The sequence below is a fragment of the Brachionichthys hirsutus genome, chromosome 14 (genome assembly GCF_040956055.1).
Source record: "Brachionichthys hirsutus isolate HB-005 chromosome 14, CSIRO-AGI_Bhir_v1, whole genome shotgun sequence".
In the NCBI taxonomy this organism is placed as follows: domain Eukaryota; kingdom Metazoa; phylum Chordata; class Actinopteri; order Lophiiformes; family Brachionichthyidae; genus Brachionichthys; species Brachionichthys hirsutus.
Window position 1 is genome coordinate 8,880,692 of NC_090910.1, and position 71,556 is coordinate 8,952,247.

General features: G+C 42.2%; 4 protein-coding genes across 4 annotated transcripts; 3 read left to right on the forward strand and 1 right to left on the reverse strand.

Moving 5' to 3' along the window:
• The first annotated feature begins 1,902 nt into the window (after nucleotides 1-1,902).
• LOC137903921 (solute carrier family 22 member 13-like) lies at nucleotides 1,903-5,660 on the forward strand. The gene is made up of 10 exons (XM_068748093.1): nucleotides 1,903-2,277; nucleotides 2,408-2,511; nucleotides 2,713-2,867; nucleotides 3,293-3,464; nucleotides 3,545-3,665; nucleotides 4,297-4,391; nucleotides 4,573-4,787; nucleotides 4,920-5,028; nucleotides 5,272-5,466; nucleotides 5,590-5,660. The coding sequence occupies exons 1-10, from the start codon at nucleotides 1,903-1,905 to the stop codon at nucleotides 5,642-5,644; spliced, it is 1,596 nt and encodes a 531-aa protein (XP_068604194.1). The 3' UTR covers nucleotides 5,645-5,660.
• Nucleotides 5,661-8,769: 3,109 nt separating this feature from the next.
• LOC137903846 (solute carrier family 22 member 13-like) lies at nucleotides 8,770-12,376 on the forward strand. The gene is made up of 9 exons (XM_068748005.1): nucleotides 8,770-9,144; nucleotides 9,275-9,378; nucleotides 10,136-10,290; nucleotides 10,721-10,892; nucleotides 11,001-11,121; nucleotides 11,203-11,297; nucleotides 11,479-11,693; nucleotides 11,826-11,934; nucleotides 12,178-12,376. The coding sequence occupies exons 1-9, from the start codon at nucleotides 8,770-8,772 to the stop codon at nucleotides 12,374-12,376; spliced, it is 1,545 nt and encodes a 514-aa protein (XP_068604106.1).
• Nucleotides 12,377-14,712: 2,336 nt separating this feature from the next.
• LOC137903847 (solute carrier family 22 member 13-like) lies at nucleotides 14,713-18,223 on the forward strand. The gene is made up of 9 exons (XM_068748006.1): nucleotides 14,713-15,087; nucleotides 15,183-15,286; nucleotides 15,438-15,592; nucleotides 16,132-16,303; nucleotides 16,407-16,527; nucleotides 16,612-16,706; nucleotides 17,285-17,499; nucleotides 17,604-17,712; nucleotides 18,025-18,223. The coding sequence occupies exons 1-9, from the start codon at nucleotides 14,713-14,715 to the stop codon at nucleotides 18,221-18,223; spliced, it is 1,545 nt and encodes a 514-aa protein (XP_068604107.1).
• Nucleotides 18,224-23,227: 5,004 nt separating this feature from the next.
• On the reverse strand, nucleotides 23,228-29,865 carry LOC137904086 (LIM domain-containing protein). The gene is given in 9 exon segments (XM_068748250.1): nucleotides 23,228-25,122; nucleotides 25,183-25,581; nucleotides 25,584-26,796; nucleotides 27,184-27,231; nucleotides 27,595-27,734; nucleotides 28,898-28,976; nucleotides 29,137-29,499; nucleotides 29,586-29,661; nucleotides 29,741-29,865. Coding segments are annotated over 9 exon segments (3,717 nt in total). The 3' UTR covers nucleotides 23,228-23,848.
• Between the last annotated feature and the right edge of the window lie 41,691 nt (nucleotides 29,866-71,556).

The following is a 71,556-nucleotide window of genomic DNA, read 5'->3' on the forward strand; positions in this document are numbered from 1 at the left end:
GCATCGGATCCAGAGACTTCGTGCGGGTAAAGAACACCCGACGAAAGTCCTCGGAATACCAACGGTGGCGGGATCCCTTCCAAGTTCAGCTGACAATCCACACGGCTGAAAACGTCGCAGAAGAAGCAACTTGGATGCACGCCACCCACTGCAGGTGCTACCACAACTAACAACAGTGTCCGGTGCAACGTGTGAGTAACCCTCGTACTCAACAGATCACACCTCCAGTCCCGAGCAACACTGCGCAGATGCAGGACTTCGCTGGCTGACAAGTAACACTGTTAGAAAACATTTTTAGCTGCTCCAGCAGTGCGTGCTAGTAACCACCTGCTGTAGGTCATAGATGAATGCCACCATAATCTGATAGAAGAACCTGTCAGTCGGCTATCAACACACACTCCTGACAGAAGAAGCTGTGCCAGAAGAAAAGAGTGATTGGTGAATAAAAACGCATCACTCCACCGTGCATCAACCTCAGACTGTCGCTACCCCTCGGGGTCCCTTTGATTTGAGTTCCCTTGTGAAGCTGGTGATGTTGATTTCAGCTTTTGTAGTGGGACAGAACAAGCTAAAGCAGTCTCACCTACCGTACTGGGCAATATAAACTGTGACCTAAATAAACTTGAGGTTCTATGCTTTCACACAACTGATGAAGTCTGGCTGCAGGCCATGACTGTTTTGATTTCCAATCTGACAACTTAACATAATAATATTTGATTTCGATAAGTTACTTTTCATTGGTAAAGGTCAACCATTCAAAGTATCAAGTGTGGTCATGTTTTCCCTTGCATTAAAAAACCCACTGCCTATTGTTTGCAAGTTGCTATCCCAGTTACGGATCTCACGGAACCTGATCCGTCCCGTATGGACGCAAGAGAATGAGAATGCTACAGACAATCCTAGTGAAGCGGTTATCGGGTGATAATGCCAGGTCGATAAACAGGAGGGAAATGTTGGAATGATTCTGTATTTTATCGCACTCGCATCGTTATTATCGTTGTATTGATTCACTCATATCATCATCATTAATCACAAGCATATTCTTTAATCATGCATAATATATTGTACAATTATAATCATGTATGGACGTGCTGACCTCCGCTCCCTTCCTCTGAAGAATGTGTTGACGGATAATCAGGAAGGTCGATGTTAGTGTTGGAGTCAGACTCATTTTATTGCACTGCCATTATCTATTGTTGATAAGTATATTCATATGGTAGTCACAAGTATTCCATCTTTCTTTCCCAGTACTTTGTGAAAATTGCAGAAGCAACCGGAGTGCCTGATCGGACATTCTGACCTTGCTACATTCCTCTCTGACGTCAACATCAAGGCTGACTATCGCTGAGGAAGGACTGTGTTATAGCAAGCTATAGTTTTAGCTGTCCTGCCTCTATTGCTGTCTTATCTCTTCCCCCTCCCTGCAGAGAGGCAGGACCAATGTAACTAGGATTCTCTGATTCTAATAAAAGGCAAGGAGACTGGCTTAGGAACTGGGAGATGAGCAGAGAACTTTCCTAGGTAGATTGTAACCGGAATCTCCTCTGTCCAGCTCACCTCGAGAGTATCAAAGTAATTTATTCTCTGTCTGTTCTTTCCTATATGTATATAGGTTCTATGTGTTAATCTTGAACCTATCAATGATATGGTTCAGGTTATGTTTAAAGTCCTAAAGGAAATAAACTGGGCAAAGATTGTATTTGTCCCTTTATGGTTCATTTTATTGTTTTATTTTAATGTTGTGCCTAATATTCCTATATTGGAACACAGATCAGGTATTTTTAGTACTGAACTGTATTTCACTCATGCATTGTCTGTGGTTATTCCAGATCCATTGACGACACAGGGACTTGGAGCTGGATTGATCTAAACGTCACTCTGCAAATTCAGCTGAACATCATTATGAGCAACTTCAGACAGATCCTTAAGGAGATTGGGGAGTTTGATTTGTTTCAGAAATTGTTAGTGATTGCACTATGCATCCCTGGAATGTTTTCCGGATTTGATACAATTAGTCAAGTGTTTATTGGCATGAGCTTCCCTCATCACTGCAACACCGACTGGATTTTGAAGCGTGGGCCGAACATGACAGAGGAGGAACAGCAAAATCTCACCCTCCCAGTGAACGAGGATGGAAGTTTTGAAAGCTGCAAAATGTTCACACCGGTGGAATGGAATCTGGAAACTATTGAAGCTTCTGGAATTAACAGCACGACTGGATGCAGCGATGGATGGCACTATGAGACTCCCAAAGGTGCTTCCAGTATTCTGACGGAGGTAAAGGTCAGGGTCACAAAGTCCTGTCTTTTGGGCCCTCATTTTGGGGTCTTGGCTTTATTTACACCCTCTTTCTTCCTCACTTTCCTTTCTTTCACTAATCCTCTCTATCTTTTCACTTTCTTGTCAGTTTCATCTGGTTTGTGACAAGAGTCGTTTCATTGAGATATCGCAGTCCGTCAACATGGCAGGTATTTTCTTTGGAGTGCTGGTGTTTGGAACAATTTCTGACAGGTATGAGCAGTCACACATCCACTCCCCTGTCAAAGGCTAAGCAGTTTTCACCTTCACAATAGAGCTATTAATGTTATATTTGTAATGCTATTAATATATATTTATAATAATAATTTTGCCATGAGTAAATTGTGAATTACATTCTCTAAGATGTGAGAAATCCAGGGACCTAAATGGAGACATATTGTTCTTTCGTTTCAGGTTTGGTCGACGACGTGCGATCCTGCTGTCTCTCCTCCTCCAAGTGTTGTTTGGTTTAGCTGTTGCTTTGTCACCCAACATCTATGCTTACATCGTTTTCAAATTCTTCTGTGGGGTCTCAGGTTCTGCCATTATGATATCCTTGTCGGTATTGGGTAGGTACACTTTTCATTCTATTGACAGCATTCTGCTTCAGATTATGCTTCATTGACCATTTGATAGTCTTGTATTATATTGTATTCTTACTGTGGTATGCATATGTTTTATTGATTGAAATTTCTCTGAAAAGGACAGGGTGAAGTTGAGAATGTTGACTCTCTGTGGCGACCCCCTAACAGGACAAGCCGGATGTACAGTAGTAGTGGAGATTAAAATAGAAAGTGCTCTGCAAATTAATTTGCAACCATCGATCAATACCACTTTCTCTTCATATTGTGTCTGACTTTATCAGTGTCTTTGCTGTCAATGATGATTGATCTATTCTAAATGTTTGCCCCTGGAGGATAAACTCCCTTCTTTGACCTTTCCATGAAAGGTCATGGAAGTGCAGGAATATGTGTGACTCATGTGTCCTTTTCAGCAATAGAATGGACGATTCCTTTGAGGGCTGCAACTTGCACAACCCTCCTCATGACCTCCTACTGTATGGGGCTGATGGCGTTGTCTGGCATCGCATATTCAATTCAGAACTGGAGGATCCTGCAGCTTGTGCTGGTCGGCCCTCTTGTCCTTGTACTGGGAGTGTTTTACTGGTCAGCAGCCTAATCCATCATGATATTTTCACCAAAAACAATGTTTGGAGGCCCATCATTAGTTGTTTATTTTCTCACAGTTTCATCCCAGAATCAGCTTGCTGGCTCATTTCCCAGGGAAGGAAGGAGGAGGCTTTAAAGGTGCTTCAGAGGGCAGCCCAGGCGAATGGGAGGACAGTGACAGAAGATCTACTTGACAGTGTGAGCTCTTTGAAACACACTTTGACTACTACTACTGTACTTTCGGCTTGTCCCGTGAGGGGTCACCACAGCAAATCAACGTTCTCCACTTCACCCTGTCATTTGCATCGTCCTCCCCAACACCAGCCACTCTCATGTCCTCCCTCACTGCTTCCATGTATCTTCCCCTGGGTCGACCTCTAGCCCTGTTCCCTAGCAGTTCCATCCTCAGCATCCTTCTACTGATGTAGTCCCTGTCTCTCCTCTGGACATGTCCAAGCTATCGAAGCCTGTCCTCTCTGACCTTATCTCCAAAACGTCTAACCATCACTGTCCCTCTTATTGCCTCATTTCTAATCCTATCCAACCTGGTCACTCCCAAGGAGAACCTCAGCGTCTTCATCTCCACCACTTAAAGCTCCGCCTCCTGTCTTTTTCTCAGAGACACTGTCTCTGAAGAAAATCATCATGGCTGTCCTCACCACTGTCTTGTAGACCTTTACCTTCATCCTCGCTGACACCCTCCTATCACATAAGACACATTGTACTTTCCTCCACCCGTTGCAGCCTTCCTGCACACGAGTCACACACTATGACTGATAAATGAAATTCACTTTTGTTTAAAATAAGTACATTTTCCTTTCCTGTTCAGCTGGAGATAGAGGATTCGCCTCATACAGGAAACATATTGAACATCTTCAGAATACCATATCTGAGAAAAAGAGTCCTTATAATGAGCGTTACCTGGTGCGTATTCTTTAAATGACACAATGTTCGTGACTTTTTCCTTCTCAATGTGAATCACTATATATGGAATACATCAATAATATTATTCATTGATGTGCCATCGTGCTCCCAAGGCATAGTAATCTAAATAATATTGCTTCTGAGGCAAACTTATCATTTTATCAATCATTTGTGATTCCAGGTTTGCATCCAGTTTTCTGTATTATGGACTGAGCTTCAATGTTGGCAGTTTTGGCGTGAATATCTACCTCACACAATTCATCTTTGGCGTTGCTGAATTTCCTGCAAACTTCATCAGTTTGATTCTAATTCAGTATTTGGGAAGGAGAATATCTCAAGCAGGCTTTCTCATGTTTGGGGGTGTTGCTTGCCTAATAATCCTTGCTATCCCAAAAGGTATTATTTTTTCAATATATTTTGGATATTTTTTATAATCTGAAATCTGAACTGAAAGTTGTAATTTTGTGAGAGATTTTCTGACATATACCGTATTGTTTGACAAATATATATGTTTTATTTACCCATCAGTTCTTCCAGTGGCGATAACAATAATAGCAGTACTGGGGAACTTTGGTGCCGCTGCCTCTTTCAGCATTGCCTATGTTTACAGTGCAGAATTATACCCAACTGTTGTGAGGTAAAGTCAGCTTTTCACACTGATGACGATTGAAATGAGATGTTGGAAAAAGATTTGTTACTTAGAAGATTATACTTTTTATTTATGTAATGTGTTTGTTTCATTGTTTAATTTTTTTGGTTTGTATGATTTTCCAAAAAAAGGAGAGAATTTTGCTAAAATAAAAATTGTCTTTCGCTAGTATATATATTTGATATATGCATTTTATAATTGCTGTAAATGTTCCATTGTTTGCCCATACAGGAGCAATGGTGTTGGCCTAAATTCCATGTGTGCTCGTGTGGCGGGTGTCCTCTCGCCACTAGTCAGGCTTCTGGAGGTTTTCCATGACACCATCCCGATGCTGGTTTACGGCATCATCCCCATCGTTGCTGGAGGGCTTTGTCTACTACTACCTGAAACCCTCAATGTTGAACTTGAAGATCACCCCGAGTTGAAGTGAGTTGAATATTAATGCTATATCTGGGGAAGGAAAATGTATATATATCATGTGTGTAGGTATGCATTTGTACATTTACCACGGGAAGTGTGTTGATTCTAATACTTTACATTTGATTTTAGGAAACCAACAACTGGATACAAGTTGAAAAGACACACTTCCGATCAACGTATTTAAGAGAACAAATCTGAACCTATAATTATCATCAATTGTTAGAAAGTCTAATTTCCCTAAATTATTACTAGGTATCAAAACTCATTAGTAGTGTTGACCCTTCTGTCTCCGGAAATCAAAATGGGCAATAGTTAATGATTGACAAACATTGGATTACATTTTATTCTTGTTTAAAATAACGGCCATATTTCAGAAATATGTCAAATCTAAAGGTCCGTAGAATACGCACAACAAAGAAGGGTTTTTGTATTACTGTCTGTGGAGTGAGACTGTGGAATAGACTGAGTAATGAAATGAAAAATATGTTGAGTTTGACTTTATTTAAAAGAAGGCACAAAGAAATGATTTTGCAAACATACAGGGACAATACCTGACAATATCACTCGTGAGTCCAAACATGGTGTGAATTGCTATCTTTATTAGCAAATAATGTAGATTATACAAAGGAAAAGAATGTTATGTACATTAGCTAGTAAATTGATAAGTAAAGATAATGTTTAAGTTTAGAAGGGGTATGGTTAAATAAGTATTTACTTCTTCCTACTCCCTTTCGTTCACGTAAATTGCATAGTTAGTGCATTATGGTTATTATTTATTGTTTGAGTTATTGTTAATTAATATTACATGTGCTGCGTGTGTGTGTGAATATGTCTTTACATATGTGTGTACATTATATATATGTATTTATGTTTATGTATATGTGTGCGCATGTATTTGGCATTGTTTGATCATTTTATTCTTTGTTGTTTACGTGGTCGAAATAAATAAATACACATACACACACGGTGTGTATTCAGTTCATTAATTGTCTGGATTAAGCAGGAAGTAATTTTTTCATGGAAGTTGTTCTATTATCAAATTGCAACCTGTTTACATACATGTAGCCTTTTGGGGATTGTCATGCATAAACCCTGGTGTACGTATGTTGTATGTTAAGAACTAAGTTTGTTTAAAATATATGTTTTATTTTAATTGTAATAAAAATGCTAAAATAGAACAAATCTATTATTACACACACACACACACACACACACACACACACACACATTGCTCATTTAATTTTTAGTGAGTTTAATTACAGATATAAAAAATATTGCTATTTTTTCCAATTAAAATGCAGCTCAAATGGTATTTTAAGTACATTTTCATACTGTTTGATTGTCCATGTCAGGTTGAGTCGCAAGATCAGATAAATGCGGAGCAGGATCTATGATCTCTCTCATCTCAAGCTGCATGTTGACTTTGATTTGCGCCACAAATCATTATTACCGCTTCCGAGGCAGTGGTTGTGCAATCGCCAGCGTTGGTTTGTTTGTTTATCTTTCTGTCTTTTAGCAACATAACTCAAACAGTTACAGACAGATTGCAATGAAATATTAAATGTTTATTCATTTCTAGTTGCATTTTTAACAAGCTGCGTAAGATTAAATATGTTGTCTTTTAATTGTTTTTATGCGATTCTGACTGAATTCTGATTAATAGGCTGTATTTACTTTTCATCTTTTAATGTTATCTCTATTGTTATGCATCCCAAGTTTTACCATCATGAATTTAATTTTGATTGTTTGTTCCTGTTTTTTATTTAAGCATTTATTTTTGTTCCCACCCGGGTAAAATCAATCAGCAGACCGATCGCGGAGCAACAAGAGCTGGGGCAGCTGCTGCCAAGCGCGTGTCCGCTCCTCGTGTTCACGGTACGAGATGAGGTGGGTGAGTTGCATCTTCAAATGTCCTGGAACTTATGCTGGAGACCGTGTCATCTCTAGAACATTTATTGTGGGACAATGACCTCTAAGTATCTGGACTCGACCAGTGAGTTAGAACTGAAGAAACCTCTTGGATGAGAGGTGAAACGTTTTCATGCAAAGTTGAACAGGTTTATTGATCATTCGTGTTTGCTCTTCGTAATAATTATCTAAATTCATGCATGAGTAAGTAAAGACAATTTCATAACCGGCTCAGAACGAAGACAAACGAAAGGGAGAGATTTCGGATTTTCAGTGCAAAAAGTGTTTAATGTGAAAACTATTTACAACCTGTATACAGAAGAGTCTGGAATGATTGCCGCAACAAAAAGACGTGGAACACAGCAGAACGGCATCTCAGGCGGAGGAGAGACTCATCTGGACTGAAGGAGGAAGGAGGATATATTGCCTGGCTGGAGCACCGGGCCCAGGTGAGCCGAGTCAGCTGTAGTTCAAGCACCGCCTATCAATTTACCTTATGATGATGAATATAAATGTTAGAGCGTGAAACCGGTCCTTGGAAGGAAAAAGATTTGGAGAGGCCTGCTCCAGCCCACCACTGCTGAAAAACAATCTGAAGGCAGATCTTGGTCTAACTTTGATCCCATCAAATTTTGAGAGCGATTCGGATACCTGTCTGGATACAAAACAAAGTCCGCCCTTGTCTCTGCATTTGTGTTTTCGTACCTATTTTGTATTGTTTTTTCCAATTAATGAGCTTTGTGTTAATAAATTACTTTATTTTACCAACTTCATCTGGTTTTATGTTCTGTTCCCTTTTTGGTTTGATGATTTGAGTGACAGAGGCTGACAATCATGATCATGGGATTCCTGTTTACCCTCACATCCCGTGCAGTGAACATGTGACTTGTTAAGATCAATAAAAATTTCTGCATGTCTGGAAGCAAGTGTGTGGACATTTTGAGCGTGAACAAATACAGGTATCTGCTATGTTTTACTGTTACGTTTAGAATATATTTGAATCCTTTATTTTTTACCAAATCGCTTTTTCCATTTGACAAGAATAAAGCAGGGGTCGTGTTTCTCCAAAGTATTGAACATGCCTTTAGTATTGCTCCAATAAAAAGTCTAACCTTTGGTGTGATGAAGCAGATTATATGGTTCAGGTTATGTTTAAAGTCCTAAAGGAAATAAACTGGGCAAAGATTGTATTTGTCCCTTTACGGTTCATTTTATTGTTTTATTTTAATGTTGTGTCTAAAATTCCTATATTGGTCCACAGATCAGGTATTTTTAGTGCTGAACTGTATTTCACTCATGCATTGTCTGTGGTTATTCCAGATCCATTGACGGCATAGATGTTCTGGGACTTGGAGCTGGATTGATCTAAACATCACTTTGCAAATTCAGCTGAACATCATTATGAGCAACTTCGGACAGATCCTTAAGGAGATTGGGGAGTTTGATTTGTTTCAGAAATTGTTAGTGATTGCAATATGCATCCCTGGAATGTTTTCCGGATTTGATACAATTAGTCAAGTGTTTATTGGCATGAGCTTCCCTCATCACTGCAACACCGACTGGATTTTGGAGCGTGGGCCAAACATGACAGAGGAGGAACAGCAAAATCTCACCCTCCCAGTGAACGAGGATGGAAGTTTTGAAAGCTGCAAAATGTTCACACCAGTGGATTGGGATCTGGAAACTATTGAAGCTTCTGGAATTAACAGCACGACTGGATGCAGCGATGGATGGCACTATGAGACTCCCAAAGGTGCTTCCAGTATTCTGACAGAGGTAAAGGTCAGGGTCACAAAGTCCTGTCTTTTGGGCCCTCATTTTGGGGTCTTGGCTTTATTTACACCCTCTTTCTTCCTCACTTTCCTTTCTTTCACTAATCCTCTCTATCTTTTCACTTTCTTGTCAGTTTGATCTGGTTTGTGACAAGAGTAGTTTCATTGAGATTTCGCAGTCCATCAACATGGCAGGTATTTTCTTTGGAGTGCTGGTGTTTGGAATAATTTCTGACAGGTATGAGCCGTCACACATCCAGTCCCCTGTCAAAGGCTTCGCAGTTTTCACCTTCACAATAGAGCTATTAATGTTATATTTGGATACACACCACAAGCAATGTCAAGGTATTCATCAATTTAAGCTAGTATATAGACAGCTGGTTTACTCGCAATATTCAAACAGAGGGTCTTGAAGGTATTTATTGTTTCCATGACCATTGTTGGTATATGTTTGTTACCATTGCTGGTATTGTTTATTATTAATGTTGGCATGACTGTCTAAACTGTCATGTTACCTGTGGTAACACCATAATGAAAAAAATAAAAATAAAATAATATATATATATATAATTTTGTAATTTCGCTTGTTTCATCCGATATTTTGTTGTATTTTTCGAAATCATACAGTGTATATAGTTGTTGTTGATATGATTTGGAGCTTGAAATAGAGGAGCTTACTATGTTTATATGTTATGAGAAATGGGGGTGGGATTAAATAAGTTTTCTTCTTCCCACTCCCTTTCAGGCTGAATTGGCTTATTACTTATTGTTTAAATGTGGCTCGTGCGATGTGGCACGGGTTGTTTTGTTTTGTGTGTTTTTTGTCATTGCCTGAAATAAATAAATACCTAACCTAACCTAACCTATATTTGTTAATGTTATTAATAATCTATATTTATAATTATAATCTTGCCATGAGTAAATTGTGAATTACATTCTCTAAGATGTGAGAAATCCAGGGACCTAAATGGAGACATATTGTTCTTTCGTTTCAGGTTTGGTCGACGACGTGCGATCCTGCTGTCTCTCCTCCTCCAAGTGTTGTTTGGTTTAGCTGTTGCTTTCTCACCCAACATCTATGCTTACATCGTTTTCAAATTCTTCTGTGGGGTCTCAGGTTCTGCCTTTATGATATCCTTGTCGGTATTGGGTAGGTACACTTTTCATTCTATTGACAGCATTCTGCTTCAGATTATGCTTCATTAACCATTTGATAGTCTTGTATTATATTGTATTCTTACTGTGGTATGCATATGTTTTATTGATTGAAATTTCTCTGAAAAGGACAGGGTGAAGTTGAGAATGTTGACTCTCTGTGGCGACCCCCTAACCTAACGGAACAAGCCGGATGTACAGTAGTAGTGGAGATTAAAATAGAAAGTGCTCTGCAAATTAATTTGCAACCATCGATCAATACCACTTTCTCTTCATATTGTGTCTGACTTTATCAGTGTCTTTGCTGTCAATGATGATTGATCTATTCTAAATGTTTGCCCCTGGAGGATGAACTCCCTTCTTTGACCTTTCCATGAAAGGTCATGGAAGTGCAGGAATATGTGTGACTCATGTGTCCTTTTCAGCAATAGAATGGACGATTCCTTTGAGGGCTGCAACTTGTACAACCCTCCTCATGACCTCCTACTGTGTGGGGCTGATGGCGTTGTCTGGCATCGCATATTCAATTCAGAACTGGAGGATCCTGCAGCTTGTGCTGTTCGGCCCTCTTGTCCTTGTACTGGGAGTGTTTTACTGGTCAGCAGCTTAATCCATCATGATACTTCCAAAGCCCATCAAGTCATTTCCACCAAAAACAATGTTTGGAGGCCCATCGATAGTTATTATGAATGTATTTTCTAACAGTTTCATCCCAGAATCAGCTCGCTGGCTCATTACCCAGGGAAGGAAGGAGGAGGCTTTAAAGGTGCTTCAGAGGGCAGCCCGGGTGAATGGGAGGACAGTGACAGAAGATCTACTTGACAGTGTGAGCTCTTTGAAACACATTTTGGCTGATAAATGAAATTCACTTTTGTTTGAAATAAGTACATTTTCCTTTCCTGTTCAGCTGGAGATAGAGGATTCCCCTGATACAGGAAACATATTGGACATCTTCAGAATACCATATCTGAGAAAAAGAGTCCTTATAATGAACGTTACCTGGTGCGTATTCTTTAAATGACACAATGTTCATGACTTTTTCCTTCTCAATGTGAATCACTATATATGGAATACATCAATAATATTCATCATTGATGTGCCATCGTGCTCCCAAGGCATAGTAATCTAAATAATATTGTTTCTGAGGCAAACTTATCATTTTATCAATCATTTGTGATTCCAGGTTTGCATCCAGTTTTCTGTATTATGGACTGAGCCTCAATGTTGGCAGTTTTGGCGTGAATATCTACCTCACACAATTCATCTTTGGCGTTGCTGAATTTCCTGCAAACTTCATCAGTTTGATTCTAATTCAGTATTTGGGAAGGAGAATATCTCAAGCAGGCTTTCTCATGTTTGGGGGTGTTGCTTGCCTAATAATCCTTGCTATCCCAAAAGGTATTTTTTTTAAAATATATTTTGGATATTTTTTATAATCTGAAATCTGAACTGAAAGTTGTAATTTTGTCAGAGATTTTCTGACATATACCGTATTGTTTGACAAATATATATGTTTTATTTACCCATCAGTTCTTCCAGTGGTGATAACAATAATAGCAGTACTGGGGAACTTTGGTGCCACTGCCGCTTTCAGCATTGCCTATGTTTACAGTGCAGAATTATACCCAACTGTTGTGAGGTAAAGTCAGCTTTTCACACTGATGACGATTGAAATGAGATGTTGGAAAAAGATTTCTTACTTAGGAGATTATACTTTTTATTTATGTAATGTGTTTGTTTCATTGTTTAATTGTTTTGGTTTGTATAATTTTGCAAAAAAAGGAGAGAATTTTGCTAAAATAAAAATTGTCTTTTGCTAGTATATATATTTGATATATGCATTTTATAATTGCTGTAAATGTTCCATTGTTTGCCCATGCAGGAGCAATGGTGTTGGCCTAAATTCCATGTGTGCTCGTGTGGCGGGTGTCCTCTCGCCACTCGTCAGGCTTCTGGAGGTTTTCCATGACACCATCCCGATGCTGGTTTACGGCATCATCCCCATCGTTGCTGGAGGGCTTTGTCTACTACTACCTGAAACCCTCAATGTTGAACTTGAAGATCACCCCGAGTTGAAGTGAGTTGAATATTAATGCTATATCTGGGGAAGGAAAATGTATATATATCATGTGTGTAGGTATGCATTTGTACATTTACCACAGAAAGTGTGTTGATTCTAATACTTTACTTTTGATTTTAGGAAACCAATAAATGGATACGAGTTGAAAAGACACAATTCTGATCCAAGTATTTAAGAGAACAAATCTGAACCTATAATTATCATCAATTGTTAGAAAGTTTAATTTCCCTAAATTATTACTAGGTATCAAAACTCATTAGTAGTGTTGACCCTTCTGTCTCCGGAAATCAAAATGGGCAATAGTTAATGATTGACAAACATTATTGGATTACATTTTATTCTTGTTTAAAATGACGGTGTGTATTCAGTTCATTAATTGTCTGGATTAAGCAGGAAGTAATTTTTTCATGGAAGTTGTTCTATTATTAAATTGCAACCTGTTTACATACATGTAGCCTTTTGGGGATTGTCATGCATAAACCCTGGTGTACGTATATTGTATGTTAAGAACTAACTTTGTTTAAAATATATGTTTTATTTTAATTGTAATAAAAATGCTAAAAATAGAACATTTCTATTTATGTTTTATTTAATACACACACACACACACACACATTGCTCATTTAATTTTTAGTGAGTTTAATTACAGATATAAAAAATATTGCTATTTTTTCCAATTAAAATGCAGCTCAAATGGTATTTTAAGTACATTACATTACAGTACATTTTTAAGTACATAGTTCAACCACCGCCCATCAATTTACCTGATGATGATGAATATATTCATTAGATAGAATGTTAGAGCAGTACAAGTACAGTCAAACAATAGAATGTACAGTCCAAGTAAAGTCCTTCATACGTACTTCATCGACAGTAAAAATAAATTACTCAATTGATGCAAAATAACAATAAATTAAAAAGACACATAATATGTACAACGTAGGTGCAGAAAAAAGGGGGAATCATCTGGAGCGAGTCGTGATCACTATCTCCGCTTCTGGCCTCCTGAAAGGTGAATTTTCAGGGTTTTGAAGGAGCCCATTGAGGTGCATGTTTTGAGGGCAGGAGTCAAGCAGTTTGTCTTATATAGCAGTTTGTCTGATTGGAGGGTGTAATCAGGTTGTTGTTTGAGCTCCCTCTGTTAGAAATGTCAAAGAGGACAAACAATAGGCTAACAAATAACAATAATTATCCTAATCCTACAAAATACAGGTTTATCAACAGGTGATGCAACAGGTGACATTTGCACCAAGTCCACTCTGCAAACGATCTGCTGTCAAGCTAACAAAGGAGGCAAGGAAGCCTTTGTAACTGTTTAGGCACAGAGATCAAGCACCCTGGATTAAAAGACAAGCCCACAGAATCTTTTTGAAAGAAAAAAAAACTTGAATGCGAAGGACAGAAGCAATTATTGAGGAACACAACTTCAACAAATGTGCTTCTTATGGTGAGTAGATATTGGTGTAATAATCCTTTAATAGTTATTGCGACTGGCGGCTTGTCCAGGGTGTCCCCCGCCTCTCGCCCATTGATTCCTGGGATTGGCTCCAGCTTGGCCCGCGACCCGATAATGGATTAAGCGGTTAGAAAATAGAAAATGAAATAGTTATTACGAGCGCATAACATAAGGTTTAGTCGTCACATTTACCTTCCTCCTTTTTTTACTTGATTATCCCGTAGTCCGTGGAAAAATCGCCCGGCATGAAACCGGGCCATGGCAGGAAAGAGATTGGGGAGGCCTGCTCTAGCCCACCACCGCTGGAAAAAAAAATCTGAAGACTGATCTTGGTCTAACTTAGATCCCATCAAATTTTGAGAGCGATCCGGATACCTGTCTGGATACAAAACAAAATCCGCCCTTGTCTCTCACCTTGCGTTTTTGCACCTATTTTGTATTGGGGTTTTTTTCAATTAATGAGCTTTGTGTTAATAAATTGCTTTACTAACTAACTACATATGGTTTTATGTTCCGTTCCCTTCTTCAGCATGAGCTAAGGGTCGTAACATGCAGAGGTTTTGTTTGATGATTTGATTATATTATATAAATTATATAATCGCATAGGAAATTAAGTGAGATTATTTTTAATATTTGTCCTTATTTAAGCCATCATTTTATTGGTAAGGGTTATGTTTAAGGTGGCAAACAGACTCTCTTATTGCACATTTTATTGTGTTGCTCTGGAGTTTTATTACAGCTATATTACTTCCAAAGGTACTCTAAGGACTCTTGGATTGTGTGTGGTCAAAGGTTTAATAGCAGGATTACATTTATCCGTTGACAGTGTGAGACCTCGCTTTGCACTTTGAGGAGCAATGACAGAAACTACAGCTGCGAATATGAGCAGTTTTGGACAAGTCCTAAAGGAGATTGGAGAGTTTGGTTTGTTTCAGAAGCTGTTATTAATCGCATTATGCGTCCCTGCCATGTTTTGTGTTTTTATAACATTTGGTCAGGTGTTTACAGGCATGAGTTTCCCTCATCACTGTAACACCGACTGGATTTTGGAGCGAGGACCCAACTTGACAGAGGAGGAACAGAAAAATCTCACCTTACCGGTGAACAAGGATGGAAGTTTTGAAAGCTGCAAAATGTTCACACCGGTGGATTGGGATCTGGAAGCCATTGAAGCTTATGGAATTAACAGCACGACTGGATGCAGCGATGGATGGGACTATGAGAAGCCCAAACATGCTTCCAGTACTCTGACAGAGGTAAATAAATGTAACCCTAAATTGTCAGATTATCCGATGGGTTTTATCTGCTTAATATTCTCTCTTCCTATACTTTTCTTTTCTCTTCTCTTTAGTTTGATCTGGTTTGTGACCAGAGTAGTTTAATTGCGCTATCCCAGTCCATCTACATGGCAGGTATATTATTGGGAGTGCTGGCACTTGGGACAATTGCTGACAGGTGTGAGCCGTCATACATACATACATGCTTTAATTATAAATATACGTACATTATCATAGTAGATTATACCACCAGTACAATACTAATACTAATACTAATAATATGTTCGAAGTAGCATTGTGTGAATTAGAATTGTTCTCTTTTTTTTTAGGTTTGGTCGACGCGTTGCGATCCTCATTTCACTACTCTTCCAAGTTTTGTTTGGTGTGGCCATTGCTTTGTCACCCAACATCTATGTTTATATGGTACTCATATTTTTCACTGGGGTTTCAGGAATTCCCATTTTGATGACTTTAACTGTGATGTGTAAGTGATTCTTTTTAATATTGCATTAATTATTTATACTGCAGCAGCTTTTTGATTGGTACTGAAATTCATTTTAGTAGACATTTAATATAAATGCATGGCAATTATTCATTATTAATTATACTTGCATGTTTGTCACACAAAAATAAATTGACCAAAATTTGTTATTTAGAAAAGTAAAAAAAAGTGTAGGTTATAGCTGAGGTAGACACTCAAGCTAAAATGCTAACAGAGGTGCTCCTTTCAGAGCGACAAAAAATGTCTTGTGGTGCTAACAGGAAGCGCTACCAATGGTGCCCCTACTTAAATTTATTTTGCAATAACCGAAGCAGTAAAAAAAAAAAGATATGTTAAATCCTACATGACATGAATGTGGCATTATTTCTCCTCATGTTCCCAATTTCAAATGTGAATTCAGTAGTCAAAGGCAGGATTTCTGTAATAGTATAACTCTGTTTGCAGCTGATTTGTGTTTGTGGAAAATTAATTTAGTTCAATGAAATGAAATCTAATATGTGCAACACACATGTGTCTTGCAGCAATGGAATGGACAAGTCCCTTCAGGTCTGCTCTTTGTGTATTTATCATAATGTTAGTCACTAGTTCTGGACTGTTGGTGTTGGCTGGTATTGCATATTTAATTCAAAACTGGAGGATCCTGCAGCTTGTGCTCTCTGGTCCCGTTGTGCTTGTCCTGGCAGTCTTTTTCTGGTCAGTAACTTATCCCATCATAAATTCATCAAGTGCAATCCACCAAACATTTTGGCAATATTTAAAATGATGTTTGTTTTATTATATACCTGCCTTCCAACAGTTTCATCCCAGAATCAGCTCGCTGGCTCATTACCCAGGGCAGAAAGGAGGATGCACTAAAGGTGCTTCAGAGGGCAGCCCGGGTGAATGGGAGGACAGTGCCAGACAATCTGCTAGACAATGTGAGCTGTATCAAACACTTTGACTGAAATGCAGTAAACCTGTGTATTTTACATTTTCTAAAAACATACTCCTGACCTGTTCAGCTAGAGACGAATGATTCACCTGAAAGAGGAAGCATGTTGGACATCTTCAGAATACCATATCTGAGAAAACGAACTCTCATCATGGGATTTAACTGGTGTGTCTTCTTTAAATACAATATTCATTTTTCCTTTCTAAGTCAAAGTTCGGATTTAATTCAAAGTTGAGCTCAGAATACCAGGTAAACAGTCGAAACAGATTCGCACGACAGTAGAGTGGGACTTCAAAAACTGAGCTTTATTTTTTGTTACCGGGTAGTCAGTCTAAACCGAAGGGGCACGCAAAGGGAAGGTCCAAAAAACAGGCAGAGGTCACAAACCAGGAAATCCAGACAGACAGGCAGACAGATCCCAAGGGGCAGGCGAAGAGACAGAGGCCAGGAATCAGGCAGGGTTGAAACACGGGAGGTCAGTCTGCGTTGCTTGATAGTAGGGATCATCTCTAACAATCTGGCAGGGGTGTGGTGTCTGAGCTGAGTATATATAGTGTCCGGGCTGATGACTGATGCAGGTGATGGCAGGAGTACAGGTGGTGGGAATGAACTGATTGCAGGAGCAGAGGAGAGGGGAAGACAGGGAGAGTTCGTGGGGGGAGGACACAGGCCCGCCTCAAGGTGTGACAGGTACTTTCTTTTTTAAAGACGATCTGAACATGTCTTTCCATTTGTGATCCCAGGTTTGCATCCAGTCTTATGTACTTCGGACTGTCCCTGAACGTTGGCAGTTTTGGCCTGAATATCTACCTCACACAGTTCATCTTTGGATTTGTGGAAATTCCTGCAAGCCTGATCAGTTTGGCTCTCATTCAGTATGTTGGAAGGAGAATAACCCAAGCAGGCTTCTTGCTTTTCGGAGGTGTTTCTTGCCTTCTGATCCCTGCTATCCCAAAAGGTATTCTGAATCGCCTGTGCATTTTCTATGATCTGAAAACATTTTCGATAGTTGTACATTATGCATACAGTATGTGATTGTTAAATATATTATTTACCTATCAGATCTTCCAGCATTGACAACAACCATTGCAGTACTTGGAAAATTTGGTTCCACTGCCTCTTTCAACATAGCCTACATTTACAGTGCAGAATTATACCCAACTGTTTTAAGGTAACACATTTTTGCTACTGCTCATGATGATTACACATTAAAAAAAAATTATATCATAAAAAAACAGTGATTTGTTACCAATGATATGTTTATACTCATGTTTGTTAGTTTTCTTTCGTCTTTGGTTGTTAACATCGCTGAAATACAAGAGAGAATAATAATTTCAAATCAATCAAAAATGTCTATCATTTTGAGAGAAAAAACAAATAAAGTGATTGTTGATTTTGCATATGGTTTGTCTTCTTCCCCTAAAATCATGTATTTTGCTTGTTTATTTATTTGCAATCAAATATCCATTGCATGTTCTTGCAGGCAGAACGGTGTCGGCCAAAACAACATGTGTTCCCGTTTGGCGGGTATCCTCGCACCTCTAATCTGGCTCCTAGAGGCGTATCATTTCACCATCCCCATGCTGATCTATGGTATCGTCCCCATTGTTGCTGGAGTTCTTTCTTTTTTACTCCCTGAAACTCTCAATGTTGAACTTGAAGACTTCCCTGAGACGACGTGAGTTGAATTTCAAGTTGTATTATGCTTTGCGTGCACTAACCATATTAAATGTATTAATTCCAATATGCTTTTCTGTCTCCCTGTGATTTTAGGAAGCCAGCGTGTGGATCTATGTTGAACACAAACAAAATCTCAGTAATTATTGAAGAGCATAAACTGTAATTTGCTTTGAACTCATCACCAGTCAAACTAATCAAATCATTCTCTATCTTGATTATGGGATATGAAAACAACTCACTCCAGTTTTTGAAGTTAGCAATTTAGATTCCATGAGTTACATTGATTTATATAAAAGGTTAAATACTTTGAAGAGTTTTTTTTTCCATTTTTTATTTTTCATTCATTCATGCATTTATAAAAGTATATATTTTTTCTCAAATGTATTACAAATAAAATGCAATTTAAATATTGAACGTTGAAGTGAACTTCCTGTCCAACCCCCTCATACTGGTGCATCATTTTAAAAAGACAATATGTCTTTGTGCATGGTGTATTGTTTGTCTTGGAATTAATCAGAAATCAATCTATTTTTATAACTGACCGAAGCATACGTTGGTGGTGGTGTGTTTGTCTTTTGTTCTGTATTACATTTGGAAAGTGAGATAACTGCCGTTTTTTATTTGTTAATGATAAAAAGTTCATGAAAAAGATGTCTTGTATCTGCTGTAGCATAAAAATCCACCAATCTATCTGTCTGTCTGTCTCTCTACAGCAGTAATACGGTATATGAACACTTTCCCTGAGGAGGTGAAAGGGAGTGCCCCAAGGCTTTATGTTAGGACCTAGTATATATTTATTGTTGTCCCTTGAATTTTTGTAGTCAGAATTTAATGTTCTGCCCTGTTTGCAGAGACGAAAACTGTTTTGAATAAAGACAGAACTAACTAACATTCTTTAAATGCAAGTTACTTACCACCATATCTCCCAAATAGTTTTCTTCTCGATTGCCACTTGTCCTTTGCCTCTTGTCTTTTTTTATATATATATACACGTATATAGCAAATCTGGTCTCCAATCTCAAGGATGATGGTGGGCCTCTACTGTAGGACTCAAACCTGCTTTACTTCAGAGACAGAAAATGTCTTGTGTCATCAATAATTTTACCTCTGTTTGACTCATGGATGTTTCTGCTCATGATTGCCTAACCCTATCCCTTTTGACGCAGGGCAGGAATGCAGCCAATGAATGAAGAGAATACACATAAGATCTAAACCAGAAACGTACTTATTTACCACTTTTAACCATTATTTGTAGAAATTCCATTCTACCGAGATTTCCTCTGTACCGGTAGCACCAAGGGTTAGTAATCAGTTTGACACTCCCACCGCCTGTTGGGTCACATTGTCTTGATCTTTTTGTTACGGCCCTGTTGCTTGGTCATTTCTTAGCTTTGTGTTTCTTCTGTTTTGTGATTACAGCATGGGCACAGCTGCGATTGAGCTGATTGGGGCGTGAACGAGACACACCTGAGATAGATTCCCGTGATCATCCTAGCCCCTTTTTAGTTCCTGCTCTTGTGCGCGCTTCCTGCCATATTACGCTTTCTACCGCTGTGGTTGCAGTTTCTCCCCTCTTGTGTGCGCCAGTGTCTCTCGTCTGCTCGCTCACAGTTCTTGCAGTATTTCGGCACGAGTGCTACGTTGCACGCTGGATTGTGCTTGGTTAAATATGAATTAGTAATATCAGATACATTATTTACAATACAAGATTTATGGCTTGGCCAATTAAAACTTCACTCTGCACTAAGTGAACAAGTTGGGCTGTATCAAACACACTTTTGTGACAGGGTATATATGTGTACATTATTAAGAAAAAATACTAGATGCTTATTCAACCTGAGAAAAAATATACACCCGAAAGAAAAGTTCTGCAAACCTGAACAGTTTGTTGATGTTTCAGTTTTTGGGAAAGATAATATCTCAAGCAGTTTTTATTTTATTGAGGGTATTGCTTGCCTCATCTTCTCGCTATCATTTGTTATGGATATTATTTTAGGCTTTATAATCCAGTGTTGTTTCTCTGATTGGTTATCTACCCATCACATCCCTTAAACGTGACAGCAGTAACTATACTTACTAAAAATGACCTCCTCAATCTCGATAATATCAGTGGCGGCAGAGTAGCAGAAGTGTAGGTAAAGTCCAAAAGGGAAAGCCTGACTTTACCTTTATTAATCTTCATCTGAAATGGCACATTTCGAGTCCATGCTGCTGACCAAGTGACTTATTTTCAAATAAATTAAAGATTAATGAACAGGGTTATTTTGTTCTACTGTACTCGGTGACCTATTTTACATAAAATGCACCATCTGGACCTCGCTCTGCAGTTTGATCAGGAAGCGCAGCCGATTCATGTCAGCATGAGCAACTTTGGGCAGATCCTAAAGGAAATTGGGATGTTTGGTTTGTTTCAAAAGAGGTTGTTACTAGCATTATGCCTGTCCACCATTTTTTCAGCTTTCGATATGATTTCTCAAGTGTTTACAGGCATGAATTTCCCACATCACTGCAACACCGACTGGATTTTGGAGCGCGGGCCAAACCTGACAGAGGAGGAACAGAAAAATCTTACCCTCCCAGTGAACGAGGATGGAAGTTTTGAAAGCTGTAAAATGTTCACACCGTTGGATTGGGATCTGGAAACCATTGAAGGTTATGGAATTAACAGCACGGCTGTGGAATCTCTGTCCAGGGACAACAGATGTAAAATAGCCTTTTGGCTAATTCTGGCACATTTACAGAAATGTTTATTAATGTGCGCTGTCCTTGTTAAATGAACTCATCATCATCATCAACTGGATGCACAGATGGATGGGACTATGAGGCATGCAAGGGTGTTGTGTGTTGTAGAAATGTTTTGCATTTTTGTCTGGAGATTTATTGGAAAGTGATTTATTCATGCAAACTGTTGTGTATATTAAATCACATAAGAAGATTTTTTTCCATTATGGTAAACCGTCCTTACATGTCCTGTCCTGTCTATACTGCCTCTTGTCAGCATTCACTCATATATATTTTTTAATAAAGCAACCTGGATGGATTCAGGGTTGGGGCCGGGGCCTGAAATTATTTAGGGTTCTGTCAAAAAAAAGATTTGATGTAGTCCCATGAGAAGAGTGTTTAATTATATATCTTTGAAAGAATTAAGTTTTGTTTCATGTGCATGCATGTGTTTAAATCTTGTGTTTCTATTGGAATTGTATTAAACTACATATTGATTGACATTTGTTCAATGAAAAAGGCTCAGTTTTTCCAAAACATTACTCAACATTATCATATGTGCATTTTCCCAAAGCTATAGAGTCATTGGCAAACACAGAATTAAATGCATAGAAATAAACACTCAGATAAGAACTCCAGACATGAATGGAACTGTGGATCTGTAATTTATCTTTATTCATTTTGTAATACATTTTTATTTTAGTTTGTTACTCTTTTTCTTTGTGTGTTAACAGGCATGAAATCTGTCAAGCAGTTTGAAAAGTAAAGTATGCATTTATACAACGTTTTTCATACTTTATAACATGTCATGTTAGTCTAATATGATGTCAGTCCTGGTTTTTGCTTTGGACATACAGTACATTTTAGGAAAGAGGTTAATCAGTCGCAGTAACAGTAAAATCATTGCAGTTAATTAAAGGTGTGAAATGCCACTAATGAGACAGGTGAAAGAGAATTATAGACGTCTTTATAGACATAAACATCCAAATGCGGTCTTTGTTTGCATTTTACCATTTAATTACATTAAAATTAAATTAAATAATAATAATTTATCCTTTAGTTCATTTAAAATCATGTTAATATTTGTCCATCCACAAGGAACAATCACACAAACATGTTTCCTTTGATTTTCTGTGGTAATTGAAAATTAGTAACACCCACATATTCTCATCCTACATGTCAGCAAATACTGGCACCTTTTACTATTTATACTGGATTCAGTTTAAAAACCAGGACCAGATCTACTTGAAATACAAAAGGACATGACAACATGTGACATACGAGTAATTAAACTGGGTTGAAAAACCGAACAGATTTCGGGTAAAACTTATTGAATTGATTTTAGGTGATTTCGTGAATCGGCATCTATGATATTTAGGCTGCAGTTTCCTAAAATGACTCATGTATTGTTGCAGTCACATTTGTCCTTTAGATTTCATGTTAGCACATTATCATTTAATCGTTTTATGAACATGTTGCAAGATTTTGAAGACAGTTGGCTACTTCTTGAGTCAGCCAGGAAGAAAGTTTTCCGTGCCAGTCACCATCAGCTGTCAGGAACAAAACACAGTTTAACCACAAAATATTTCATACAAACAGCGTTACCTCTCCGATACTCACTTTGTCACTTTATGCCTCAGACTCATTGGTTGCCGTGTCAGCAGCATTCCGTCTGAGCCATTGGTTCTTGTGCTGAGTATATCCAAAGCCCTCATCATAGTTCCCTTTTCTTCTGAACAATTGCTGGTAGTGAAATATGCAGTAGAACTCCCCGTATAAAGGTGCATAATTGTTCATGCTGCAAATAACCACAGTTTTTGGATTACAGTTTGAATCAAGTCATAATAGTGATGTTTCGGAACCAGTGCTCCAAATGAATCATTTGTCAATAAACCCTAAATTGTGCATATATTATTTTACATTATCAGCTAGCCTTAAGGTTAGAAAGCGTCCTCTCTAAATTAGAGATGTTAGCTTTAATCTGGGCCAGATCATCCATAGAGGAAAAGCATTCATGTCTGGAAACAACTGTAAAGCATCTTCTCCCTCATATATTGTCATATCTGACTATAACAGGAGAATGGAACAACCTACATAATAGTGTTTAAGTGAACAAGGGTGCACACTAGTCCTGATTTGTGGTCCACCTTTTCACTGATGAGAATAGTTCCAAATTATATCTCTTTAAAACAATTCAGATAATTATTGGTGAGGAATATAAATATAATATAATAGTAAATCATTTTTACAAGTTTATTGCATTAATAATCAATGTAATCATCGTGGAATATTTGCATTTATTTTATTTGTCATGGACAATGCAAAGAATTTATATAAAAAAAAGCATTTTCTATGAATCAATATGAAGTCAATCAAATTCAGATGATAGAGTTGATCCAATGCGACAGTTTGATTTGTATAATAATATAATATCTCACCTGAGTTTTTTCTTACACTGTTTACAGCAGAAGCAAGTTTTATGAAAGATGTATTTGTCCAAGACCATTTTTTCCATCGAATAAACTGGCTTCAAACAGGCCGAACACATCTCTCGACAAACTGATTGAAACTGAAGACAAAAACGAGACTGAGATTAATAAAAATAAAACCATTTTATAGGCTATGAATGAATCAAAAAGAAAATCTCTCTTTTTTGGTTTTACAGGGGTGTTCTTCACGGAAAATATTCTTTCGCCTTTTTATTTCTTACATTTGTCACAAGAATCTACAATGCTTCCAAAATCTGTTCGATTCATGTCCTCTGACGACGAAATCTTTGGGGGTCTTTCATTTCTTTTAAGGTCTTCTGAATCAGGCACTGTATTTGCATTGCTGTAAATCTTGAACTGGTCTGGTTTATATTCATCGTGAAGTGACAATGATTGAGGGGGAGCTGTTTTTTTGGGTTAACTATGTGCCACTTTCAAATGCTCAGGTTTTGGTGGGATGGCTGGTTTGGGACCAACCGGCCTCTCCTTTTTTAGAATATCCCTTTGGCTTGGCGTACCTGGATTTACAATGAAAACGTCTTGACTTGCTATTGCTTGATTTGATTTACCGGTAGATTGATTCAGAAGGCAGAACTTCTCCTTCGTGGGTTTTTGAACAGACACGTCCACATTTTGTGATCTTTCTTTATAGGGTTTAGATGAGTGTTTGTATATCATAGCTGCTCTGAAATCTCCCCTGGTGACATTCATGTTGGAATTTTCCAGGGAATTCAAAGCAGCTTGAAGTTTACCCTGAAAAACAACTTCTTCATCCTGTTGATGCATATCTGTATTTTCTGAGCTTTGTTCGGACACCGTGGCAGTTTCCACGTCCACTTCTGTGCCACTTTGGCCCACCTTTTTGCCTGCTTTATTTATTTTTATGTCTTCAGAATTAGTATCTTTGAGGCATGTATTTTCAATGTTTGGGTTTTCTTTTTCATCTCCCGTTACTTCAGGTAATTCGGCCTTCGCTCTTGAATATTTGACATGTTTTGTTTTGCCCGAGGCGTTGTGCTCCTGTGAAGATTCTTGATCAAGGAATAAATGTTTTTCTTGTAATGAGTGGTGCAAAGAATTGGCCACATTCGTGGCTTGTCGAAGGTTGTGCATTGCAGTTTGAAGATTGAAGATCTCGTCATTGTCATCTACCGCCTCGACTAATTCAGCCTTATGGACCCTATCATCATCCTGCATCGTCAGATGTGGGCCTGATCCCCGTGGCACATCTGCAGAGTGGCAAGCGTCCTTCTGTGTTTGAGCGACACGCTCCCTTAAAGCACTCTTTGGTTTCCCAATGGACAATACACCAACTTCGCCTTCTGTAGAGGTCTTGCTCTTTCCAAGTTGTGCATTTTCATCTGGAATCGCAGACGTAATGGTGGTGGATTGGACAGGATGTTCACATACATTTTGCTTTGGCCGGGTGGAACCTTGACCCCCAGAGAATATGTTTCTCAGTTTCCTTACATCCACAGGGACCCATTCTGTCCCACTTTCTTCTGTCTGATCACCTTTTGGTTCACGATGAAGCTCAATGTCTTTTCCAGCCACATTTCCCTTAGGGATGAGTTCTCCTTGCTCTGCTGGCTCGGCATGAAGAGTTTTAAAATAATCCAAATCTCCCTTTTCAATACAACTCTTAAACAGTTTTACATTTCCTTTTAATGCTATTTCCGGTCTCGTCGACCCTTGGTAGATTTTGTCTTTGGCCGTTTCCAGGAGGCATCTTATCGTAGACTCCACAGCACCTTGTCTTAGTTGTGGAACGTCTGTTTGACTCGCATCGTCTCTCTGTGGCTCTGGTTCATCACACACTGTATCTTGTGGACGGTAACTTTTCACATCTTCCTCATCAAAATAGTGAAAGAGGGAGTAAACTAGGACTTCGGCACATCTGTCCACCTCCTCCTGGATTATCACTCCTTTCCTCAGCGAGTTATCTTGATTGAGAATATCCTCAATAACCTGGATCACATTGGCAGTTCTAAACTCTACATCTTGGGTCATACTGCACAGATGCTGGTGCACAGGTACATTCACCACTGTGGCCTTCATGCCTCCTTTACCATCCTCCTTTAGGTAAGTGACCTGAGGATTTAGGTTTGCACGTGGGAGTAGATGAAGTATGACATTTTGAGCACCACCGCTGCCACCGCTTCATATTTCATCATCGGTCCGCCCTCCGACAGTGTGAATTCAGCCTTTTTGGCGAGCATGGTCTCGTTCACTTCGATGATTGAGCCAGCCGAATGTATGGCCTTAACGTTGCACAGGGAACGCAAAGTCTCCTTCATGCTCTCCACCATTGTCTCTACATCGGCCTTGTTCTGATGCCTGATTTTGTCAAATGGCAATGATTCAAACAAATATGCTCTGTCCTTGACGTTCGCTTTCAGAGGATCCTGAGCACTGTCGCCTGCCGGGTTGTGGGATTTTGATGTGTGCACAAAGGAATGCTCTCTGTCTATGTTTACTGGGATAAATGGATTGTTTTGGAGAAGAGCCGCTCGTGTCTTTATTATTTTCCCAGGTTTTTCTAGGTCAGGAAGACTTGTTGCCGTGAGCCCAACGTCAATCTCCCCGCTAGAGAACTCATTGTCGGAGCTTCGACCCCGGATATGAATGCACGATCCTTGCTCATGTGCCAGACTTTTGCCGCACGGATTCCTTTTCTTTTCAATATGACAATTCTCTCCTCTTAACTCCAGATTTTGGTTTTGACCTACTTCTGTCCCGTCCCTGGAGGAACTAATGTCCCTCTGGAGTTTATCTTTCGGATGCTGACTGTGTACGTTCGTAGACGTCCTCTCAAATACCTGTCTGGCTACCTGAATGTCTATTCTCACCATCTCCCCTTCACAATCGGAGTGGGGAACTTGCGTAGAATCGAGTATTTTGTCATCCGCCCTGAGCTCTTTCCCACTTTCAGTGCATAGCCTCTTTTCGTGCTCCTTATAAACGACATTTGCCGTGCTGGCACTGCCTCGTTCCACTGTTCCATCGGCCATCTGTCTCTTGGCAATGCAAGGAGAAACTTTATCAGTGTTCTCAAATATCAAGCATCTTGAAAGGACCTCTCCCTCATATCCAGTTTCACCAGTTGTCACCTCATGCTCCGAGCTCAGAACCTCAGCAAACTCCTCATCTACAACATCATCCAACTTCTTTAGCTCTGGGCGAGTGTGCTTCAGGAGTCTTCTTAGCTCACACTTCTGCCGCTGTTTGTATAGCGACTCTCTGGAGAATTGGGCTGGCATGGGCTGTTGGACATGTGTCCCAGAGATGTCTTCTGACCTTGGTTGATGTCTGGGTGAAATATGAGGAGGGAGGTCGCCTTCTTTCTGTTTAGAGTCTTCAGCCATCTTTCCTGAACAGAGTAACGCTCTCATTATGAGTCCTTTGTGACCCAAGCAGTGAAAACCATGCTCATTGCTGTTAGTGTCTGCAGACGTGCTCGTGTCACCTTCGCCATGCCGGGGGATTTGCTTTCTGTCAGCCAGGCGTTAGTGGGTTCCAAAGCAAACAAAATAGTGCCCGCGAATGAAAACCACACGGATGAACCAACTCAAAAGGAATGTGGATAAAACCCAGTATCTATAGGTGTTTTTCTTCCGAGGGAAAATGTGCAGCTCTCAGAAAATGCAATGCAAGCATTTGATTCTGGACACACGTGGTATATTAAAAAAAATGTGAAACTATAAATCCAGAGCTCACAATCATAAAGAATGGCTGATAAAAGCCTAAATTACCTTGATTGGTTTGACTCTCTTCCCAGATTCTGAGGACTGATCTTGCACCTGGATGGAAAGAATGATTATTGCATGTGCGGTACACCCCGGCTGAGGCGCCAGCTCATTGTGGGGCCACGCAAAAGACAAACAACCATACACGATCACACCTTTCGGACAATTTGGAGGGATCGATTCACCTAAGCTGTATTTTTGTGGAGGTTGGATGAAGCCGGAAAACCCACACAAACACAGGGAGGACATACACACTTCAAACAGAAAGGAATCAAACCCAGAACCTTCTCGCTGTGAGGCAACAGCGCAACCCGCTGCGCCCAGATTAATTATAATTTTTAAATGAATAACAAATCTAGGACTGACAAACAGAACACACAAGTTGTAAAAAGCAGACAGATGTATTTTTTTTTTTACCTGTTTCAAAAGTTTGTTCTTTGATTCCAGAAGCGCCACCTTCGACAGATAGAGCGCAGAGATGGATTTGACAGAAAGCGTCTCCTTGTTCTGGGTGAAAGAACCGCCTCCGAAATCTGCCAAGGTCCTCCTCTTCTCATCTTGAGAGGAAAGAGACACAACACGTTTCATGAAACGCCACAATGAGACCTCTGAAAGAACGAATGCACCTTGCTCATATGTTATAGATGTTGTAATACTTGTTATTAATAAATGTCAAAAAATGTAGCAACAAAATAACACAAGGGTTTCAGCGTGTGCAGCAATGTCACGCGACCAGAATATCAGTGAGTCAAACAAAAAACGAATTTGCTTCAACAGGTTGCAGGTTTGAGTCTCAGTTGTCATGCAGTGGAGTTATAAATGAACCACTTGTGGTGAAGGGGGGGGGGGGGGGGAAGATACCCGACTCCATTGACGCAGATGCTGAGTTAAAGGATGGGAACGTCACTGTGGCTAGAAATGACTAGGCATAGAAAAGCAAAAGTCATGTCCTAAAATTGATTTTAGAAATACAAATCAATAGTACCCTAACAGCTGGAGCACAGCTGTGATATCAGAGTGATATTAACGGCTAATGAATACAGCGCTTACTTACGATCTGATTTACGTCTGTAACTCGGATGTGTTTGGATGTGTTTCGACAGCACGTGTCCCATAACGTCCTGGATGACGATTGTTACGACCCGTGATACATGAATCAATCCGAACAAAATGCGAATCTATACTCACAGAGAATTAACAGCTTTCCAGTTCCCTCCTCTCCTGCTTCTTATTGTTTCTCTTTAGAGCTGATTTTCAGTCCGTCTCCCTCTCGTATTGGAGTCTCTGCCCGTCCTCTATTCCTGCCCTAGTGACAGCTGAACCTTTCACCCTCCTGTACGTATGCAGCTATTTCCATCCTGTTATCATGCAGCCCCGTCAGGCTCACATCGGGTTGAGTCAGTCGTGACGTCTTGCACGGTCACTGTGCTGATTTTCATCTCCGTTTCATGTCTCCTCTACCATTCAAACCATCCAGCTTTAATAGCCTGAGTCATGGGACTAGTCGAGGGCTTCGGATCTGCTTTTTGCCCGTTGATCACAAGCAGTTTTTACTTCAACTTTGCAACTGATTAAGATGTTTTATTGTTTTATTGTTTTGTATATATATATATATATACATTTTACTACTCAATAGAGAGAATCCTTGAACATTCATTTCCCAGTTTCATTCGCCAGTAAGTGGGAATAAATAATGCAGACAATACTGTGGGATACTGACCTGCTCGAGATGTTGTAATTCTTTCAAGATCAACTCCCCCTATTGTTCTTCTTCTTTCCAGTCGTCTTTGCTTCGCCGCCTTGAGAGAGAAAGGGACAGAGTCATCACATCACCTCTTCCAGTTCTGGTTGACAGAAGTAATGTCCTCTGATACTTTGTATATATACATAATAAGAAAAATAATGTTCTGATCTTGTAAACACAAAATAAAATTTTACATAAGATGTTGTCCTGTTTACCGTCTGGGTCACATGATCATCATTTTCATATTTCACTGACGCATCGGCAGGAATCTGGATCTTTGATTTCTCTTCAGGCCTCTTTAGCTCCTCGGCCTCTCCACTCATCGCATGCACGATGTCTGCTACCTTGTCGGACGATGGGACATTCGCCGCTCTGAAGCTGCTCTTTGCCCTGGTTGCTGCGGCTGGCTTTGATTCAAACCGAGCCTTCAGGACCTCGATGGATCCACCGTTTTGGAGGCTCCCCATGGACTTACTCCGGAACAAGTTGGTCTTGACTCTGAACCGCTCTCTCGCCTCGTTTCTCCACATCAGAGACTCCAGATGAGATTCTCTACTCTGCAGCGGAGATGGACTTGTCTGACAGTTACACACAGACAAACGTTTGTTCTCGCGTTATTCAAACAGCTCAAACGTGCCATGTGAAAGATGAAGCGCTCTCACACCTGCTTTGGCTTGGATTCACTGTCATTTATCAATGATTCCTGACTAGATGTCCTCAGAGCCACTGTGGATTGATACCTGTTTGAGAAACCAATCCTTTATTAACCATGTAGATAATTATGCAGAGTTGCACTGATGCACAAAGAGTTTCCTTCACCTGGAAACTAGCTGAGACACAGCGTTCTCCTTGTCCTTCCGCGCCGCCTCTACCCGGGTCGGCTGGTCATATGACATTTTAATGCTCAGTGACTGGCCACGCTTCAGATTGCTCCTCCATGCCATGATAAATCTCTTTACAGCGGCGCCCAAATAATCTGTTTAGCAAGGATAAGTAAATCAGCAATTATTATTTCCTCTGGGGTGGATGAACACGTCCTGGATGTCATAGATTCTGTTGCTTCTTTGGAAACCAATAATAAATGTGTGCTTCATCAATACACAGTATATCTTGTGACAAAGATATGTGCACACTAATTTTAAGTCGTGCAATCTCGCAGGTTTTTAAAATACTGTAATGATTACTCACCTTGACGATGAAACCGGTCGGCGTCTGTTCCCTGTGACGATCAGAAACACTCCCGCAGCATCACAAGACGACCACACGCTATGAAGCGTTCCAGAGCAAAGTCCCTTTTCTTCCTTATTACCGCATACTGTGTAAAAAAGATCTATCAATATGTGTGTGTAGTAAACCAGACAGGATACTCTGATTTTATCTGATCAATTCAGATGCACTTACCCCAAATTTCCATTGCATACATTATATTTGACATCTTTTGTCATTGCTGCACGTTTTTTCTCCTGTTGACTCTTCAGAAGAGATGCAATGATGATTTCAAGCGGCAACACGTCGTCATTTAGGCTTTTATGGAGCTTTAGGCGCGACTTCACCACAGAAATGGGGCGGCAATGGGTCAGATCTTGGGTTGGGAACTGAAGGATCACCAGTTCAAGTCAACACAATCGACAAAATTTCATTTGTATTAATTTTTTCCCCCTACTTGTCTGCATTTGTACTCGGAAATGACATAATACATGGTGTCAGTCATTGTTCGAGCTTCACTCACTTTTAATTTATCAACAGAATTTCAAAGCGCTGGGTAAAATATTTCCTAACTCCTTAAAAAAAACTGTAAATGATCCCGTGTAGATTATTTCAGCAATGAATGGTTTCAGCAGCACGTTGGACTTTGAAAACTCTGTCAGCAAAGTGAATAGAAGAGTTGCATCATCCATTGGGTTGCAATTTTATGCAGTGCCCTAAAATTCCAAAACACCTTAGCTGGCATATTTCGTGTTTGTTGAAAACAGAATTATGTGATTAGATTATCTCAATGAAGTAATCGAAAATACAATCGGTTTTCGTCTTCCACATGTCTGGCTTTGAACGTCCCAGCCAAACTACACTGTATTCAACGATTATTTTAATCACTATTTTTATTCTTAAATGATACTTCCATTTGCTTGGCTTGAGGATTCATCCATAATCAGCGATGGAACAAGTTTTATGAAAGTTCATCTCCACCAAAACACGTGAAAATTCACGTGAGCGGTCACGCCTTTTAGTTTTAGGGGCGACAGAGCAGAGCTGCTATAATATATACATACTCACGTGAAAGGATGCGTTGTTTGACAATATCCCCATCTTGTGGTGAAATGGCTTTACTGCAGTATTCAATGCAATGACACTGAAGGTCAAAAAAGAAAGAAGATAATTCAATAGTTGAATCAACTAAAGTCCATTTACGTAAGTACTGATTTTATATCACCGTATTTGGTTGCTGCAGCGATTCCCCGTGAAGAGCTATTGATCAGGATTGAATGGATCAGCATCGTTGAGGTGCTTCAGCCACTTACAGTTGCATGAAGGGGTGAAGAAGGCAGGCAACGATTTCTACTTTTGTGTGAACTTTTATGACCAGGGCCCTGCAATTATCTTCAGTTCTATTGACATTGTGAGATACAGCATCTTTTGCTTTGTCTCAAAATATTCCATAAGGTATGGAAAGCAAGCTGCGGTTTAAATCCCATCATCATATGTGATGTGCATTTTTGGTGGATGTCTCCACTGATCCCCCCCCCCAGAATATAAAGAGCTTCTTTCTGTTCCAGGCTGCTCGTCCTCAGGCCAGGCTGAAACAAGAGTGACACTGAATGAACATCCAGTGGTTGAAACTACCAGCTGTATTAGGATTAACATTTAAAGGAGCATTTTGTTTTTAGCAGACAAAACCGTGCATTTATTTAATTAACATTTTTAATACAGGAATACAATGACTGTATTTCTATTTCACTCAGTCTGAAGACATCATTGTAGAACCCTTTCCTTGGACCCCCCCCCCCGATTCACACAAATGCAATGGAGGTTTGAGACCTCCATTGCGAGCTTTTGTCGGCGCACATAACTTATATTCACTCTCTTTAGTCTTGCTTTCTGTTATTCAGTCTTCAAACAAAGAGAGCGCAACAGCAGCGCACACACACCCCTGGGGCAAAAATAGGAGATTCAGCCTGGCTGTCTCCCCCCCCCCCCCCCCCTCTTCTGCCCCTCCTCTGACTACAAGCCTCATTCCTCCCTTCAAAAAACCCACTCTGTCTCAGAGGCACTGGAGAGATGAAAGGGAATGTGCAATGTGCCCTTCTTTGACTGTGAACTGTGCCGTGTTATTAGGGGGGAAGTTTACTGGCCTTGTCTGCGATTTAAGCACACGCACATCAGCCAGCTGGACTGGAGTCTGATGCTGATGGAAGGAGACCCTAAAATCTCTGCTTGCACCGGCGACTGCTGCAAAAGAAGGAAACTTTGAAGGCACTCACAGACATTTGTAATGTCTTCCTTGTGTCTGAATGTGCAAAAAGGACCCTGCAAAAGGACTTAGTTGCTCCTCATGGGGCTAATAAATGAAATTATACGTTTGTCCAGCAGAGAGCGCTAAAGAATGCAACCGAGCAACGCTCTGTGTCTTTTTTTTTCTCCTCTCTGTTATGTGGGAACTTTACAGTGGGGCCGTCTGAGGCCATAGTGGGTTATTTTAGTGGACTGAAATAACCCAGAATCTACAGCAGCGTGAGGAGACATCTCAAAATGAGTCGTTTTAAAAACACTTTTATTTATTCTATAACACATGGATATAATGCCAATATATTCCACAACACTTGTTTTATTTATTTTGTGAAGTCTTATAAATGAAAGTACACTAACTTTCTTTTTCTTTTTTTAAAGTTCTGCGTAAATAAAGTTGTTTGCTCTCCTTTTTCTTTTGCTGATGTTATTCCAGATAGTGATCAGAACCGCTCAATGTTTCACAAGCGACGCAGACAAAAGCCTCATTTCGTCATCCCAAATAGTGAAATCCGTCTCCACGCGCAGCTGACCTGTCTCCGAGGCGAGATTACGCGTCATCGTGACATCGTGAGGGTTCTGATGTCTACTGGCCCCACGTCACCCCTGCTGCAGACGCACTTCTCCTTCTGCAGGGTCCTGTCTGTCTGCGCCACAGTCTGGCGCCCAGTGAGACAGGCACACGCGTGGACGTGTGATACAGCATGGACGTCCTGATCTGACGCACACAGGAAAACACACACACACACACACACGCACACACCGCGAACCACGCAGCTCACATGGACACAGTCATGAGTTTGTCCGGCGTGGATAATATTGCGCGCATCGTGACGCGGAGTCAGTGTGTGTTGGGTGATTCAAGCTTTTGCTGCCAGAGTCAGCGTTAACATGTAATGAAGGTGATCTGGTTGTCAATTAGAGACCCCCCTCCCCTCCCTGTCATTTTATTAATACAGACATATCAGCTGGTTAAACATGATCAGTTTGCCTCTTCAGCTGTGTCTCAATATGTGCCTTCATCTGTTCGTTGCAACGTGTTCAGCATGTGCGGGTCCGATGCAGAAAGAACAGAAGGTTCCTCTTCTGTGATGGGGAAATATGGAAGCTTCCATTGATTTGCTTGAACAATAATCACACTCAAAGGCGCTTGAACTTAGGGCCGGGATGGCACCACAGCAGCAACGCCAGTGTCTGGCGGGAGGCCTCCTCCTTTGCTGTCGAGCACGAAAATGCAATTAAATGTCACATGCCGTGAAAATATGAACGTTTATGATGCTAAATATGCAGAAATCCAATATTCTTGATTGTACTTGGTGTTTTAGGTCATTCATTTTATGAGTTTTTGTACAACACATGGATTTGAGCGCCGTTTACTTTCTGCGTTACGGTGGAGGAAACACTTTCTAGTGTTTACAATACAGATTTCGACACATTTGTCAATCCCTCCGCCGCTGGTTGCCCATGGCGCTGCAGAGAAAAGTGAGGAGGAGGAAGAGATACAAGACATGGAAGAATAAAAGGAGCAAGATGGAGGCGTGTAAATTTATCCTTTAGCAGCACCACATATCAGGAAAAACAAAAAGTAAGGAAAAAACAATCTTTCTCCCACATTATGTGCAGAGCCGTGGTCGACGCGCTGGCGGCATGTTTTACATGAAGATTGTAATGTTGGTTAAGAATGTAAAATATCTAAAATCACACGCAGCCAATAGGATGCATGCACATAAACACACTTTTGTTCTGCTGCCAGATAAACATATAGAAGAAGATTTCTCTTTCCTGTAAGTGAATAAATCAGATGCAACAGTGTGGTGTGTTTTGGAGAACAGTTAGGGAAACATAAAAAAAAAAACTAAAGCTGGAGAAGTTCTGTATTCATTTATTCCCGGTGCCTGGTGGAAGGACCTAAGTGGGAATATATGTGTCATTGGGAAAGTCTATTCTTTCCAACCCCGGTCCAACACATGGCTCTAATTTGTAAGAAAACCCCCCCCCCCCCCCCCGGGTGGGAGTATGAGCGTGAGTGTGTTCTCCGTCCCTGTGCATGTTCTTCTGCAGGTGTTGGTGCAGTGTGTTGTGCCCGAGGGGAAACGTGCAGCGGTCCAGCTGAGTGGGAGTGACTATGACCTAACCCATCCCCTCTATCTCCATATGAGGCTGAGCGAGCTCCTCGCGTCATGCCGGGGGCCACGCACGGGGCCCCGTGGTAAGCCCGGCTCCATGTGTCTTTGTGTGAGTGAGAGTGCACGTTTCACACATGTGACCACCGCGTAGGAAGCCAGAGCCCTAAGCTGCTTAGGAGGGCAGCCACTCTCTGGCTACTCTAAGGGCTCTGCTTGCTGCATGCCTCGAGGGGGTGATGATGGCGTAGCAGAGCAGGGTTTCACGCAGCGACGGTGGGTCAAGGGGAGCCCGCGGAGCCGCTGCACGGAACTGTGCACGGGCACAAACATGGTTCTTGTTCAACAGTCAAAAGGCAGTGACAAGGTTCATCTGCAAATGAAAGTATTTGTCTTTCTTGGTTGGATTGAAGATGAAAGAGCGGCTCCTTTGACAAGGATGATCTTTTTTTAATGAGTGAATGCAAGTAGTTTGATACACTCGAGTGATTTACATGTATTTAAATATTCTTTCTTTGTTTGCATTTTGTGTACGACCGCGCTGAACGTCTGAGTGCATGGGAAAGCAGGTTAGACAGTTTCTTCGCCTGCTTTGTCCGAGGATGATTAATTGTGGTGCAGACAACAACAAAAACACACACTCACATTCACACACAGGCGTGCAACAGTGTGCTTGCATGTGCAGAGTGTGTCCTGCAGGACTTCGGTGCACTGCTGTTGATATCACACACCAGCACACACTCCCTCCCTCAAGATTCAATCCATGTCGAGAGCTGGAATATCAGGTTTCCTGTCTTTGTGTGGAGTTTGTACTCACGGCTTCACCTTTGTTCCTCCTCTGTCAGCACACAGCAGCCCTGCATCGGGGCGTTCTGCTGCTGCCCTCGGAGGACAACCAAGCTGCCGTCCGTGCATTTCCGGTTCCCGGCAGAAAATCATCACAGTTAAAGCAGACTTTGTATGCATTTACGATAACAGGTAGCGTAGCATTAGTCATGAATCTGAAAATAGTTGTAATGATTAAAAAAAAAAAAAAGAAACACTTAAGTTGGTGTGTTTCATTCATTATTTCAATGTCAATTGTTGTTTCTGTGCATTCTCCACTCAGCTGTGGAACCTTAGATGACCTGACCGTGGCGCCAGCAGAGGCTGGGCACAGAAAAGGAGGAGGAGGAGGAGGAGGGGGAGGAGGAGGAGGAGGAGAGCACAGAGTGAGCAAAGAGAAGCATGTGTGGATATTAGAGTGAATTTATGAAGCTTGGGGAAAAGTCTACTGCAGCGTAGGCACATGTGACACTACCTTCTGAGGAATGAATTGCTCTTGTGTGTGTGTGTGTGTGCTCGCCTTTATCTAATAAGCCAGACCTGAAGTTGTTTAAAGCTCGCAAATAATCAGCTACACCAGGAAAGAGGTCTGTGGTTTTTGACTGTAGGCCACTGGAGCCGGGCCTTGTGAAATGTGATCCCGCATGTGAGACGTCAGAGAGTGCAGCTTCTGGAATGTCCTGCATGCGTAATGACAGAACAAACTCAAAACAGAGGCCAACTGTAATCTCTTATCTGTGGAAGTGACACTTTGTACTGCGACTGGCAGATATCTGCACCTTCTAACCGAAATCACCGTTTACAATCCATGTTAAAATATATATACTGTATAGAAGTTATAGACTTTGTACACTGAATTATTAATTATTAGTAAATTAGTTTATTTTATGTGTGTGTGTGTGTGTGTGGCTCTGTGGGAAGTCTATTTTAAAAACCTGGGGATGTACCGTACAGGAAGGATCTTACAAAAATATGTGTAGCAACTCAGGAAGTGCCAGATCCCCAGGTGTGCGGTTTGATTTTACTATATTCAGGGCTAATTATCAGAATATTGTTTTTGCTTTTGTTTCATATTTTATTCATTTTTAAGCTCTCCAACTTTATCAAAGTTCATTTCTAAATGACCAAAGAGCCCCTTTGAAAAGGAGTTCCTCTTGTTTATTCCCTTAGAGCCACGATGAATTTGCAAAGAAAAGGAAAAAACACACACAACTAATTACAGTGTTGTTTGCGGCTCTCTTGAAGAATTCCCTGACCTACAGTGGATGATGGGCCATCGTCGCGGAGCCGTCCACCCCCCTGGTTCATCTGTGATTCACATCTTCGCCTTCCAGACCTGCTTTCATGATACCGACCCTCCCCACTGGAGGCGGTGTTCGGCAGGGTTTCCGCACACAGTCCTTGTTCGCGACAGAAAGGATGCTTCCGTCAACACGTGATGCAATCTTGTTGAATATCGCCACACCGTTGCAGCATTTATTCTCCTTTGATGTGCATTTGTTGTGCATGTTTTAATGACCGAAGGCATGATAATGCGTGAGAGGAAAGACGGGAGAATGTGGAACAGCGAACAGCGAGAGGAAAAACTCGGTTAACGTGATTTCTTAAGTGCCCAAAACACGTGAACATCTTGGCATGCGGGCCACATTTTCTGCTGGTATTAATGACCAGCGTGTGACCTCACGTTGTGCGGGCGCACATGTGATGCTTTGCAACGACTAGCGCAGAATCCTCTCTTGTTACACAAGGCAGTCACTAGATATGTGCATGCATTTATGTGTGCGAGCAGTGAAAGCTGCCCACGACAAGAGAGAGGAATGATGAATTGCTGAAGCTCCCAGAGACACGGCAGCATTTGCACATATACCGTATGCACTATGCACGCATACTCTATGTATCCTGCAAACCCGGGTCCCCTCCGCGTAATCCTACTGGTCACGTTTCAGTTCTCAATCTTATACCAGCTTGAAGGGTTATCTGCAGATCTGCACTTTCTCAAGGCTGCAACGGGGATATTAGCCTTGCGCGATATAATTTACGTGCTGCGGAATCCAGACGCAATCTGCGCTCGGCTGTTTGCTCTTATGATTGAGACGATGGGCCTTGTGCACAATCACGCGTGATAAACGTCACGACAGACGTAGTTAGGAGTTACGCGGAAACAGATATGACCCGTGATCAGGGTGAAAAGGTCACGCGACTCAAATCGTGCCCTCTTTACGCTGAAGTCGACACACTGAGGAAGATTCCAGCGAGGAAGACATAGAGAAGCCTTTTGCCAGAGCTTCAATCTGCAGAGAGCGATTTGAAAGAAGATGACAGGCTGTTGGTTTTGTGCTGCCACACTGAGCTCTGGCTGTTTGCCCCTCCGCCTCCCACCTCTCCACACTGACACGGCTCCACACCCGACTCTCCCTCCTGTGGCACGACTGTGGTCACCCTGGATATTAATACACTCCTCTGCCACTGACTGCACTCAGCACAGGAGTGAAAATATCTGACAGGCACTATTTATAGACCCTGCAGGCAGACAGGCGGAATCCACAGCAACACCATCCAGCCTATTCTGGAGTCATGTTCCACAGAAATTACCTCAGGAAGGTGGCAACAATGCCCAGCAGCTAAGAGTAAAACTTGGCCATGGTGGGGCAAATCATAAAAAAAAAAAAAAAACATAGGAGCCTGCTGGCAGTTATGTGGGGGGGGGGCGCTCGCAAACACAAAAAGGACACATGTGGCTGTTAAAGCAGCAACACATGTAATGTGATATTCATGCAGGTGTGTGTGTTTCTCTACATCAGCATCCCTCTGTTGCACGTTTTCAGATGTACAATCACACACACACACACAACACATCCTCGGCGAGGTTCTTCAGTATATGTAGCCCGTGCTAAGTGACGAAATCTTTAAAGAATGCTTTAGTTCCTGCTCTTGCTTCGCTTGGCTTGGCTTTAATCAAGTCCACATTTAGATTTGAAATGTGCATTAATAAAAAAAAAAGATTCACCATCCAGCAGCAATCGGAATGTAATGGCAGAGTGGTCAAGGGTGGGTCACTAAGGTGGGATGACCTTTTGTGTGACTGAGGCAGCCATTGTTATCCCGGGAATCTGGACACAAAAATACAGGCCGGGATAGATGCAGGGAGAGGTCTCGCAGTTTCATGCATGGAAGTGGAATTAAAGTCCCACGCTCAAAGCAAAGGGGAATAACTGACGGCGTATTGCATGCTTCTGATTGCAGAATCAGCTGTGCAGGTGGGTGAAAGGTGAAGAACCTCGGATTTTGTTTTTGCTGCCGTACAAAGGTGGAAACAGGCTGAGGGATTCTGACGCTGTTTCCACAATATGCTGCGTGCATTCAATCTGCAGTGTGTATGCCGTACCGAATGAGACGTTATTGTAATATTACCACTAAAATGGTAAAAGGACTGTCCTTACTTTGCAACTTTCTTGTCTGACTGGCCAGTCCACATCTCACACGCAGACGTCACCTTCTCACCGGGAGGGATAACCCTTCACAAAAAACACCTCCACATCAGTTTAACACATAGACCGCAGGTGCTGGGAAGGGAGCCGCCAAGCTGCCAGTAAATGTAACTGCTCTAACTCCTGTCACAGCTTTCGGAGAAGTCCTGTTACTCCTAATAACAGCAACAAGGATAATGGAATGCCATTCCCCAATATTTGAAAACGTGAAGCTCTATCATAGCACAACAAAAGCAGAAGAATATGAGATTTACTGAAGTTCAAATTTTGCCAAAATATAGTATTAGTAAAAAAACATTTTTTTTTTTAAAGTACAATTTTAAGATCTCTGCAAAGCATGTGGGTCATTTCAGTGAATGATGAGAATATGTGATCAACCAAACTTCCCTTGTAACCTGCTACATTCCGACAAACTGGACAAGAGCAACAAGAGCAATAAAAAAAAGGAAACGTCGGCGAGTTCGCCTCATCAGCGTGGGTCTGGAAATCATCGACAAGAAGCTGAGGGGTTGCAGCACATCTGCTTCTTCTTCAAATGGAAGTTCCCACTCTGTTCTCTGCCCTTCCCATGAAGCTCTGCTGTATGGAACTGCAGTCTGGCATTCATTCTATAATCTGGTATCATTTCTCCCAGATTGCATTGCAGTTTAAGGGACGTTACTGTATGACATTATTGAAAAAGAATGCTCTTCAGATTTCACTATAAGTTTACAGCATTTTACAGTCCAGCATAATGTAGTGTGTGTGTGTGTGTGTGTGCGCGCTTGCCAGGGACAGACACAGACAGTGGTAAACAGACGGACTGTCTGACTGGTCATCTGCTCTTCTTGCCTTTTCGTGACTACAGCATGTACTTGCAAGTTTGAATAAAGGAGGGAGTCGGCCTCCTGTTATCCGAGAGTCTGTCTGCTCTTCCTGAGCATGTGGAGGGAGTCACGTGCTCGCCTCGGCCGTGTTCTCCAAGTCTGTCTCCTCACCTGGTGGTTGCTATGGGAACAGCCAGACAGCGGCAGACTTTGCAGCAGCCTCCTGAGGGGATTGTGAGAACAGAGAGGAGGTTTTAAGGATGATGAAACTCTCAGTCTTAAAAAAAAAAAAAAAAAAAGCTTTAGGGCAAAACCTGCAGACCTTATGCTTTTCAGGCTTCTGATTTATACACTATGCAAGATGTTAGCAAGTCTTCTTTGTTTGAGGTTTTAATATGGGCTCTGTCCTATTTTGTTAAGCCATAAAGTTTTAAAACACCTTCTCACAATTAACTTCATATGAATATCCCGCTGTGCTGTAGCTGCTGAGCAAGTGAAGCATTTGGGGAGTTTCAGACAATGGGCGTAATGTTTGCTCATTTATTATACCTACAGTATTATGGCAGCACTTACAGCATGAGGCTAAAACGCACATTCTTTATAGTCTCTCACTGTGACCTAAAGACAACCCGCAGCTGGGCCGGGTCTTGAACGCTGCTTCAGCATGGAGATCTTTTTCTTGCGGCTCCGAGGATTTTTCCTTTTTCCTTTAATTGTGCTTCCAGTTTATTTTACTGACACTTTGATAGCAAGATGTTTCCAGCTTTATCACACAGGTTGCACACTTCTCTTCTTTGTGCTACGCCAGCTGCCCCGAGAGAAGATGGGGTGAGGGGCGGCTCTGGTCTGGGTGTTTACATATATATATCAGTTGATTTTTTTAAACTAAATGTTTGTTATATGATCTGAAATGTTGAAATCTCTAGTCATAAAGTTCTATTTTTTATTTCGAGCTCTGTTTTTTATGTTTTTGTTTCTGTTCTGATTTCTGCTATATGTCTGCAGGGAAACAGTCGGCACCTCTGATCTGTCCTCCTCCCGCCTTTCCTCGCGCTCCCTCTCTGCTCCTCCCTTTCCCAGCTGCTGGCCCTCACAGCCAGGGGTGAAACAAGGACCAGTGGCAGGAGTGGAAAGAGGATGATGGGAAGGGTGGATGACAGAGAGACAGCCAGCAAAGCGTGGACACGCAAATAAAAACAGCCAATGGTCAGACGGAGACGCACAGATGAGAAGGAGCGTGAGACGGGACGCTCTGCGGTCCGGTCCGGTCCGGCTGAGCCGGTTCCAGTCTACCCGTGTGGGATGACCACAACACAAACACGTGAGGCTCTCCAGAAGACCCACAGACTTCTGGGAGACACTTACATAAAAGAGCACTCATCCCTGCTTGGTTCATTCTCACGTGGGGGGCATGTGAGACAGGCACTCTCTGTTAACAACCCCCCCTTTATATTCCAGTCTCTCTGGGCAGCACTGTGAGACATTCATTCGTTTATCGTGGTGCATTGAGGATTTCTGATCAGATTGTAGACCCCCCCCCCTTGAGACTTTGCCTCCAATCTCCCCCCATGCGTTGCTTTTGTGCATGCCTCCCCTGACCTGCGTACAGGGCTCCTGGTTGAGAACCTCCCCCTGGGGCACCTTGGAGGATGTCCAGAGGTCATGATGTGCAGATGCAGGGGTAAGAAGAAGAGGAAGAGGAGGCGGAGGAGGAGGAGGAGGAGTAAAATAAAGTGCTGACTACACATGGACGGTCACCCACATGACGTCCCGGTCACAGTTTGAGCTCACAGCATTGTATCGGTGCCAGACTTCCATGCTGCCTTCAGGGTGTAAGCAGCACAGCCTCAGATAAACATTAACAACTAACCGGCTGGCTGGAAGACGGCCATGTTTGTGACGTAACGCCGAACGTACGCAGTTCTCATAGTAGAAGGAGTAGATTTTGAATTATCACGTTTGTAGGATGAAAGATTTAGGATTGCTAGGATTGCAACAAATGATGAATTAATTATTCATTAGTGTTTTATGTCGTAGTCCATACTGTAAAGTAATATAATATTCAAAGAACTTATCTGCAGAACATCTGGAATTGAAACTTTTACTTTGTAAATAAACTGTAAAATAATAATTCTGTTGGTCAGTGAGTGTGCAGGATTTCTCTTCCCTCCCCCCAGCTGACTTAAAGACTTATTCGTTGGGGTTATGGCTGTCAACTCTGACACGAGTGACACGGAGGCCAGAGAAAGTTGGTGAATCACAATAAGTATTTATGTAGTAAAGTCTCAAGTTTCAAGTCAATTTGATTTCTATCCCAATGAAAGTCATATCGAGGCTTTTTCTTAGAAGAGCAGGTCTGGACTTTTCTTTATCCTACTGAGCACGAGAAAGTGAGCAGGTCCAAGAATCTGCGTTGACAGGTTCGGGTGAGAAAGAGAAAGATGGGCAGAGACTCATTAGTGTTTATTGCTACTGCCGCCTCAGTGTGAAGCTTCTGGCTTTTAATTCAGACGTGGGGAGTCCACGTTCTCCCTGTGTCTGCAATGCACACAATGTGAATGCATTAGTCATTATGTGGCCATTGCATCAGGAAGACCTTACAGAAGATCATTAATATCCAAACACGACAGAATTTATCTGAATTAAAGTGGCTGTATTGCCACCTCTTGCCTGCAGAGACACACTGGTGTCTTCATTTCCTGCTTACTAATGTGAGGGGGGAAAAACAATCCCTCAGATTGTTTTCCTGTCTGTGCACATATTCTGGGCGTGCGTCCCAACCGGCAGATCACCGCTGGCGCTGCCAGGCGTAGTGAATGCTGAGTCCTCCGTGTCCTCTACCTACTTTCCTGCAGCTTTGCTCCAGTGTGCCGCCGCCAGCCCTGCAGACGGAGGCTCGAAGGCAAACAGACGCAGCACACAGTGAACTAGACGGATTATCTTTGTCGAGGGAAGAGATCAAGACAGATCACCGCATAACAGTCCTCACCATCAGTATTTCACTCTCTCCAGGGAACGCAACAAAAATCTCTCACTCACACAGATTACTATCAGCAGAATTGCGGCTGTTGGGCCGTTTAGGTGCTCTTAGCAAAGAGCTTTCACAAAAGGGTTATCTCAAGCGTGCCATTGTATGCCAAAGCTGAGCTGCTGACAAATTCCTGACTTATCACACTGATAATCTAATATCTGGTTGTCAGACATAAATTGCTGGAACAGGACGAAACTATGAATATTTAATGAGAAAATAATTAAAAAAAAGAGAGAAAAAAGCATTAAAATCAACGGCGAGTCACGAAACAACCTGTGTGTGTGTGTGTGTGCAGAGTTTAACCTCGTTGGTGTTTGCAGTGTATGCTGAACATTATCCCGGCACTGAAACACTCGTCCATCTGTGATTATTGGCATGCGCCTGCCGTTCAGAAGATGGGCCAGCTACTGCCTGAGGGGGGGGGGGCTTAAGTTGAGAGGTCACGACCCCGTCAGGCTCATTGTGAGGGGAGAGTGATAACAGGACGTGCAAGGGGTTGCTCTCGTCTCGTGATCGAGAGACCGTATCCCTTTTTTTTTTTGTGCCCTTTCAAATTCATTGGCTGCTTTGAAAGCCTTTTAACTGGATATTTCACGGTTTTAATGGTAAAAGAACGACGACACTGCGTTCTTAGAGTGAATGACGCCACGTGAAGTTGAGTCGCCGATTCACTGACTCTGGTGCAACACGAATGTGGATGATTCAGTTGGAACAGTGGCTGGCTGCCACAACTCTTAGGATTATAGTAATCATGATGTGAAGCACATTTGTCACACTCGTTGTTATATTGATGATCATTTACTTTCTCCATGGTGGAATTTATTTTGCCCGTGAGAATGCATTTACTGTCTACTCAACGTTTTAAAGAAATTACAGCCATGCATTCTTTTTATGACCACTAATCGGAGTCATATTTAACCCTTTTTTTTAATTAGCTAAAAAAGATGACGCTGCAGTAACTTCAAAGTGGAGAGGAGACGCTTGTAGAAAGATTGCAGACTCAGAGACTCACAGTGTCTGAGGCTCCGTGGGTCATACAGGTGCAGGAGTAGGGGATGAATGAAAACTTAGAACATAAAAGAACCTAGAAGGCTTTGGTTATAAAATATCACAGATGCAGCCGTAGCAACCTGCATCTTCTGTCACTGTTTAAGCGCAAAGAACAACATTTTGATGATGTGATTTGTGCGCAATTCACATTTGGAAGGTTTCAATAGGAGCAGTTGGCTGCTGCCTCAGAAAGACAACCAAAAACGTCTCGAAACGGTTTCGGAAGAAGCAATAATGAACTGATCGGATATTTTGTAAAAATGTTTCGTTTTATTTGCTAAAGGAAGTTATTTAGATGAGAATTCACAAGGCGGTGTACTAATCCTTCTCATTCTGAGAGGAAACTATATGTGCAAGTCATGTTTAACCAGGAGGTGGTTATGTAAAATTTTAACGTTGACTAGCCTCAGGGTTTGTTTGAAACCTGAATTACCACTTGAATATTCATTTGTCTCTTCATTTAAGTTACGCTTTGATGTTCCCAGATGTAACAACCTGAAATGAGATCTATTATGGTAATGTTGTAAAAAAAAAAAGAAAAAAAAAAAGACTGGATATTAAAGGTCTCCAAACAACCACCAAGGCTTAACCTAAAGATCAACAGTCACACTTCCTCTGTTGGAACAGCTCTGGTAATGGCGACCATCCGAGACGCGCTGTTAACCTTCACATTAGCAACTGACTCACCTGTCTGGTGCGTTTTTCACCTGCAGGTAAAGCTCCATGTGGTCGATGCAGCATCCTTTATTGCGACACCTCTTTGGGCCGTGTGTGAAGTTATTTGCGCCGGAGGCAGTGAGAAATGTCTCAGCAGCTGCAAAGTGGGCTTGTCATCGGGTTGTTGCTGCGGCATCATCTGCTGTAGATGGAGTGAATGACATTCAGCTCGTGTTGCTCGCAACATTTACCAAATGTTAATGCATAGGTGTGAGTCCAAGTGGGAAACCTGAATCCCCCATTTCTGAGCAGGGGGGGGGGGGGGGGGACTTGTCTGCCCTTATTTGAGACTTCAGCTCCTTCACTTGGAACTCAGAACTTGCAGAACTTGCGGAACAGAGCGAGGGAGCCTGCGGGAGTATAGGCTTTAAAACCTCTGGATGAGCTTTAACGTGTCGAGGCACTAATGTCAGGATGAGATCACCCCGACGGTGGGTGATGGATGAAGTGGCAATCTCTTCTCTCCCTCTGGTAGAGCGCATTAGTAACAATCAACAGGAAATACGTGCCACTGTGAATGAAGCCTCTCAGAAACCCTCACAATTATCCGCTTAATTGTAAAAGAGATTCATGCGATGCTATTGTGAGAATGTCATTATTGTTTATTACCGTCAGTGACGCCCTGCGAACTTCGGGTAGACCGGAAAACAGGAGAAAGCAAACAGAGACCAACGGATGAGTGTGTTTCAATAAAACAAAAAGAGGTCCTTGGGTTATTACTTTTAATGTGCGTCATTTTGCCTCTCCATCATCTCACTGTGTTGATACTAGCGACGCCTCACACATGTTGCTCATCATCCTGACCTTGAGCTGAGATATTAACGATCGAGCTAACTCCACTGAGACAAAGATGACACGCCGCAAGCGTCGTTCCCCATATGCGGTAATAAGTAAATAGAGAGAGGCTAAAATAGGGATGAGTCGCTGCACCACTATGGTCGATCGAGGCACTTATGTCACCCCGAAGGCCTCGTGGCGATGCTATTTATAGGAAATGTTGCTTTTTATATCATCGGCGTCAACAGTGGCTTTTTATCCTCAACAGAGAGCATAGTATTAGTTGAAGGACATGGCGTTAGGGGGCACACGTGATCAAGCACAAAAAAAGCACACCCCCACACAACTTATTTTTGTTGTTTTGGTTGCAGACAATCGTCAAATATCAGTTTTGCATTCCATTTTGTGTGCATGAACAGAACAGGAATCGGATTCCCAGCGCTTTTCTTCAAACTGTAGCTTGGTTGTCCTCCGACCTCTCGGAAAAACGAAACAAGCCTCCAGCTACAAAGGCAAAGGCGAGGTTGTGAAATAAGTGATTCTGCTAGCCAGAGCCTGACTGGCTTGTTTTCGCTCTGAAACATGATAGCCTCTGGGGATATGCCACTCAGTGTGTGTGCAACACCTAGAGACCTCTCGGGACTAGAGGGGATGCATCTGCCGGACAAACAGCGTATTATGCCACCCTGGCGGTCCCACTGCCATCCTGCCACCTGCCCACTGAACATGAAGGCAACTCTCAACAAAAGCATTCCCTGTCTCGAAAAACTAATTCCAATAGAGTGAGCAAGTTAATAAAAAAATTGCCTGACACCCAGGTGCTCGGTGTTAATTCCAAGATCGTGGGGACAGTCAGATTTCCATCAGCTCTGGAGTCATCCAGATCTGATGGAAATCTGACTGTCCCCACGACGACTGACTTTGTCCCGCCCTCTCTTTCATGACTCATTTGTGCCTCTGTACGCCCAAACGCAGACGGATTCATGACTCAGTGATTTCTGTCTACTCTGTGAGTCACACACCTCCTCCATAGCGGTGTGGGCTCAGCAAGTGCTAGCCACCCCCCCCCCCCCCCCCGCTCCCTGCTTTCGTCATCAGCCCCGTGTGCGTCTGAAGGGTCTGGTCTGCACACTCGCATGATTAGAATCGCTTATCAAAAGGTCGATCCCGCCTTTTGATAAGTCGTGCATGCCGACTATATTAAAGGCAGAACAGCAATCGCATTTTTTTCAAAAGCACATTTTCTATTTGTGTGAATCAACAAAGAAATGAAGTTTTATTTTTTTCTCACCAATCGTATCTTTCTCCTGGTGGGTGTTTAGTAGTTGAGTCAGATGTTCCTCAGTCTAAATTCAAACATGATTATTTATAGAAAGTGTTTAGCAAGTGTTTAGATCTTTGGTCAGCCCGCGGCAGCAGGCCGGGCAGGTTGTTGCACCAAGGTCAAAGGTTAGGGTTTGGTAGGCCAGTGGTATCAGGCTGCAGCTGAGTGTGACATACGGAGTGATCCCGCACACGCTCACATTATTCTACAATACTCCGTGCTACCATACACACACACTGAGATCAGGGCTATCTGGTTAATGAATGTCAAAACCAGTCGTGCAACAGCCTGCTCGCTGTTTAACTTCGAGCGGATTCAGAGCCATTTTTGGCTGGTTTATCTTAAACACACACACTCATCATCAATCATCTGCAGCATGTGTATGTGTGTGTGTGTGTGTGTGTGTGCATGCATGTGTTGTCAAGGTCCCACTACTCTCAGATTGCTGTGTTTGCTGATGGAAGCAAAAAAGGACGGATCTGTATGTTGCTTTTTTTAATTGACTACAGACTTTTCAGCTATATTTGCACTGTTGGATTTCACTGCTGGTCACACTGAGGGCCAAACAAACATAATGAAGTCATTGTTTGAGTTACAGAAATGAAATGAAACATGCATTTAGGGACCTTTGAGTGGTTTTCCTTCACACCAAAATTACTTTGGTTTTCTCTACATCAAGTATTAAGTTCTCTGATTTCATAATTGTCTCTCAAGTAACTCTGTGGGAGGCGGAACGGTTCTCTGCTTGCAAAAGATTCCCTCCCAGCATCGCCACAGTGAATCAGATCTCCCTGCGCTGATGTAAAATATTAGTGTGCCATTACCCAAATGGGGCAGTTACTTCAATGAGGCAGCAGAAGTGAAGAGTCAGTTTTTACGAAGAGAGAGAGACACCACAGAGCAACCCTGTCATTGCAAATAAAATAAGTTTATGATCGCCTGCAGATCGGCTCATCAAATATGGTGTGCGTGTATTAATCATACCATAACTGCTTGTGAGAAGCACTGCAGTCTTGTGGCTCATAAATCTGCACGGAGTGTGTGAACGCTGACGACTTCTCTGTTTAAAACTCGGTTGGTTCAGAGATTTACTGACTCATCTTGGACTTTTTTTGCGGCACCTCATTTGCCCCGGGTGTTCTTATGCCCGCACTTTCAGTTTATGTGGAATAACGGATGTTCATATGACACAATCACACACACAAACAGAAACACAGAGGCATCCCACCCCATGCAGACCAGCTCTTTCCCCAACCAGCTTTTAGGCTTCTCTCTTTTGCTCTCTAACAATTAGCTGATCATAGAGCGGCAGGTCAGGGGTCAGGCTCCGGGGGGTGGAAAGGTCACCCTTCTCCAACAAGGAGCCATCCCATATATTCAATAGACCTCATCCTGTGGAAAATACACTGGCAATTTGGACCATTTGAGATGGGTTAGATCGACTGAGAAGAACAGCATGTAGTTTAAAGTTAAACCACGGACATGGCAGATATGTTGACATTAGATCTTGACATCGCAGTCATGTAATAGTTTACTCTTTAAAATGGCATGGAACGGTTAACATTTCCATCGAAACGTCTTCCAAAAATGACAAGATGTTGAAATTGCAGCAGTGGCACCAGTCGGCTCCACGATCTGTTGGGGGGGGGGGGGGGTAAATGTTCCAGAGACACGCTGTGATGTGCAGACTTCCCAGGAAAGCTCATTGTTTCAGTCGCTTTGTCTCCCTGGAGCTTGTCTGGTATGTAAACAGCGAGGTGCCACACAATTTAGAAATATGCTCATCGTGACCTCTCCTTAAGCCTGTGGAATGTGTGAAATCAGACAAACACGCTCAGGAATGTGCACCTAAATCTGTTAACACCCACACACAACACACAACACACAACACACACACACACACCACACCATCACACGCAAATTAAACATTTTCACCACAGAATCTACCCAGTAGCCCGACGCATGTTTGTTGTGCACTTACAGCATAGTCACAACAAATGATCGCAAAATGACGTTTGAGATTATAAAAAAAAATCTTATTTTTTATATTATATCTTTTTATATCTTGTCCTTGTTTTCTCAGGCGCTCGCACAACATTTGAATTTATTATTTCCTGCTTCCTGTCGCCATCATTGGTCATGAAGGTACAGAGTCAGAGGTAGAGATTACAAGGACATTCATCTGAGGGCAGCAGATTATAAGGACCTCAAATAATATATAGATATTATGGACCTATTTGAACACCCTTGCATGCTAGCAACCAGCCTGCTCGTTTCCTGTCTGTATCTCCCATCAGGCTAGCCTCAAGCGTGCTTCTTAGTTGTGCTGGCCTTTAACCGGTTGACCAGCTGTCAGTCACAGTACCAGTCAGTTCCTCCCGTTAATGAGCCAGGTAGTCAGTTACCTTCTGGTCCTGATCTAGACCCCATTCTTTAGCTCCAGCTTGATCCTAGAGCCCCCCCTCCCCGCCTGCCTCCACCAGCTGCCCGAGGTCTCTGGTTCCCCTTCTCTCCAGCCCCTGGGCCATCTGCTCAGGATCTGATTTCACTGTTCTCATTCAGAAATAAGACAAAAATAAATTCATAATAAAGAAAAAATAAATTATATTTCAATAAAGAAAAAATAAATTATATTTCAATGGAGACAAAAAAAACACTGATATAGCAAATTGTTATTTAGGTAGATCTGATGGCTGCGACTCTGCTTTTAAGCATTGTCTTTCCCATCTTAAGAGCATTTATAATATCAACTAATGCAAATGGTCACTTTTGCACTTTGCTTAAATCTAATTTAACTGTGAGACACACACATTATTTGTCTCAAGGTGTTCTGTCTGCACTGTTAGTGCTGAAATGTAAAAACAGTCCAATCGTGTTCATTGTGCTGAATATTTAACTGAAATCTGAAGCATGCAATCTTTAACAGAAATACGTGCAAGGAAAAATGCTAAAACCTTGGTGACACTAATCTTAAAGTTTGCGATGGACATCATTCATACGTCTTGGATGATAAGAGACAAACAGGAAATTTGTTCTAATTTCTTCTTCCTGTCTCTGGAGCGAAACACGCTTGCACCTGAAGATCTGACATTATCGGTCGAGCTCTGCACTGCGCCACCGGGACCACAGACCGCAGCGTGGTAACCAGTAATGGTGAGCAGATGTTGATCAGCTGCTGAGGAGGGATGAACTCTTCCTGCACGGCGGCTGGCTTCAGCAGGATTTTATCTGCAGTTTAAAACGACATGGTAAACGGTCACAACCTAAATTCAATGCATGGTTCCCAGCAGGGGGTTATTTGTTTGTTTCAAGTGAAGCACGTTTTAAAAGGCGAGCGTGAGATGATTTAGAACCTGGCTGATTTTTTGGAAAAGCGTGTGTGTGAATCAACCTCTGATGCAATAAGTGATTTGTCCATTGACCATGTGGGAGGGCAAGGCCAACAGATTTCTGGAAAATAAACCAGGCTGTGTAGGTTTATTCAGGATTTGACAGCCACGACTGCTTTCTTTCTTCTAATACGGAAAGTAATTTAATAAAATGCTAATTCAATCTGGAAGCCCTTATCTTGGCAGACAGCAGTTTTACACCAGCAGTACCGGATCATTTGCATTTTATACAACATATATGATTTATTAAACCATAAGGAAATCTGTGAGGGAGGGGGAGAGAAGGACATATGGCTGTCTGATTTGAGCAGCGTTCACCTGCGGACTGAGATCCGCATCCAGGATTAAGATGCCTTTAGTCAGTTTCGGTGAACGCGTTCTTTGTTTTGTTGGAGTATTTATTTTGTTTACTCTTTTTGCTACGCCCGTCCATAAGCCAGTAGATTTTTGTATTCCTTATTGTTGTTTTAGTTCGGCTGTGATTTTATTTTATATTGTACTTGGACTCCAGCCCGTCCATTCCTACATTGTTTTGTACTTTGTTGTTTTTTGCTTCAGTGAAGAAGCTCAAGCTAAAAAATCTCTCGTGCTCATCTCTGATTCTTGAGCTTTGCTCTTAGTCCCTGTCGTAAAATTGTTTTGCAGTTAACTCAAAACGCTCATTATAAACATGATGGCACATTTGTCGAATCACCTACCTCTAATTAACGCCTGGACGTGATTTGGGAGCAGGGGCGCTTCTCCGATGAGCATCCTCATGCTGCATCTCACGCTGACATTTCCTCCACGGGGCCTCCTCCCAGGGTTGCATTCCCTGAAGAGGACATGCCATCACTACTTATTACACACACAGGGAAAGTCAAGGGAGAATAAGTAGGCCACACTGGCATTATCTGTTTTTTCATGCTGTGAAGTTGGTTCGGAGCAAAGCGGACAAGGGCTGCATGTCCGGTGGGGAGATGTCAGCGTTCGTAAACAGACAGTGGCATGTCTGAATTTATACTGAGCTCATCCATTAAAAATCCTGCTACTCATGATCAGTGCCACTTTTGGCTTCTGTGAGCAGAACACAAAAAGTGTTTCCATCTACTGGTCCTTTGAAGTTTTTACTTGCTAACAGATTGAAATTCTGAATTTTGTTTTTTGTGTGGGTGGGTTTATTTTTTTAAATCTGCAGCCAGGGCGTGCCTTTGGTTTACTGATATTCAGCTGTCCAAGAAAACAACCAGCCACCAGATGGTTAACTGAATTCTCACATATGTGATTAGGTGTTTTAGTAAAGGCTTTCAGTAGATCCCCCGTTTACTGTCTTTAATTCCATCCTTGGCTTAAGTGTATTAGAATGATCATCAGTGGCACAGATTTGTCCAGCAGCATCTGCGCTTTGGGGTAAGTATGAGAAAAAAAAAAAAAAGAAACCATATATATATATATATATGTCCATAACAGTGCAGAAGAGAAACTAAATTTGTCATTCAAAGAGACACTGCATGCGGGTGTGATTTTGAAAAGGAAGGGACAGTCTTTTGTTTAATAATCCTGGTAATCTTTATGGAATCCCTCAGCATAGATCCGGCCGGCCATTATTAAATGTTAAAGGGACGTAAGCCTAATTAGGCGAAGAAGTCCACTCCTGAGACGGCAGATAAGCGACCACCAAGAGTTCCTGTGCAACTCGGCCTCTCTTAACCTCTTCTAGAGATCATTTGCCAGTATTATTATTGATGCACCAGTTTGGTTCAGGGACCGTGCGACTAAATGTTATACTGATGTAGCAGAACACACATGCACACAGCCATTGTGTTATGTTGCATAAGATGAATGACTCAATTTGGAGTTCAGGTCATAACATTACTTCTTAAAACTGGTAGAACAGGGTCATATAGTCAGTGTCAGTGACGTGCGGTCAGGGGAGGCAGGGGAGGCAGCGCCTCACTTGTCATCATGAGAAGTAAAAAAAAGAATCAAATGATGCTAAAATAAATATTGTTTATTGTACAATTTGTCTGATTTATTTAATCGTTTAATCAAATCAAATTGCTGTTTAGTAATTAAAATCACTGAATCTGCGTATTTGCTGTTCAAATACAAGCGGAAGATACGAGGTGCGGCAACTCAGATTGCGTAATCCCACACGCGTTGTGTTGAGCGCGTGCTGTCGGCGCGTGCCAGTCACTTTCTCTCTGTATGTGTCGAATATAATGTTTGTAGACACTTTTATTATTATATGTTCTTATTTTTAATAGTCTTAGTAATGTATTTAACGTATGTTGAGTCGGTGCCTCACCACCAGCCACAAACCTCATCGCACTGGTCAGTGTCTATCATGTGTGGGTCAGGCACAGCGAGGATGTGATGTGATGTCTCACATACTGGACAATTGTCACTGTTAATGTAGTGCCACAATCCGAAAATCCTCTCTGATCCCTAGAGAAGAAGTGAGCAATTGATGAATGGCAAGAAATAAATAATTAGATTCATACAATCTGTTATTTTTTTCTATTATAACATAGACACAATGGCGCACTCACTGCGCTACACTCTGCTAATGTCTCTGCGGGCAACATGCTCCATTTCATTCTCTGTCTGCCTTTAAAAAGTCCCACCCCACCCCTTCCTCCTCCGCCACCGTACTGCACCCCCCTCCATCGCCTCTGCTTCCTCCTGTTCAGCAAAATGCTGATATGTGCGTAAGAGCGCTTATTTTTCTCATCCATTACCAGATTAATTAAAGTGTGGCTCTTGCCAATGCCCAGATGGATCCTCAATACTTCAAATGAGCTTAATCGCCATGCACTCCCTAATCTTGTGCTAATTTAAAGAATTGCCTGGAACATACTGATGACTGGACTCTCCCAATTTTCTACCAGAATGCTTTATCTGGAAAATTCCTCACGCTGACTAGTTTCAATCTGGCACCATCATACGCTGCACTGTGTTTCACGTGGAGCGGAGCTATTTGACAGGACTTTTTTCTTTTATTTGGATACGGCGCTTAAAGATTTCACTCAGTTCTGTGACATGTAATGCTCCCTTGTGCATGGGGAGAGGCTTGTGTTCTGGGGAGATAGTGCAGTGTGCGCTGCTTTCTAAGACGCAGTGTGCTGTGTGTCTGCGCACTGAGGCAGGCATTCTTGTAGCTCTTTGTTGTCCACATGTCATGATGTATTTGGTCATTGGCGGCAGTGAGTGAGGCTGACACGAGAACATGCAGTATGCCTCCAGGAAAACACAAGCTCAGCCTATTGTGCCTATTTCACAGCGCCTCACCCCCCCACTGTAACATTGTCTAATATGCAGCACATAATACAGATTTAATCCAAACCTGCACCTTTAAATCATCCTGTCCATCAATTGATGTTCCATTTTCATTCATTTTGGTTAATTGATGCTTTATCTGCTCATTAAATTTTAACATTATGTATTATGACAGTATTCCCACAGCTAAATAGTACAAATGGGGGCTTGTTCAAATGCAAATAATGCTAATTCCACAGCTAATTCCACAGGGATTGGCTTTTTTTAAGACCATAAGAAAAGATAATAAATAAATTCTTTAAGAATGACTGAATTTGAATTGTAAACATGGCTTTCTGTAAATATTAATTCCCATAAATATTACAACATTGAATGGTTTGTATCCAGATGTTAGACCTCTCACAGCTCTCACCCTGTCCTCCTGATGCCGGCTGTGCCCGGGGGTCTCGACCCACAATCCTCTGCTACTGTGTTAAACTAAATCCACAGAGAAAGCTATTAATCTACTCCATACTCCCAAATCACTCGGCTCGTATTTGCATAAAGATATCAAAGAGGCTGAAGGGGAGCAGCGTGAGGCTCACACTGCAATATGTTCCCCGTTTCTGTTTCCATCTCCTCACCTGTTTTTCCTTCATTTCTCCACCTCATTTCTAAACGGACGAGCTTCCTGCAGTCCTCCCCGATGGCGTGCGTGTACACCAGAATGAGGATAGATTTGTTTAATGTGGAAAATAGCCTGATTCATCAACAAGGACAAAACCCCTATTGATGCCATCCATCTCTGACAATTGAAAAGCCCCCAAATAAATCATTCATCTCGCTGTCAGCTTAATGTAACGTGCGAACAGCACGCGTGCACAAGACACTTAATGGATACTGGATGGGGGGGGAGCCTGGAATTGACCCATCCGTAGACACGCTTGCATTTGTGTGTACATTCAGAGTGGGGTGGGTGTGCATGCATGTGTGTGTGAGAGTGTTTGCAGAGAAGCATTGCATTGGCCTTGTCTGCGGTTTATGCGTGGCTGCCTGTGATCAGGCCTCAGGGCAGTTCAAGAGACTGAGCAAGGTCACATTCTGCTGCTCCTGGGTGGAAGCCCACTGGATTGCCCCCACCAAGCTGCAAACACCCCCAAGGCTCATGCAGGAGGACAGGAGTATGTGTGCATCCCCCCTGCAAGCGCCATCTGCTACCCCACTACTGAGCCACCCAGGATGGGGCCTGAGGAGGGGCAGCTGCGGGGGGAAGGGGGGGGGGGGGGTGGGGCTGCAGGAGAGGAATGTCTGAAAGTAGCCTCCACACCGGCTCTCCTCCTCAAATGCATCCTGATGTATGTGCAGAATGTGCAATGACGTGCGCAGACTCCTGTTGAGATGGGGATAGAATTACTGAGGCCCCTCACAATGTACCCCGGCTTTCACAACACGGCCGTGCACCGGTCCTTTACAGCAGCCCCAGGGGAGCGGGGTGAGGTGGGGGGGGGGCACTGATTGTTCGTTAGCAAACTCAGTTGGAGCTTGCACTCGACTGGCCCACTAAAAATCCCAGATTAGACTATTCTCTCGGCTGCAGCTGAACCTGATGCACCTTCAGTGGTGAAAGCAGAGATAATGGTGATGCTGAGACGCAGCAGCGAAAAGGAAACCAGCCTTCCTGTTTGTAAACAAAGGAGCGCTTGTTTCACGGGGTGTGAGCACACTTAGATTTTCATTTTTTATTTTTTTTTACAGGTGCATGTTTGATTATGTCCGTAGCTCTGTACGCACATACGACTCATGAGCGGAGCCTTAAGTCATTAATGCTAATGTGTGTGTGTGTGTGTGTGTGTGTGCGTGAATCCCACACTATTCCCCGCGCTGCACTATATATAGGACTGTAATGATAGCCAGCTCAGGGAGATAAGAGTAGTGAATTAATAAGCCTCGGTACAAGATCTCTGCACCGCCTCTAGACAATGCCGAGGCATCTCAGTGGAAAAGCAGCAGAGATGAGATGTTAAGGGACCCCCCCCCCCTCCCTCCTCCTCCATTTCTTTTTCTGCTCTTCCACTAAAAGCTGAGAATGAATTGATTTCTGACAGAGCCACAAATGATTCCATTTTAGTTGGAAATTCATTTCAGTCTCTGAACCATCTTAAAATTGTAAAGCAAAAAGTCTGATTTATTGATGAGCCTGAGGCGCAGTGGAGCATGCTTCACATTCGGGTTTATGGGCATAAATTAAAGGTTAAGTTGTCTTCTTCTCCTTCTTTTTCTTCTACTTCCCTGCATGATCATTGATAACGGGAAAAAGATGTTGAAATTGAATAATTGCTAAAGGATGAAGTGACAAAAACTGTTGTATAAAAGGGGTGACACCCCCCCCCCCCCCCCCTCCCACTTCCCCTCCATTACCTTCAGGCAGAGTGATCCAGGGCTCTGGATCCCTCCCCAACTAAGCCAGATGAGCTACCATCCAAGCAGAGAGGGTGAGCCGAGGATAAGATGCCCTAGTTGTTAGGATTGATTGACTGTCTCTGTCTCTGGAGAGAGAGAGTTTGTGTGTGTGTGTGTGTGTGTGTGGAGTAAAGACAAGCCCTGGTTCTGGAGTTTTATGACATACTGTTTGTTTTTTTTAACCCTGGAGCTGCAACAGTCCAGATTCCTGTGATTTGACAACTGGGTGACACATTTGTCGCCTCCCTGTTAGCAATATCCCATATATGTGTATGTGTATATGTATATGTATGTGTATGTGTATATTGAAGAATTGTGTATTAAGTTAAGTCACTGGGTATAAAATGTAACTTTCCAGTAGACCGCTTCGTTGTTGTTGCTCATATATCATTAGAAGTCTTCCTGCTCTGTAAGCGGCCGGGGAACAATGACACCTGAGTCTTTGGACTGGTTCCCTTTAAAAAATCTTTTCACGATGCAGTTTTGCCGCCGGGCATGAAACATCCCAGGAAGATGAAGGCTGGCTGGTAATCCAGCCAGTCTGGCAGCCTGGCACCATTATTGTCTGCTTTCATGACTCCATTATAGACTAACTGAAAGGACAAATTTGTGGTTTTGACCTGTGCTGCCGGTAGTTGCTCCGAGAGCAACGGAATTGATCTTCTGACCCTGGTTATCTTTGCATCTTTGTAACACGGTGCAAAAAAAACCACAACGATTCCACTCGGAAATGTTGCGTGCTTTAGATAAATACAGCGATAATTGCTTTTCTCCCTTGCAAATGAAGCTCAGTGCGTCATAGTCGGTGCCTAATTTAATTTGTGTGGTCAAAAAGGAATTGCAAAAATACACGTGGTTAAAAGTTAAATAAAATCTGGTTTTAAACAGTTTGACCATTTAATGACAAGTTAATTAATAATGCTTTACTTCATTATAAAAAGTCCAATCGAGACAAGGAAGATAAGACAAAGCGATGGTCAACTAAGTAGAAATGGTGATGATTTTAAATAAACGACTAAAATGCAGCGTCAAGCTGAAAAGTTTTAAAGCCTTTCAACCGCATCCCATCATGACTTGGCAGTTGGCTTCAGGCTGTTGAATTATAGACCATTTTGTACACGCCTACCTAACGTCCAACCACAATGCTTTTACTTTTCCACCAGGCTGCATCTAAATATTATCCTCCTCCCTGTTTCTCGTACATTCAGTCATGCTTTGCGGAGCGCGAGCGATCTTTTAGCAGCTTTTCCAGGGAACAGGTTGACCTTTTAGTGATGCGTGCAAAAAAAAACGAGTCCACTTCCAATCTCACATCCAAACTGGATTTGCTGCTGCAGAGGTCCAGGCCCGTCTGCTGCTGCAGAAGTCCAAGCCCGTCTGCTCCTGCAGAGGTCCAGACCCGTCTGCTCCTGCAGAAGTCCAAGCCCGTCTGCTCCTGCAGAGGTCCAAGCCCGTCTGCTGCTCACTGAAGTTTTTTTTTGGACAAAATGGCGAGCTCTTGTTTTTGTTGCCACCGCCTCTTCCAGGCATCTGTTCACTGTCATTAACGTTCATCTGTGCAAAGTCACATTCCGACGCTAATCAATCAATCAATCAATATTTGCTCCTGTGCTGCATTCACAGTCAGTCTCGCAGTTTGTTAGGCAGCAGAATGCTGTGTTTGCTAATGTGTACAATTTGTCCTCGAAGGTCTGATAGTGACGGAGAAATGGGCGATGTCTTTTTTTTTATTGAGGGTGGTGTTGGGTTGCAGCTCTGTGAGAGACAGAACAGGTTCTTACTGCCTGTTCCAGGAAGAGACTGTTTGAGCGATGACGAGCGATCAGGCCGGGACAGTCTTCACCTGTCTGCACTGACCATCTGTTTTAAAGGATGAGTGTTCCAGTGCTCTTTTGTCATAGCAGTATTGTTAATCTGGTTTTTAATCACAAAGCGAATGCCCGAGGCAGATTTCCACAAGGACGCAGTCCTTTTCTGAATGGCCTTTCATGCTTTTATAGAGAGTCCTCTTTAAAAATATATATATTTTTAATGAAGGGTTTCCAAAAAAAAAACAATGTAAAAGCTGCACAATGATTCAAGAATGACAACCAAGAGGCTGGAAAGAGACTTTTGAGCCGGTGTTCAATAGGAATACGAGAAAGAACACTCCAGTGAGAGGTGAAGACGTTTTACACTAGCCTATTTAAATAGGCGCCTTTTCAGCGTCGAGCACGTAATGACGTCTTTAAAAAGGTGGGATTGACATGCGTGTCACTTTCACAAAAGCTGTTCTTAGAACAGAAATACAAGGTTACTCTAAGGCAAGAATATAAACAGTGCATGTTATGGACTGACAGATCGCTGTTTAAATCTATCCAACCTAACCACTAAGCAGACTGGAGGAGGGGGGGCACCGATTGCAAGGCTTGTGGTTCAATAATGATCCGCAGTCACTCGGACCAACTTGACATCAGAGCGCAAAAATATTATGGCTTCCTTCTACCCTGTTATCCGGTCGTAGGGAACGCTGACTAAAAAGGAAATGGGAAGAATACGTTCTGAATTCCATGTTTAAGAGGAGGAATAACTTTGCAAACACTGTTCTGAGTTCTGTTGTTTCTGCCAGTGAACACAAGCAGCATCAAAGGGCCAAAGCGAGCCACGCTGCCCTTCCTCTTGGAGATATTTAAGCCTCGCTCTACTCTGAGCACAAGCAGCTTTCATCCAAGGCCTCCCACTGACTGCAGCAACGCCAGCTCGCAGTGTTTCAAAGAGGCCTTAATCATTTTCATATGAAAGCTGTTAAGTACCCCTAATAATCACTTTGATGAAATGGAGGACATTTTATGCACCCCCCCCCCCCCCCCCCCCCGCACACACGCACACGTCTTTTCAGCTTTTCACCTTTACCTCTCATCATTCTTTTCATCGCTACAACTCCATCGACTAATGTGCGATCCACATAATTTATAACAATTCAATCTGTCCAAACTTCATCTCGGTTCATCTCCGCCTTTGGCTTTGTCTTCTTTTCTTCTTCTTTTTTCCTAATCAATGTAATCTGGTTTTAAAATAAAATAAATAAAACAACTTGTAAAGCCTTGTTATTTTTGTAATGTGAGCAAGCTGGTGGGTTATCCATAATTCAGCACAAATTAATATGATTTGCAGCGACTCAGAAAATTTGCCCCTTAAAGAAAAAAAAAAGAATGAAAATGTTCTTTTACTCACTAAACATAAAACGAGAGCAGCAGCAGCTGCCCTGGCAAAGTGCAGCCTGCGTGTTTTGAGCCGCATTCACGTTCAGAAGTCGATCCTGTAATCTACGTCAGAGTGAAAGCTTTAGAATTGCACTTGATGAATTTCTCCTGCCGATAACGGCCGACCAAACACGAACTCAACTCATTTAAAAAGTTCACTCTGTACCGGCGTTGAGCTCAAGAGAGGAATCAAGGACAAGGTTTGTCTTTATCTGCAGACCATAACTGGGTCAAACTGTGGCCGTGGCAGACCTGGAATATAGATAGTGATATTGCTGCACAAAAACTTAAAGATAAAGAGGCTAACGCTGTTTGCGTTTTGCCACATGCCGCCCCATGTAGCAATGAGCTGCTGATGAGCCAAGCCTTGCCAAATATTGATAATTCACATTTTTAAGGCAGTTAAGGCGAAGACTCTGTCTGTGTTTGGTTTAGAAGATAAAGCTTGTTATTTGTATAACAGCATTCCATGCAGATTATTATTGTTTGATGTGTCTTATGTCATCTGTAACTAAGCATGCAGCCATTAAAGCAGGGATAACAGAAATATACTCTCTAGTTGTTTATTAAATACTCTAATGATCAAAACCCCAAAATATGCCTTTGAATTTAAAACTTTATGTTCGCAATAGATCAGGAAAACCCCCCCGCATGTAGGCTACAGTCTAATTTATGCTGCTTCACATACAGCATTCTTTTTCAAGCGCACAGATATTAAGCGCCTCATATTTAGGATTACAAATTACATACATAAAGCCAGTGTAAATAGACGACGATGCTGCCGATGGGGGGGAGGTAAGAACGAAACAATCTGCAGAGCAAAAAGTCAGGCTCTTGCCCAATTAGATACATTTTGAAATTCCACAGAAGTGGTGCACAACTTGGCATAATCCATGCACGTGCTGTGCCATCCTCTCAAATCCAATCTAATGTAAGTTCCACAAAGACAGACAGAAACCAAGTTGTGCAAATGAGTCCTTGATGACTTATTCATCACCTGGTGTGTTACCTTGGTATCTCACTCTGCCTTTTGGCAGTTGCACTGCCTTGTGGTTTATTTATACCACATCTCATCATTTATTAAAAACTCAGTCAGTGGGGCAGGCGAAAGAGCATTAGGGAATGAAGTCGACAGGCTGCTTGGGAATCATCCTCCTCTTTGTGCCAAGCGGGGCTCCTCCAGTCCTCATGCCTGAGCAGGTATAAAAATGCTGTCGTCTGATATTAGAAGCATAAAGTTTTATGGATCTGTGGTCTAACAATGTCAAATTTTTCGGAAGAGTGATTTCTGCTCGCTGCAAAGGATTTACAGTCACAAAACATTTAACAGACAATAACTTAAAAATTGGGCTTCACAAATTCTGCGGATGTCAAAGCGCTCGTCAGAGGATGTCTCAAAGCATGAGGAAAAAAAAAAAAAAATCTCAAATGATTTCTGTGGTTAATTTACCACATAAGTGCAAAACATTTATTTTAATCTTTGCATCCTTTCCTGTTATCAAAGAAACAACAACAACAACAGCAGCACAATGAAAATTCCTAAAATGTCCCAAAGCTCATTGAGGGAGGACAGATCTTGTGGTAACCTTTGTGAGGAATGTCACACAAGTGTTAGGAACTGTGTGGGGAGATGGCGGGAGAAGAAGACCACCCAGAGACGCCAGCCGTCCCTGTGGTGAGCTGAGGGAAGGGGAGTTCCTGCTTGCTGCAGCTTGAACACGTGTATATACCCTGGGATTAGTCTGAGCCTGTGACAGTGGTGTGAGCATTTTGTAGAGCAAGTGATTTATTGATCCCATTCTACTTGCTCTTTTGGGTTGGCAGGGAAGTCATTAAATTTCTGTAGCATCTCTTTTTTTTTTGTCTAGAATCCTCAGCATGCAACATGGGGGGGGGGGGGGGGTTAGACAGTTGAATGACTCTTTACCTTTAAGTGTGAATGAGTCTTTGTATTTGTAAATTTGTAAAGTGAGCAGGACCATCCGTTTGACCACCTTGAATGCAAGAAAGAGCTTCGACCTCCTAATGCACCACTTCACCTTTAACCTAAAACAAGTCTTGATGATATAATTTAAGCTCTGCACAGCAGTAGCCTGTAACCGACCGGTCCTGGGACATGGTGCACCTTTCCGCATTCTGCTGACTCACCGCGTAAGCAAGGCATGCTTTCCTCTGTGGTCTGTTTCACAGGAACAAATCGGCTGTCGTGACGGATGGAGAGATAAGAGGCCTGATGCATCAAAAGGCTGAAATCACACTTGGGTTTTCATTTCAAAATTAAGAGTTAGTTTAATAAGACGTGTAAATCAGGGCCTCCTTTGATTGACTGGAACACCGAAAGCAGGTGGAGAGGTGATGATGACGAGGAGTTAATTAAATAAAACAGCTCGCCTCGTCGAAACGCTCTGATGCTGGAAGCAGTTTGTGCTTTTTTTTTTGTCCAAATGTATTTGGGCTGTGTGATTGTGGAAGCTTGTGTGTGTGTGTGTGTGTGGGGGGGGGGGGGGGGGGGTAATGAATGGGGAGTAATCTCATTGAGATTGAATTATTTAACGCACAGGAGGTCTGATGGATCTAACATTTCAATAATAATCGCTGGTTACCATCATAGTGTCTTTGCAGAGATTTCTTTCTCATGCCACGTCATTTCCACGCCGGACTCAGGAGGTGCTGCACTGAGACACAATACTGTGCAAGGCCTCCACTCCTTTGCCTCCACAATGAGAACGTGAGCGTTGGAACAAAGACATTCACATGTTCCTCTTTGTAAGAGAAAGTTCTCCCCCGTGTGATATTTGCCCTTATAATGGTTGTAATTTACTTTACCTCAGTGGTATGACACTCCACAGACCCACGGAAGAATATAATCTGAAGCCATTTCAAGTATAGTGCATTCAATTTTTTAAATGACAATCATCTGGCCAAAGCAAAGCTTTTGGAGCTTACAGCTGGCACCTGTTGGCCATGGAGGAATCGTATCCTGGATCGAACACGAGCCCACCATATCAGAAAAAGCTTTTTGGCAGCAGACCATGTATAATGGAGAAGCACATACTTCACAGATGAGTTACGGAGCGAGGGAAAACACATTTTAAGTGTCTTTAAGTGCACTATAAGAACGTCTTTAAATCACCTGCTATGGATTACGTGTGTCTCATCTCAGCTTGAGGAATGAACGCAGTCTTACAAAAAAAGAAATGCCCTCATATGGTATTTAGTAAATGCCCGGCTCAGTCGAATTCTGATCTCGCTTATGAATCAAACTTCTCGGGAGCCGTACGTGAACTTAAGTGTGATTCTGAAGAAGTGATCCTTCGTAGCGCTGTGCTTCTTCCGCTGATCACCTATTGCTCGTGCATCTATGAGAGTGTCACCTGTCTGGGGAGAGTTTGCCTTGAGTTACAATGATTTTGACAGAAGTGTTACCTGTAATAGCGAGGAAAAAAACTGAGCAATCGGTAACAGCTGATTTTACATATTATGCATTAGATGTGGGAGGACACCAAACCAACCGGAGGTGAAGGAATAAGCAGCAAAACCTCCTGCCGTGTGGGCAAGGTATGCTGAAGTCCACGCTGGCTGACTCTGGACTCGTCAGCTCTTCTGGATATTTCTGCAGCCTGAATATAGACATTTTTTTGTTTTAAATAGTTATATAAAACTTGATGTAAGGAAACACCGTTCTGATTTCTTGTCATGACTCTCATGTTATCTGTTTGGCTGCCTGGTTACACGGCTCAGACATCTGATCAGCAGGTGTTCTGCCAATGCCGGCCGCCCAGGTGCCGGAAGATAAGATCAAGGCATCGGCGGCGGTTGATGAGGTGACGCCTCTTGTGCTGTAGACTTCTGGTTTCCTTTCCCTCCCTGGCCGTCTCCCAAATCACCTAGTAGCCGGCAGAAGGGAAACAAAACAGATCCCTTTTCCCCCTTGTTTTCTCTCTTCTTTTAAGTTTCCATGGCATCAGCATAACTGGAAGTGTGTGAGGGGGGGGGGTCATGGGAGTGTTCTTTGGGAAACCCCAGCCCCCCCCCTTGTTGCGGTGTTGACTTCTCAGTGTGTTTTAAGGGCTTGGTCTCGCATTTTCCAGCCAATGACTCTACCCTCCGTTTACACACTGAGATCATACATTCCAATTGTGGAAGTCACCCACTGAAGCAAGACACACTTTGCTTGTGTGGTGTAGTGTAAAACCGTGCAATCAATCCGCTATCGACATGTCTCAATGTGTGTGAGACACCGGCATGGTCGCTGGAAATCCAGACGCCCATCATTCATTAGATCCTAGTGATGTCATTTAGCTTTTTAAAGATATTTCCTGGCGGTCTCTCTTAAAAGAATTGAGTCTTTTACAGAGTTTCAGGGTTCCTTCACGCATTTTCAAAGAACATTGTGATCTGATGTGGCCTTTGTGTTGCTTGATAGCACAGCTGAAATAGCCAGACTAATGCCAGCAATAACTTTGGCAAGATTTAAGGGATAATAATGGGAAAGCCATCTTATGTGTGTGTTTTTTTTTTCCCGTGCCAGAGGGAGAGCCTTAAGAAACAGACGTAAGATTAAGGAGGAAATATTTTCTGCTTTTCCTCACTGTTCACACAGCTCAAAATACTTTTTCAGTGGGAAAGAAATCAAGATAGTCAATGTGGCTGATGTTGATGAGTAACAGGAAAGAGATTCAGAGTCAACCAGAGTAACAACACAACTTTCCAAAATTATTTCTTGTCAAAGGAACAAAAAACAGGGAACGTTCTGTCCGCGGTCTCCTTTGAAGTACACGATAAAAGTAGAATTTGGTTTTCTCATGATCGTAGCATTTAACAGTAGCGGCCTTAATAAAGGCTGAATAAAGGTCATATATGCACATCATGAATTTTTTGAATAACAAATCTGATAGAAGCACAATTAATTAATGTGGGCAATCACAGCTAGATGCCAAAACTAGACCAATCAATAGTGATTAAATGGCCCATTTGCATCGTCTCAATTCAGGGGCTGCAACACTCCAAGGAGGTAGTGTAAAAAAAAAAAAAAAAAAGTTTGTGTCACTTTGTATAGTCATCATAAGTTAGTTCTAAATAACAAAACCAAAATGGAAGTGTGAGGCTAAAGTGTCACCATCATTAAAATCGTCACGCAAATCAGAAGCTTGCCACTTAGGAATCCTCGTTCTCCTGCATCCATCCCTATCTGTCTCATGTCCTCTCTTTCCTTTCGCAGCAACATTTTTTGTCTTCCATCAGTGTGAACTTCAACATAGCTGCTTCAATTCTTTTGTGAATTCAAAGGAATTTGAATGAGCCCTCCCCTCCTTGCCCCTTGCTGAGAGCACTGATCTGACGCAGACCACATGCGGAGCTTGTCTATGATGGTATTGACTTTATATTCAGCCTGCTTACACTCCCAGGACTTCCTTTGACAATTCGAAATAGGTTAGGCATCATTCCTTTGCCTGCTCGAAAAACCTCACATGGCGTTTTGACATGCAAGACAGATTTATGGATTTGTTGCAGAATGAGAATCAGTGGTGAGAATATATGCACATTTGATGGCAATGTCCACGTAAATCAGTGCAAGTTCTAAAGTCCTGAATCTGCAGTTGTGACTCTCAATGATGTCAACAATCCTGTATGAATAGAAATGTCACGTAAGAGAAAAGGTTTGGAGCACGGCTGAGAGAGTGTCGCCAACAGAAGACTGTCTAGGAGCCAGAGCATTAGCATAGAGGCTAGACAGATCCACTTTCAGACGCAGTCACCCGAGCTGTCATTTTCATGCTGCTGCTGCTGCTGCTTGTTGCGCCTGCCAGGACTCAAAATAACTATAAAATAATATTCAAAGAAATGGCTGCATTCCATAAAGATGCTGCAGAGCTCGTCTCTCTCTGCCGAGTCGTAATTGGGGTGTGACCCAAAAATCTGACTTGTGCGCGGCTGTGCAGCCTTATTGACCTACATTTGTGGAGAACATTTGGTAAAGCTTTGCAGGGATCAATACGCCGATATCCTCGCACTTTGCACCGGGGCCGTCCTTTTCAAGTGTTATTGTCACGAGAAGCTGGAAATTGACATTTATTTTGCAAACAGGCTATCTTGGTTTTGTTAATTACCTGTCGGCTTCTGCAAAGTTGAACCTATTATTTTAAAAAGTCTCATTGTGTGTCATTGTAACTATAGAAACATGCATTTCTTTATTTTCACCTCAGCATTTGTTACTGAGCATCAGCGGCGCTAAGTCTCTTCTCTCTGTGTCAGCTACTTTTCAGAGCAGCCACATGCAGGCCTTGGACTTACGTGGTTTTAACACCATGCTCGTCATCCTCCTTTAAGCCGTATTCACATGAATGCACAGATTACATTTCACAGAGTCAGATGGCATCTAATTGCACCTGCACATGGCATTGGTGACTGACAACACAAATGGTAATAGAGTCACTAGTGTAGTGCGCCTGCTCAAAACAGCATACATTTTAGTTCTTAGCGTTAAAAACAAATGCATGCTTAAAAACAGAAATAATCTTTTAATCAAGCTATATATCTGTAAATTAGATGAAGAGTAAAATTCTGTCTACACATTTTCATAAATTAGGTTTTAATTTCCGTAAATCAGACGCAAAGCATGGAAGCACTGAGAGCCGAATGCTAAAATGTCCTAAATATGTCATAATTTCAAAAAAGGAAGGCTTATATTTATGTTAAATATAGAAATGAACTGACTTTGTCAGCAAAGAAAAGCCCTAAAATTAAAATGAGCTGGTATCAAAATTCATTAGGTCACTTCCCTGCGGATTGGTGATTGATCGTGACAGACCACCTCCTGTTGATGACTGGCTTTTTTCCTACTGTGAAGCGGGATTGTTTCAGGACTTCCTCCATTCTCTTCTTTTCAGCCGTTTAAACAACAGTAAAAACTGGTTTCCGGCCTAATGATTCTGCGTTCCTTCCCCTGCAGGGATAACCGGTCTTCGTTTGGTTTACACGTGCCTTGTGATTAGGAGCATCCTCTGAGTCTTGTAATGTCCATGAATTAGGAATTATTTGAGCGGGGATAGCCAGCTCAGGTCCATAAAGTCAGAGATGCTGTAGGAATAAATGTTTGTTTTAAGACATGCAGACGGCGGGTTTTTCAGGTTTTTAATTGCAAAGCTCGCTGCTCTTGGTTTGTTTATCATGGGTGAGAACGAAAGGCCAGGCTAATTAGAGGCTTGGCACTTTGTGTTATAGTCGTTAAACATTATTTAGTTTTATTTGAATATGGATTGCTGAAGTTATCCTAAGAATATAGTAATGTATTAATTTGCACCCACAGAGATAATTCATTTTAGCCTCATCTATAGTTTGTGTAAAGTGCAAATTAGCATGTGCTAGCCTGCTAACTTTTTAAAATGAAATTATAATCTCCCTTAATTATAATTTATAAAGGATGAAATAAAAGAGAGACTAAAAGGCGATACCATTAATAATACAAGCTGTCACAAACCATGTAATGCATGTGTAAATGTCATTAAACTCGACAAGGCTTCCCTATTATATCAGCATTAAGGCATAAATGAACATAGTTCTGTTTCCATGCTATAAGATTTGAAGTTCTTCAAATGTACTTAAGAACAACTCCAGTTCCACTTCATTTGTAAAAACTCACACAAACCTGATCAATCCAGTTCATTGGATCTGTTATTCAAATGATTAGTGTACCTTTAGGGAAATCCTTTTATTGACTTGACATGGATCCTGTAGTTCAGGGGAAATCCATACTTATTGTTGCACATAAGAACACAATTTGAAGTAAAACACAAGCCCCTCTGTTCTGAAGCGCTGAAAGATTCATTGAGAATAACTTGTGAGCCTTCCTCATTTAAAGTTTAAGATCAATGATCGCCTCCGGGAATCTTTGCGTTTGTTCTGAGAGTGCTACTAATAGTTTTCAATCACATTTCCTCTCCATCCTCTTCCTCTGCGTCGCTCTTTAGCCATGAGCCGTGGCTATTTACACGTGATCCCAAGCAGCAAATAATTGTCCGGGTTCATTCACTGTTAGCGACTTGCTTTTTCTCTGACCAGCAGCCAGAATTACAGGCAGGAAATTGAGAATGGGATCAGAGCCAGAGGGTGTGTGTGTGTATGTGTGTGTGTGTGTGTGCGCGCGCGCTTTGTAGCAAAGGGTGTTTTGTGGAGACAGCAAGTTGGATTGTGGATCCCGTCCCCTCTCGGCGCCATGAGGCCCACACACAGGAAGCCTCTCCTGCTAAATACAGCTGACCGACCCCCCCCTCCCTCCCTCCCCTCTCCTCTCCTCCTCCATCTACAGGTCTGCACACTATGAGCTGAACAGAGAACAATCAGGGAAAGTAGCTCCCTATTGCTAATTTGCACCCCCCCCCCCCCACAGCTGTGAGGTTTAATGGGCTCTCGGCTTTCCGCTCGTTATTCTTTTACATCTCATTGTATTGAGATCACATATTTCTATCTGTAAACGTCCATGGCCGCCGTCTGACCTCGCCGCTCAGTGCTCAATAACCACCAGACACACATCTCCACTCTGGACTCCCCCCCCCCCTCCGCCCCCTTCTTTCGTTGGTTTCCATCTCTGTTACACCCTTTCAGCGCCTGTTTTGGATCCAGAGCGAGGCTAACACGAATGCTAATCAGCTTCTGACATACAGATCAAGACTTGAGGGGAAATTAAGCCCTGCCGCGCACATCTCTGCACCAGCACCTTGGTTAAAGCCTACAGCCGGTTATTTTTGTAATCTCGAACACCAGAGCAGCTGAAATCTCAGCAGAGCGCCTTCTCACTGGCTGCACTGTCAATCTCCTAGTCTTGCAGTCAATGAGAACGGTTTGCATCAGCAGTCTGCAACCGGCAAGTAATTTGGTGGCATGAAATTTGGGATTTAGTGTCGGACAAGTGGAACATTCTTTGGATGATTACAGGCAGTCGAGAGACCTGTTGGGAATAATTACAGCCCATTCAAGTCATTTACAACTAAACTACACCATAAAATGATTAGTTTAATACCAGCGCAAAATCCCCAGGAATTAACTATGCTTTGTGTGATTTATGCCAAACGTTAATACGCCGGGAGGGGCGATGTGGACGTCGAGGTGGTGGACAGTATACAGAGCTGACTTTTGTGCAGGACACCTGAGTTCATGTCATTATCAACATTATCAGATGATCATGGGGTTGCAGGACAAGTCTTATTACAAATCCAACAGCAATCTCAGTCTGGATTTGATCAATATACGGTCAATAATATCCACCAGATGCTCATTATTATTACTAAAGAAAAAAAAAGCTGCCAATTGTATCTGAAAACAATGGCGATGAAGAGATGAAAATGTTCTGTAAATGCTTCCAAACGAGACTCATTCGACTCATAAATATTGAATACAGAAACAGAGAAGGTTAAAAAATGTTGCCACTGCATGGATGCTAAAAAATCTTTATGAATTATTCTTGACTGCTTTTGATGCCTTTCTTCTGTCTCTTTTAAATATTCTGGCCGGAGGGGATTTGTATAGAATCTGACGATAGAAACCTTTTTAAAGACATCATATGAAATATTTTGGTTTTTTGATCATTCATAAATATGTTAAATAAAGAAAGAAAATATGTCTGATAATGGGTGAGGCCCAGTAGCCTCTGTGGGACAGGTAGGCTGTCAGATTGGGGGGGGGGGGGGGGGGGGGGGGATTGATGCTCTCTGCAGGAGGCAACTAATGAAGAAGGTAAGAAGAAGAGGCTTCTGGATGGGAAGATGAGGGTGGAAGCGCTGAAGACTGGTACGGAAATGAGGTGCAATTTGCTGACCAGCTGTTTTCGATGACAACCCACTTTATATGTGTTGAATTAATGGCAAAAATAGATAATGTGCTTTGGGCTTCCTTCCATAAAGATGTGATCGAAGTCACGCAAGTGGATCAAAGTGAGGCAAACCGAGACCGCCTGATGAGCTCCTGCCGTCTTCTGAAGGTCTTATCTGAGCTCAGAGAGAGATTGGGAGTTAGATTGAACTCAGCTGAGAGTGGCTTGTCTTAATGTGATTAGAGCTCTGTGAATCCTGGCATGGCCGGGAGGCTCCATCCCTTATTTAACCGTCACCAGTGAGGTACCAATATGGAAAACTCAATGTTGACTGGTCTGATTCCACCCACCGGGGGCTACCTCATCACACCCACCGGGGGACTGAAGTTTTTGTTAGATGATCGGGGGATAATGTGGCGGCTTATGTTTTGTGTGTATTTTTTTGTGACACAGGAATTACAGTGTAATAAGCGCCATTGATGCTAATGAATGGAATACTCATTAATTATTATAATTATAGATGACATTGAAATTTGTGTGCGTGTGCATGTGTTTTGCAAGTTGCCACACACACTGATGAGAAAAACCCACTGCAGTTCAGTAGAAGGAAGATGCCTTTAATAGTCTCTGCTTATGGTACATTTTCTGATGGCTATTGCCGGTTGTGGGAATAATTGAGCAACGGCACAGCAGCCCGAGCGCTGAAAGCCAAACATGGACAGAACGGGCTGACCGATTTAAGGCAATTTGTGCAGTTTCTGCTGCTGCGTATTAACGGAGTGTTCCTGAGCTCTGCGGACTCCTTATCCTCATCGCTTCTGTGAGAAGAGAGGGAGCCTAATCCTTTCTGGCCTGCAAATCCTCCACCAGGGATCCAGACTGTGTGGAAACACGCAAACCGATGCACGGGCGCCTGGCTGGCCCTCGCTTTGTCTTTTTTTTTTTTTCACACTTAGTTGCACAAGAACACACATTCATACATTACATCTGGATTGCTGCCAAAGCCACCGCAGTCACAGGTGAGTGCTTTAGTTTACTGGAAACAAAGACGGGGATTGTCGGGATACTTTACCTCGTCACATACGTGGTGGAAAGTGCCGCGTAAGCACAAGGGGAGACTCGTGCGTTAGCGTGTTATGAAGAAGAAATGCACATCAACAACATCAAGACAGTAAACAGATGTGGGGGGGGGGGGACAACCAAAATTCATTTCATACTACATTTCCCAGAATGAAGAGGCTGGAGTGGCGTAAGGACGCCTGCCTTGCTCCCGCCTCTCTGTTGAGTGCTTTGCTCGCCGGTTTGATTATTGACGGCGCGGCCAAGCAAACCTGACCCAATGAAAGCAGTGCCCTCCTCAACTCTCGAGTCCACGAGCCGCAGAGAACAGCTCTCTAATTGTTGCTTTGCTGCTCCTTTGCCAGACAGCTACATTATCCCTAAAGGACAAACACGCAGGGTTATTTTGAGTGACCCGCAAAAATGCAGGAGTCAGTGGGACAAAACACACAAATGACAGTCTGCCAGGTTGGGCAAACAAATCCTCCACTTGAAACGAACGTTTTTTTATCCAAAGCCTCCTCGCATTCACGTAAAGTAGCTGCTGTGTTTTAGAAATAAAACCAAGGAAGCTTTGATTTAAAATAGGAGGTTATCATGTGTGGCGCGTTCAGTCCTGTTTAGTAACTTCTTTTATGATAGCTTACAGAATATCAACCAGACTGGTTTTAAATACTAATCAAACATTGGTCATTTTGGTTTCTGACTGTAACCAATGGAGCAAGTGAACACAAGTACGGCACATTCAACGGTAGCAGCCCGGGAAGGAGTTCTGTCGCATTTCTCTCTTTATCTGTCAGTCAATTCTGAAAACCGGATAATCGCATTCAATTTTTTACTCTGGCTACTTAAACCTCTGAAAGAAAATGACATCAACTAAATCACATTTTCTGTTGGGCCATTTCTCCACCACGAGTTTAAACCCAGTGTGATTTCCAATGCATTTTATTTATTGATCTAGAAATAGCTTCAGGTGCCTGCAAAGTTAGACAAAATAGAAAAGATGGACATTTTGGATCAATATGTTTATTCAATTTGTTGCCAGATTTAACAGAAAAGATGAATCAAACTCTCGCATCTGTTCTAAAAAAAAAAAAAAAAGACAAATGGAAGCAATAAGAAACTGCTAGCCCTGCTAAGTAGCATGCTTTTCTCACTTTGAGAAAAGCATGCTACTTAGTGAAAGAATAGTTTAGGGTTTTTTTTACTGAAAATATCGTGCTGTGAAAATCAATCCTGTAACGGCCTCGATCTGTCTATCAGCCAAACATATGTCTTTGACCCAACACGTCATCAGCGGCAGAAATCATTCCATCACATCTCTGAGAATTAGCATTTTTATTAATCCCAAATCACTGCCCTGAATTGGAATTATTCCCCGACCGATTAGCACCCTCCTTTATTCCTCTGAGGCTTAAACTCCCATGGTCGTTCTATCTCGGCTTTGCAGAGCCCATAAATTGTGGCTAAAGAGGGAAGACAAACACTGTGGGCTGCTGGTGTGGGAATCAGGCGGTTTAATCCTTTGTCATTATCTGGCAGGCCCTGCCAGCAGACATCTGCTTGTGAATGCAGTTTCAGGGAACACTGGGAAAATAGGCATGACATAGGTTATAGAGGAAGAGACACACCCTTGGTCCCTTTATGCTGCTTACATGCACTTCATTAGGATCCGGGCGTTCTTCTCAACAATGGGGAGCAGGCCCTGACACTGATAGCTTTATCTCTGGCTGGCTAAACAGGCGCCAGAGTCCGTGGTCCCAACCCATTGGCAGCTTCTGCAGCTTCCTGTATC

Excerpts from the sequence above, each read along its gene's own strand:
- LOC137903921 (XM_068748093.1), top strand. The coding sequence starts at position 1,903 with ATGAGCAACTTCAGACAGATCCTTAAGGAGATTGGGGAGTTTGATTTG. Across the intron at positions 3,465-3,544 it reads GTACTGGGAGTGTTTTACTG|TTTCATCCCAGAATCAGCTT; the intron begins GTCAGCAGCCTA and ends ATTTTCTCACAG. Across the intron at positions 3,666-4,296 it reads CAGAAGATCTACTTGACAGT|CTGGAGATAGAGGATTCGCC; the intron begins GTGAGCTCTTTG and ends TTTCCTGTTCAG.
- LOC137903846 (XM_068748005.1), top strand. The coding sequence starts at position 8,770 with ATGAGCAACTTCGGACAGATCCTTAAGGAGATTGGGGAGTTTGATTTG. Across the intron at positions 9,379-10,135 it reads TTTGGAATAATTTCTGACAG|GTTTGGTCGACGACGTGCGA; the intron begins GTATGAGCCGTC and ends CTTTCGTTTCAG. Across the intron at positions 11,935-12,177 it reads TTATACCCAACTGTTGTGAG|GAGCAATGGTGTTGGCCTAA; the intron begins GTAAAGTCAGCT and ends TTGCCCATGCAG.
- LOC137903847 (XM_068748006.1), top strand. The coding sequence starts at position 14,713 with ATGAGCAGTTTTGGACAAGTCCTAAAGGAGATTGGAGAGTTTGGTTTG. Across the intron at positions 15,287-15,437 it reads CTTGGGACAATTGCTGACAG|GTTTGGTCGACGCGTTGCGA; the intron begins GTGTGAGCCGTC and ends CTTTTTTTTTAG. Across the intron at positions 16,707-17,284 it reads CTCATCATGGGATTTAACTG|GTTTGCATCCAGTCTTATGT; the intron begins GTGTGTCTTCTT and ends TTGTGATCCCAG.